This window comes from Camarhynchus parvulus, chromosome 4A (genome assembly GCF_901933205.1).
Source record: "Camarhynchus parvulus chromosome 4A, STF_HiC, whole genome shotgun sequence".
Taxonomy (NCBI): Eukaryota; Metazoa; Chordata; class Aves; order Passeriformes; family Thraupidae; genus Camarhynchus; species Camarhynchus parvulus.
In genome coordinates, this window is record NC_044600.1 from 6,679,279 (window position 1) to 6,749,984 (window position 70,706).

General features: G+C 45.0%; 2 protein-coding genes and 1 non-coding gene across 5 annotated transcripts; 2 read left to right on the top strand and 1 right to left on the bottom strand.

The window, feature by feature from the left end:
* Window positions 1-2,337: 2,337 nt before the first annotated feature.
* Window positions 2,338-18,329, bottom strand: LOC115914894 (protein FAM122A). Of its 2 annotated transcripts, none has more exons than XM_030967740.1 (10): window positions 18,003-18,329; window positions 14,682-14,760; window positions 10,714-10,770; window positions 8,607-8,650; window positions 8,473-8,527; window positions 7,957-8,049; window positions 7,412-7,500; window positions 6,717-6,778; window positions 5,615-5,711; window positions 2,338-4,485 (listed from the first exon to the last, which is right to left on the bottom strand). In XM_030967740.1, exons 1-10 carry the CDS (start codon window positions 18,149-18,151, stop codon window positions 4,326-4,328), a joined length of 885 nt encoding a protein of 294 aa, XP_030823600.1. In that variant the 5' UTR covers window positions 18,152-18,329; the 3' UTR covers window positions 2,338-4,325. The 2 variants fall into 2 exon arrangements, with proteins under 2 accessions (XP_030823600.1, XP_030823599.1); XM_030967739.1 differs by having other exon boundaries at window positions 6,717-6,781.
* A 3,132-nt stretch (window positions 18,330-21,461) lies between these two features.
* LOC115914885 (protein FAM122B-like) lies at window positions 21,462-32,260 on the top strand. 2 transcript variants are annotated; one of them, XM_030967718.1, is made up of 10 exons: window positions 21,462-21,892; window positions 22,198-22,276; window positions 23,554-23,610; window positions 23,988-24,031; window positions 24,112-24,166; window positions 24,393-24,494; window positions 25,771-25,859; window positions 26,391-26,455; window positions 28,700-28,796; window positions 29,811-32,260. In XM_030967718.1, exons 1-10 carry the CDS (start codon window positions 21,777-21,779, stop codon window positions 29,959-29,961), a joined length of 855 nt encoding a protein of 284 aa, XP_030823578.1. In that variant the 5' UTR covers window positions 21,462-21,776; the 3' UTR covers window positions 29,962-32,260. The 2 variants fall into 2 exon arrangements, with proteins under 2 accessions (XP_030823578.1, XP_030823579.1); XM_030967719.1 differs by having other exon boundaries at window positions 26,394-26,455.
* Window positions 29,597-29,740, top strand: LOC115915047. Its single transcript, XR_004061471.1, has one exon. It is a non-coding gene; the product is annotated as a small nucleolar RNA U109 (small nucleolar RNA).
* Window positions 32,261-70,706: the final 38,446 nt, after the last annotated feature.

Genomic DNA, 70,706 nt, shown 5'->3' on the forward strand with positions numbered 1-70,706 from the left:
TCTTAAAATAGCAAGCATTTTCTAAGGTCCTTAAGAAGCAAATAAAAGAAAAAGAAACCAAACTAACAGAAGAATTTTAAATTTGATAAATGCCAGATCTGTCTGAGGAATCTTTGTGGCACTGGGGATGTCTCACCAGTTCCTTGAGAGACACAGGGGAGCCAGCACGAAGGGGTGGAGGCTGTCTTTGGTTTTGGTTTGAATGCTCCTCCCCCCTTCTGAAATTTCTGTTCCCGAGCCAGCTCCTGGAAGTCAAACAAGGTTATTCTCCTTCAGCTTATTTTTTTCACCTCCTCTCTTGTGCTTCTACCACAAAGCCCCAGTGGTGGAAGCAGTCTCAGCGTGTGTGGGGTCTGGGTCTTTGGGATGTTGGGTGTCTGCCTCAAGTGCTCCGTGCCAGAGGAAAAGAATCTCCTGAGCAAGGCCTGGGCTGGATGGCAGCTGCTCTCAAGTTTATCAAACAAGGATGCTCCCACCAGATATGCAGAAATGGGAAGGCTTCACTGGTACTGGTAAAACAATCACTCCAAGAAAATGAACCCGAGGTGACAATTTTTACCCAGTTATTGAAAAGGATTCTTGCCAAGCACTCCTCTCTGTGTCAGTAAGGTTTTAATTACTGTGCTGTAGCTGTAAACATTCAGTTGCATGTACAAATATTTTAACTTGTTGCTTCCAGGAGAAGAGGGATCAACTTAAACTCCATCTGCCTGTTGGTGATGAGAAAGGTTGCTTAAAAGAGGATAGGAAAAGCTCACACAGTTTAATTATGACTCCTGAAGCTCTCTATTTTAAGTAAATGAGTTACGACTCCAGCATATGCAAGAATACAACAGCATAAAGTGAACATTTCTGAAATGATGACTGCTAAGGCAGGCACAAGCTGTTCTCAAGCTCAGGGAGTGCTGGAGGTCCCTCCAGTCACTTCACCAGCAAATCATTGCACAATAGCAGGGCTGGACTCACAAACAGCACTGATACTGGAACCACAGCACACATCTATAAATGGAAATATCTCAGTCTCACCAGGCTTTGGAGACTTGTTTTGTTTCTATGGGTTGGTGATCATTTACATGCAAGTTTTCTGAAAAAAGGTGAGAAGTAAGAATTTAGGATTGAGTTCTTACCCTGATCTCAGGAGGACCTTGGGCAGCTGCTCAGCTGAACATTCAGGTCACCTGCCTTGCTGGCAGCACACAGAAGATCCTGCAAGTCAATCTAGCTGAGGCAGAGGCTCATTTTTCCTGGCATTTGTACCTCTTCCAGAGGGAAGTATCTATCCCTCTGCTAAATGCAGCAACCACTGAAGGGTTCATTCCAAAAATACAGCCCCTGAGCGCTGGCACAGTTACCAGTGTTCCCTCAGCAACTGTGTCACTCTGGAGAAGGTGAAGGAAGGAAAGCACCCATCCTTTGTCAAGGAAGACACAGCAGCCCCAGAGCTGATTTACCTGCCAACAAATCCTGCAGGATAACTTTCAACCAGACCAAGCAAGTGCCAGACCCACGTGTGATTTCTGGAAGGTGCCATTCGTGGCAGAATCCCAGAGAGAAGCAGAGGCAATATTAAAAGCATGAGTTATGGACAAGTACAGGGTTGATTATGTGCATTGTATAACACCCCGATTCCCTTTATCCAGATACATATTCTGGAGTATAATTGATTCCAGAATTTTTCATTTCAGTGGAAAAAACCTCTGTATGTGTCACTGGACTCCAGGGAGTGGAACTGCAGCTTCTTGGTGACATGGAGATAAAACACTCCATGCTTTCCCACAATTTCAATGCAGTTTCTGTTTTGCAAAAGCAGGGAAAGGAGCAGATACAGATAAATAACTATTTCACTCTCCTCCAACAGCATTAATTGACCCAGAGAGGTTGTGGATTCCCCATCCCTGGAACTGTTCAAGGCCAGGTTGGACAGGGCTTGGAGCAACCTGGTCTGGTGGAGGTGTCCCTGCCCCTGGCAGGGGGTGGAATGAGATGGTTTTTAAGGTCCCTTCCAACCCAACCCATTCCATAATTCTATGATTAACTGCCCTATTAAAGCAAACCACAAAGGCTCCCCACTTCTTCCCAAAGGTTAAGACCTTCAGTACTTCCCACCAGCAGGCAGAAACTTCTGTCTTCTTTATTTCCCTACCACTTCCTCTAGGTATAAACTAGGGACACATGTAACTCGTATTCAAAAATGTTTGGGTTTATTCTTCTTTATTCCTAGAGCTGTCACAGACCTGCAAGACAGCATTGCACGAGGAAAACAAGGTAAGTCTGCTGCAGATATTCATACCTGCTTGCATGTTAACTAGACTGGGTGGAAGTAAATTACAACAGATATTCTGATTTTAAAAGAAAGCATTTAATCCCAGAAGGAAACAATAACATGGTTATCTAAAAAAGTGCAGGAACAGCAAAACACGTTTATTTTTCCATTTATTGGCACTTATTTGAAAAATAGCATAAATATTCAACAGAAAAGAGACAAGTTGACCCACACTCAGCTATTAAATCCCCCTATACGGATGTGTCTTCTAGCAAAGTCTGGAAGAAACACCAGGAGGTTCCTTCTTAAGTAAGATTAAAAAAAAAAAAGAGTCTTGCTGTCACCACAGAAGAGTGGTGGCACAGCAACTCTTTGGCACAAACCTGAAACTGCAAAGCCAAACTTTGCCTCAGCAGAGAGAGCAAACAGAGCCCAGCACTCCCGTGTGCCTCTGCCAGGGGACAAAGGGCAGCTGGACTTGAGCAGGGGCTGCATCCAGCAGGGTGATTATTACAATAATTTAAGAGGAATGATACCAGAAGTAAACCATGTCTTATGTTAACTAGAACAGAGTCAGACTATTAAATACATTCTATTTTCTCTCTACAATAAGGACACACAGAAATGGGTCACTGGCCCTCAGGTCGCCAGGTCTTCGCACTCCAAGTCATCCCTTTCTCATTCTGGTGGCTGCTGTCAGTCAAAGCTTCATCCATGTGAATCTTTCACAGCAGAGTTCAGGGCAGGTTCTTCTCCTACTTGAGGAAGTTTCCACACTTTTCTCACTTTATGACACACTACAAAGATTTAGCATTTAAAAATAAAACATTTTGCTTCATTCTTAACCTCTCTGGAGAGAAGGTTGGAAACCACATAGCACAGATGCACAGACATGTACAAAAAGGGACTCAGCTGGGGGAGTTCAGCTGCACAACCCCAGTGAGGGTGTCACTGCAAAATCCCAGACAGCTGTCCATAGGGGGATCTGCAAATTCTTCCTCCTGGTTGGGGAATTTCAGAGTTGAGATCAGGATGTCTCAACACACTGACTTTTCAAGCATCTCAGATTACCAGATTCCAGGCTTCCAATCAGCATGTGAAGTTTTCAACAGCAGAAATGACTTGATGTCATTGTTTGAGGAAGCAACATCAGGAAATTAAATACATATTAAATATGTTTGATGGCCTCAGGCTGTAAAAAGGCATTCAAGACTCCTCACCATCATATATGAGGACAAACACTGACTTAAAATAATGCATTTCTGAAGTACTAAATACTACAATCTCAGGATTTAATTCATTGTTCCAAATATTGTCACTATTTTTCCCTATTAAAAGACCTTTAACAGAGCATCTACCACTCCTATACATCCTCTAAATGGGGAAGAAAAAGAAACAAATGCCAGAAGAATGTTCCACACCTAATTTAGATTTAGTCACAACAGCAGTCATGATCATGAATGAAATCCAACATATAAATTTGACAATTTACCAACTTGTTATTTTCTCACATCCACATTCTGGAACACAGAATTGATTAAGAGCCAATCATAGTAGAACACAATAATATTAATAATAATCAATTTCCCCCCTTCAATATTCTCCCTTTCATATGAAGAAGAAAAAAAAATATAAAGATCTAACACTCTGGGAATAGAAACAATTAGTAAGCTGCTTCATTGGTTTTAAGCTGAGGACAAATGTGAGTTATCTGCTCCTCCACAGGCAGGGAGGACACAGGCTGCTGGCAAGCCAAGTCTTCCACAAGCAGGACACAAGTCCAGTGTTTGTAACTCTTGCCAAGGAGATCACATCACCGCAAACCTGCCTGCTGACTGACGTGAGCACCCAACGTGTCTGCAGCCCAAATGCTTCTGTACTGTAGTAAATGTCATACAAATCACTAGAAAGGTGAATTCCTCCTCAAGGAACTATTCTGGAAGTTTTCTAGAAGTAATGACATTGCTGGAAGTTCCTATGAGGAACAGAATGGGTCACGCACAACAGAAAGTCGGGGCGATATCCGCCTGTATCCCGGTGTCCAGCAGCAGATTCCTGCTCCTCAGTTCATTGGTAACTTGGCCATGAGATCCACGGGCAAAAATGGGGATCTGGAGTCAGAGAGTGACACTGGAGAGTCTGTGCTGGTGCCAGCTTCAGCTGGGGAGTCACAGGAGGAGCCTGCACTACTCCTGTTGTCATCCAGGGCGTGTGAGGACAGACTGAAAACAGAGGTGACACCAGGGCTGAGAAACGAGGCACTGGCTCAGGAAAGTGCCCAAAACCAGCCCAAATCACCCCAAAGCCACCCAAACACACATGTGCAGCTGTGAAGGAGCAGCAAGCCCTGTGATTGTGATACCCCTGCAGCCACACACACAGCCACTTCCAGACTCATACAGGACACTCTGCCCATGTTCTCCTTTGCTCACCCAAAATGGGGCACAGATCAGAAGTTCCAGACTGAACAATCCCCTCCAGCTTTACTCCATTCTCAAAGCCCTGGGCCAGCACAACAACCTGAGGCCTTTTTGCCAAGAGAGCCAATGATAAATTGTCCATCTTCCATTGCACTATGTTTTTCACAGGACACAAATTCATAACTACAGCTGATCTGTCATCAGTGATAGCAGCAGAGTGATTTTTTTTTAAATTACCATCTCCTACACCAAGAGGCAGCAACTGAACCCACACTGCTATTCCCACTGTAAACAGGGTGTGCCAAAAAGATAGGTTTTTAAAGTACCTTTAAAACATCTACTTTGTTATTGCTACTCAAAGCTTCTGCACAACTTGTACATCAGCTGAGAGGCAAAAACACAGAAATACAGTGAACAACCCTTGACAGTTGTGTGGGCACACCCTATGCATGATTAACCTTTTGACTAAAACACTAAATCAAAATCCCTTACAATTACCAATCACTACAATTTTTAACAAAGTACTTTTTATCTCCTCCCAGCTCCTCTGACCCTCCAGGGAGGGTCAGACAGATTCATGTTCCTCTGTGACTAAGAACAAGGGAAAAGAAGAAAACCCCAGTTCATCCAAAAAGTATCAGCATTCACATCTGATTGCAATTTGAATCAGACTCCAAAAGCTGTCATCCATGAGGTGTCTTTTCCTAAACATGCTCAACATCCCATGTTATCAGCCAGGTCTAGAAACTGCAGAATTGAAGGGAACATTGCTGCCTGTTTACTGTGATAATTTCAGTGCTGTAACATTATGAGGTATCTCTACTAAAAAAAGACAAAAACAAGCACAAAAACTTCAAGCATTCTCACTGCTGGAAAAAAAAAGAGATTTGTAATGCTTCTGGTGAAGGGACAATAAAGAGCACAGATTTACCATGCCCCAAGGTCCGCCTGATGTGCAGCCTCAGGGGTTAGCATGGTGGTGGATCCTTGGAATAATCTTTTTGGGTGATCTTCCATCTCTGTCACACCTTTGGGAAGAGATAGCGAGTGGTAAAAATTACAACTCACCTAAATGAAAATCTGCTTTCAATGTACTTCTACAGAGCAAACAGAATAGAGGTTCAAACTTAAAATATTTCATATGTTGAACATAGAATTTAGATGCTGAAATTTTAAAGACTGTCTATTTTCTGGAGCCATTTTGTCCAAGCTTCTGTACAGTTTAGTGAATAATTAACTAAGGCTTAGATATCAGATATTTATTCTTCAGTAGTGAAGAATAATCCTTTTGTTTCAGTTTACCGAGCTATTAGCTATCATTTCATTGACCAGCTCCACCAGAGTAGAGAAGCTGAAAACAAGGAAAAGGAACAAGCTCCAGAATTATCACAAAACTTTTCTATAGACTTTGATTGCCAAACACTCTGGAGGAGGAGACGATAGATATATGCTTAAAAAGGCTATGACAGAAGTCAGATGAAAGTGTTTTAAAAGCTGTCTCAGAGCCAGAGATGTTCTGTAACAGAGGTGAAGCTTGAAGACATAAAAATAGGTGCAATAAAATTCCAGAACTTACTTGAAGAAAAATGCAGAAAGACAGAGAAACATTTCCTAATAAAGCTGTAAGGTGCCTACCAGGCCTGTGCATCAGCTTTGGGTTTTGAAGAGTTATTTTAAATGTGCAGTACCTGTGTGCTTCAGACTTTCAAAGTTTTCTGTTTAAGTTAAATATACCAATAGTTGTATTTATTGTTTTGTTTAGCAGGTTACATCAGATTTTTTGTCACATCTATATGACCACAGCAATGGGGAGGAATTAGAACAAAACAATTATTAGCTTTATGGAATTAAAAGCTTTATGAAATAGTAAAATCTAATTTAATGATTTATCTGTTTCATTATGTGCAATATGTTCTATTTCTAGTTACTTTCTGAAGTATCAGCCAACTAGGCAGAATTATGAAGAAAGCTATATGAATTCTGATATAACTAACAAGTTGGCCTGTTGTATTTGCCAAACCCAAATACTGCACCTTTTCTTTTGATTGATCCAAGAACACTTGGTCGAATGCAGTTAATGGGGCTCTGGCTTCTCCTGCTAAAAGAAGACAAATGCTGCACTGAGATCACCATTGAAAGAGAAAGGTTGAAAAAAAGAATCAAAAGATATTCAGAAAACAAACTACTGGCTGGAAACCACTAAGAAAACAGGCATTAAAACAGCTTATCCAAAAAAAGACCTTTTTTCCCCTCTGAAGATAGGCCAGGAAGGACAGAACTGAGCAGGAAATGTTTAATTACATTATTTCACAACTGGGGCAGTCTAAAAGCTCTCATCCAAGCACTGACTACATCTCAGTTGACAGGATGAACTGTGAGGGCCTAGTAAAATTTAACTGTATGCCCACATCACTCAAAGGAGTAACAAACCCTAAATCTGTTTGTGTTTTCTTTCCCTCAGAATTCAATTACTAAAGATGTGAATGAGAGCAATATAGAGACTACACTGGGAAGACAGATGCCACAATGCAGCCCATTTCCCAATGCTATGACATGAGGATTTTGACAAATGTTTTACAACACTGTAAAATCTAAACTCTGCATGAGTATATGAAATTGTGCTTGTGCTCAGAAATCAATTACATATACAACAAATTCTGGTATTTCAAATGCCTACTATGAAGAAGCTACATTAATTTTCTATCTTTGGTATGATCTGGTGACCTACCTTGAAAATCTCCTTGTTGGACTTGGGCTGGGACTTGGAGGCAACCCACTGCTGCTCACCAGACTTTGCAAAGATGGTGAGAAACATTGCTGAGAGGAAAAGAGTTTGTGTTATTATAAATACTGTATCACTCCCATGTGGTAACAATTGATGCTTAACTGCAGAGAAATAAACAACCCAGTATCAAATTCAGCAGCCAGTCATTGGCTATACTGAGACATCACTTTTTGCTATTGAGAAAAAAAAATTAAAATTGCACAGATCCCATTTTCATGCAGATGTATTTCACTGTACTCTGGTTAAACAAACTTATTTGGTTTTTATTAACCACAGTACAACAGCTGAACACTCCACAGAAATTCACATCCACAACATTAGCAGCTGGTATTTTCTGGTTTGGGGTTTTAGGGGGTTTTATTTACTCTCTAGTTTCTTGTTTGCAGCTGAGGTAGAAAGGAGCAGGTGGCTTAATCTTTTGCTACTAATTTGGTTGAATTTATTTAGCTCTACTTAAGATAAAATCATTATTACCACATTTTGCTCACCTTCCCTATTCCTCGTGTAGGTGAAGGAGCTGGAGAAACTGGAACAAAGTCTACTTGCTTTGGAGATAGTGATTTTTCAAAATCATTGTCACTCTGTAAACAGTACGCATAATTAATTTCACGAGCAGGTACCTTAACAAGAAAAGGACTGATTGGTGTGAAATCCCAAAGTTATCCTCCATCATATCAACAATTATTAGGCAGCCATTTATGAGCTTTTGCTTAACAAAAACAAAAAAGCCTTAAACATTACATGGAGAATATCAGAACATGGAAGAAAATCTGAATAGGCAGACATCCATGCAATTTCCTTTTCACACAGCAGCCCAAGGAACCCACATGTACCTTGAACAGTTGATAATTCTATGCCTTGTTAGTGTGAAAAAATGCTGATCAAAAGCAGTACTATAACAACTTAACTGTAGGTCAAGCTATCAAAGGAAATGTTGACATGAGAGAGTCTCTAGTGTCCTGATACTGATGATAGAAACACAAATTAAAGCATGAATGCATTACCAGGCTCAAGCTCTCCTCCCATGAGTGGCTCATCTGCATTGCTACTTGCACTTCTCTATAAAGAAGAAAAGAAATGTATTGTGCTGGGCCCACAAATGGCTGCAGTGACTGTTCTGCTTTGCCTTAGTGCTCACCTTTCACGAACGGTTTCCCTGTTCAGCAAATTCATTCCTTCCTCCTAAAAGATTAGCACATAGAGAAATAAGGTCAAAAAAACCCCCACTTTGTTCCAGCAAATCAGAAAAGCTGTGGTTTCACTTCCCTTTGGCATGTGGAAAATTTAATTCAACTTGGTTAAGCAACAATAACCTCAAGTTCTCATCCATAGAGAGGAGTGAGGAGGAGAGGATGAGAAAGATGTAGCAGGAGAGACCATCATGTAAGAAGTGCTTATGTGAGCTGGTTGTTTCCCAAGCAGCTTTATTTTCATTACTAACCAAGAAGTAGCTACCAAACTGAATAACGGTAGTATGAACCAGAAATTCTGCACATGCCAGAGCGTCTTTATGCAGTCTTGAGTAATTTCATTTTCCAAAGGGGATGCTAGTACAGATAAACCTCAAAAACATGGCTGGATCTTACCTGACTCTATGGATTAGTGACTAACTAGACACTTGTCAGCATCTCATTTGCAATACACTGCATTGCACACAACGAATTCAGGAGTCAGTGAGGGTTTTTTTCTTAAAAAAAACTCCATAAAATATTATTAAAACAGATCAAATATATATAAAATTAAACTAAACATTAACACCAAGTACAAACATGACTCAATCTCCTCTTAGGCAGACACCGTTCCTTAAAATTAACTGAATGCTACCCAGTTTATTCAGGGAATGAGTAAGCTCCCTAATTCAAAGTAAAAGTTCAAGTAAACATTTTCACAATCCTCATCATAAGTAGGAAGAGTCTAACTTCTTCACCTGTGTGATAATTTGCTCAGATTTGAAAGAGATCAGAAGTGAATCACACAGGTTCTCAGTGAATATACAGGATATGGAATTAATTCCAACTAGTGAATCTAAAGCTCAAACACCAATCAGGAAATTACATTGTTTGCTTCAATAAATGGATGTCACAAACATGGATGCAGAAGCATTTTCCAGAAGATTGAATTATCAAATTTTACTTCAGGTAATAGAGCAGAGCCATAACAGTTCATTCCTTTGCTCTCAGCATAATTCTCATTATATCTCCCTGCTCACTGCAGGGGGGTTGGACCAGATGACCTTTAAAGTTCTCTTTCAACCCAAACTAATTTATGATTCTATGATATTTACATATTAATCCTAAGCGTTTTTATATTGATAAAAAGAGCTGTACAACAGACCTGAGTGCTTCAGAGTCTACTCAAGCCAGTAAATTATTTACATAATGAAAGCAAGCAGTTATTTTCTTCAGGATTACTGTGCAACTACCTTAAATAACCGAGGTAGGAAGCAGAAGTTCCTTCCACCACTCAGGCACCATACCCTAAAAATGCTGCCTGAAGCATTAAATTGTTTTCTTAACTTTTGACCCTTTAAAAACCAAGCCTATCCATTGAAAACTAGCCAGCTAAAAAAAAAATTTAAAAAAAAATTAAGAATCTTCAAGCCAATTTTATATCCACTCTACTGTCAAAAAGTGGCGATATAAAATGAAGGAGACACAAGAGTTGGAGCTTGTTGATTTTAAAGCTGCAGTCCTCAGCCTGTGGTGTGCTGGCTGGGAGCAGAGCTATTTGAGCCTGCTCAGATATTCCCCACACCACCCCCCTTCCCAAGTGTTTGCTCTGCTGCCCTTCCCCCTCCATTCCTGCTGTGACAGCACAAGTACAGGGATCTGGATAAGAAAATTATACAGATGAAAAATAGCCCAGCCAGAAGAGTACAGACTATTTTTCAGCCAGACTGCTTCCTTATCCTGCTCATTTTCTGGCTGCACAAGAGTCTTGTGCCAACACAAGTTAAGGAACACTTTGTTATTGGCCCCGAATATTTATGCTGGCACTACTGCCAGAAACTTGGTGAAACTTTACCCTAAGGGTTTACATTAAAGGTTTCCTTTCTAAAATGTCCATTTTAAGAATCTTCTCTCTGCTTAAATCTTCTCCTTGCTGTAAGATGCATTTTGCTTCATGAAATGTGGAACTGGGCAGGCAGTTTGAAAATAAAATCTACAGCCAGCTGAAGGACATTAAACATTGCAAAAAAACCCCAGCCACCTATAAAAAAGTCATTTAGAAGAATCTGTGCTTACTTGTTTGATTTGATGAAGACGGCTGCTAGGAATACGGATAGGAGATGATGGCACAAACTGCAAAACAAAGTCACACACAATTGAAAGTACAGCAGAAGGGAGGGAAAGGTGCCACAGAAATGTCAGTAAACTAGTGTTGCCTCAAACTAAAATTTAACAACTAATTAAAAAAAATCCCATATCACTTATAACATTCTCAGTGTAAAGATAACCTACAATACTTGCAAGAATGTTGCATTCTTGCATGTTAATATGTATTTCCACATTATACTGCTTTGTAAGCTCACAGATGCTAATTGGTATCAGCCTGGCTTCCATTCCATTTCCAGGCAACTAGAACTGACAGCTTTCCCCACAGAATGGAGCTGCTTTTCACTAGCACACTGTCACCCCCAGTATATATGTTGGCATATATATTTTCCTTTATGTGCCTCAGAATATTTATTTTCATTTAAGTGGTCCAGAAAGCTCCCCAATAGATCCCTTAAAATACAAAGACAAAACAACAAATTGTACAAAAAGGTTCCTGGATTGGTGTCTGCTTATAAATGAGTACTTTGACAGGTGAAAAAAATCAGCTATTAGAAGGCCAACAAAGAGTTAAACACTTTCTTTATGGTTTCTCAAGAGCTTCACCAATTTGGGTGAAATGAGAGAAGACGTCACTAAAAATGGTCTTCTGTTAATGTTGACAGTTTTGCATCAAGATCTCACTGGAATGCTATGATCTAAAACTGCACACCCAAAACCGAGTAATTTAAAGTGATTATCTTCTCAAAATACCATTTTCTTTCATTAATTTCCCATCCCTCACATTGTCAGCCCTCAGTTTATTTATGTCATAGCCATTCAGGGAACAAAAATTCTAAACTGAAGCCTTGAATAGAGGTTTAACTTCTCTGTAAGATGACAATCCTTCCAAAAAATAAGGTGTCTTTTCAAAATGGATGTGTTCAGCAAGTAAGGCTTGCATTATTATAGGTGTTTTTATACTTCATTCATTATAAGGCTTCATCTGCTTCACAAAACATTACTGGAGCTCTTCATCATGCTGAAGCTGGAGACAAACACTCAGTTAACTGTTACTGCACCATCTTCCAATCAGTGCCATGGAGAATACAAGGATTTTGCTGCCTGACAGGGTGAGTTAGCACAGACTATTAATGCTTCATACATCCAGAACCCTCCTTCTAAAAAAACAAACATGAAGACATCACACCCTGCTTCTCACAAAAGAATTCAGCCTATCAGGCTCACACAGAGGATGACTAACATTTCTGCCACAATTTAGTCATCACAATACATAATACTAAAGTCCAACAACTATAATATCTTGATTTGCTAGTTTTAAGGTCCAGTTTAGGTCAGCTTTACTATTATACCAGGTTCCCAAAAATCCTGTGGACCTAATAAAAATTCCTCCAAGCTGCACCAGCCAATGCAGACCTTGAGTTGACCTTGATTCTCACACACAGAAAAGGATTTGGACAATAGTGCATTCCTGCCTATTCACTCTGTCATTCCACAGTAGAAATGCATTTGTTCCACTCATTATATTCTAATTTTATGACTGTGATCCACACACTTTAAGGTTTGACATTAATAGAATATGTAAAAAACCAGTGGCTTGCAGTATAAAACAAAAAATATAAAAAGACAATTAAGTGTTCCTCTGCAGGGTCTGATGCACAAACACAGCTCTGAGGATCCTACCTCTTGTTTCCAACAAGTCATCATCCTTGCTTTGTCAGTGTGTAAAACTCACTTTTGCTCTGTTTGCATCCTTTGATTTAACTCTTGTGGAAAGAAACCTCAGTCACTTTCAAAGGTTACTTGCTAAACTGAACCCATATATTAAAATTATGCTACTCAAATCCCCATTGTTTTAAGAGAGCAAAAAAAGCCTATTAAAAACATTACAAACTATTATACTATGACCTTTCCCCCAGTACAGTGTGTCAGATACTGTGCTCCAGAGCAGGTAAAGCAGTGCCAGGCTGGCAGGAGCCACTGCCCAGGTGAGCAGGGACTGCCCCAGTGCCTGTGCCCTGCCCTGCAGTGCCCTCTGCCTCCTGCAGCACAGCCACTTGAACCCAGCAGGGAAAATACCCAGATTAAAAAAAAAAAAAAAAAAATTAGAAAAAATTTAACATCAGCTTCTGCTGAAATAGCACCTAAACATCTAACCACAGACTCAACTGCTCTGCTGAAGCAACAAAACAAAAACCTCAGCTGTGGAAAACAAATCAAAAAAACATCAAAACATTTACTCATTGGTATCTCCTGGAAGAAAATAAACTGCAGATACTGCAGAGCCTGATTAACCCTTCCTTGGCAATTACATGTAGTGTCAGAAAACTGCAGATCAAGCCCCAGCCCAAATGGCAGCACTGCCCTTGCAGTCATCATTATAAACCAGCTGAAGTCTAACACTTGGAGAAACTGCTCCAAAACCAGATTGTGGAACTCAGCTGAGCAACTGGGACAGCACTGAAGCTGGAGTTGATGGTTTATGACCTCCAGTTACCAGAGATTTTAGCAGCTCCTGTTGTTCCCCTGACAGGGAACACCACACAGATTAGACAAACACTAACCAACTTTTTTTCCATGAAATTTAACAGAATATAAAATTTAAGCTGTATTTGTAATACTTGTAATAAAGAAGTTTCAGTTGCTTACTGAATCTTTTAACCCTCTTACAGTTTACACTGCAGTAAAACTTGGATTAGTTTTCTTAAATAAAAAGAAAATGGTTTTGAAATACAATTTATCACCTTCTTATGTAAAATTTAACTTACAAAAGTAAATGTGATCTAGTTCCTTAGAATATCTCTAACATCATAAAACTAAATGTACTTCTTTGCTATAGGAAGAATACCAGGGAAGGTTGCTTAGAGTCCTTGATGCTAAAAGTTTAATTTTATCACAAAATCATTTATCTCTGGATGTTCCTGGTTTAAGATCACAGAAGGATGAGAATCTCTAAGATTCTTTCCAATTTCATCCTCCCTGCCATATTCAACAGAACCGTAACCCAGATCAAAACTCAAAGGAGCATTTCAAAGCAGACAAGGCACTGATATAGCAGTCAGTGGGGAACTTGATTTTCAGTGTAAGTAAAAATTAATGTATTTTTGCTAGCACCTGGTCAGCTGGGAGTGAAGAAGAAGGACATTTTTTAATAGCATTAGTGTGAGGGGAAGGGTTAGGAACATCATCCTATGAAGATGGAAACACTGGTCAACTCCAGGAGACTGCAACATTTATGAGGGGCAGGCAGAAGTGCAGCCCATCAGAGAGTTAGCTCCTGCTTCCCAGCAAGTTCTGGGCAAGGCATCCTGAATAAGCATCTTTTTAGCCCAACAACTGAGGATCTTCAGGAGTAAACACAATAAACTGAGCTCTTGCCTTTGTTTTTTTCTCCTCTTGCCTGACCACAAGCCCAAACTGATTTATAGTAAGCTGCTGTCCTAAAAATATGAAGAAAGATACTTGATTAAGAAATCTTGACCATAACACTTTCTTTCAGTTTTTTCATCTCAGCAGGAGAAAGGCTTTTCTACCAATCTTTTCTTATATATAACTATTCTGGTTCTGTTACAGATGCAACTTTGCTGAAGTATTTGTCTGCACTTTTTTTCTTAAGCATCAGAAATAATTTGAGACATTAATTACTGTTAACAGTACAGTTACATAATTTGTTTTGTTAGCAAGCTACCTTTCTTACTCTACCTTGGAACATCTATTTTACAAGCAAAGTTATGATCACAATGAAATACAAGCATTCTCCAAGCCCAATGATCTATAAGTAACATTTCATTACAGCTACAGCATATTAATGTCACAGTCTAGAGCCTTGGTTCTGAAAGCAATGTGGTATTGGTGTCACAGGCTGCAGTCTAATTTTGTTTATTGCTGTTTGCACACTACTGCCTGGCAGCTGTGGGGTGGTGCAGGAGTTTCCTTACCAGGCTGTGCCGATTCATGACCGTGGTGCTGTTCCTGCGGGTGCGCAGGACGCTGCCCTGGAACACCTGGGAATTATCACTGCAAAAAGAAAACCCCGTCAGTGCCAAAGCCATTTCCTTCCTAGCAAAGAGCCCCTCTTCACACCAGCTCACTTCCAAGGGCTCTGACAGCTCTCCTGTGGAGACAAAGCACTCCAGAGACAGGTAGGTGAGAACTCTTTCAGCTTGTTGGCAGAGAGTGCAAATCAACTCGTTCATCCTCCAATTCCCAGCTACTTCAATTAATGATTTCAATTAATCATTTTGTGTCTTCAGAATAATTGAAGAATTGTTTAGACTGTGGGGATTTATTATGTTTGGAATGGCTGCGGCTTGTATATTGCTTCAAATGTCATTCAACAGAACAAATGTATAAATGGCTTGTAAGCAGTAACTGAAACAAGCTTCAATCCTACAATAAAACAGAATTTAAAAAATACAGCATCTTGATAAATCTTACCACCACAAACATTTAATATCTTCTGAACATTTTTCCAGCAGAAGTTAAATTAAACTTACAGTAAACCTAGTTTTAGGCCCCACAGCAGCATATCCATTGAAATGGTACAGGGTTATTTATCTGACACAAAATGAATTTCTTTCTCAAGGCAATTTTAGTTCTATTGATTCCTAAAGCAAGTTTTACTGGTCATGTCATCACCAATGTTATCAACAGCCAATGATCAGCACTCAGTGAATGCGACTGCAGAAATAAACTTTTTTTCTAGCAACCATAAAAAAATGTTGAGCCACAACCCTACAATCCCCATGCCCAAAAATCAATGAGGAACTGCAAAGGTGAACAAATCCAAATGCAAGACTGTAATAAGATTCAAATTACAGTCAGAATTCACATTGTATCTTTTTGTTTCAGCTGCTAACCTGAGATGAACAAAAGCCCCCCACAAATACAATTTCTTTAAAACTAACCTGACCAACAGCAGTACCTTGCTGTAAGGACTGATAATCCTACTGCACTTTCATGACACACCATTGTCAGAATCCTCTAGTTTAAAACACACCAGTTGGACACATAAGTTTTAGACAGCTTTTATGTAGCTGTAAATAAAAAACAAATAAAGCTTATACTGTGAAATAAAAGCCAACAGCAACTGGCATAAGCACTGTACTTTCTGCCAAGAAAAATGCATAGACTCTCCTTCTCCAAAATGTCAAGTACATAGGATCAGACATCATTTCCAATTTTCCAAGAAGTTTCACTCAGCTCCCACCCGAGAGATCAAACAGCTGCCATGTGACAGAGGTGGAAGAGGAGAAGCTGAAGGGATCTGTGACATGGTGTTTAGAGATGAGTTTTGGCTGAGGCCACCAGCCACAATTCCTTTCAGTGTAAGTGAACTGGTTGGCATGCAAACACGGGACAAACAGCTCATCCTGAAATCCAGGGTCTGAGTCAAGAAAACAGGTTGGAACAATCCTGTACCACATTACCACAGCCTGAGTCCAATATTCAGTGCTAACTAGCAGAGAGGGAGAGAAAAAAGACCTACAAATAATCCTATCTTTAATCCCCCTCGCAAAAACACCAGGACTGGTCAGATCTCAGACCTACTTTTCACAGAAAACTACAGTTCCCATTAAAAATCAATTTTATTTGGCACAAAAACAAGAGTTAAAAGTTCTGTGAAATGTAACTTTTGTGATCTAAAATATTCCACTTATAACTGTTCTCTGGATCTATGGCAACTCATTTTCCAAATTCCCTACTAAAAAATGAAGAAGTCAAAACAAGAGGCAGAGGAGAAAAAGCAAGCTGTGTAAGAGCAAGAGCTTTTGTTTCAGTTTACCCAACAAAGCCATTCTGGGAAAAACTGAAGTTTCTTGCCAAGAGCTGCAATCTTGCAAAAACAGTATTCTGGTGGAAAATTCCAAACTAACAGGCAAACCACTGCAACCACCTCAGATTAGTTCAATGGCATTTCAGCTTTATTTGTATGAACACCTAACCCACAGGGTATGCACAGTGCCAAGGCAAGAGCTCAGGCTTACCCTTCTATCTGCCCAAATCCTGAACTAAATAATTTGTTTGGGTTTTTTTTTAAGATCCAAGGGTCTTTCAATTTCCAATTCACAAAAGGCTGAGATTATAAAAATGTCTTGTCTCAGTTACACAATTAGTTTACCTGCTCAGAAACCTCCCAGGGGAGAGCTGCCATACACAATCCTTCCATACTGCATCAAAATGTAAATGGGAGTTGTTTCATTGTGATTACGTAAAAGAATCAAAATTACATTCACTTAACATTAAATCACAATAGAATAAAAACTAATATTTCATCTGAACTGTCAGACACTGTTAACCATTTTGGTAAAAGAGGCATGTGAGATTTGTTCATTTCTTGATATCCAGTTCCTTACAGAAACAGAAAAGGAAAAAAATCAATCCACCAGGAAGTACTTATCATTTAACATACTACAGTTTATGAAACTTATTGTCAATATGCTCTCCCCAAATGCAGACACGCCACTAACAGCAGCAGCACATGGACCACCTTACAGCTGGATGGAAGCCACACCATGTAGCAGATGGGCATCTCCCAACTTCTCAACAGCCCAGAGGAGACAACCAACAGCCCTTTGGGTTATAAACTTACCCAAACAAAACTGTACAAGAAACCCTACCTGTCTGAAAGCTTTCACCTGCCCTTGCCTGCCACTGCCACTTTCTGTCCTGTCGGCTGAAGAGAGCCAGAGCTGGCAAACACCCAACCCTCCTGCAAAGAGACCTGCCACAGGCTGGTAGCAACATCCAAGCACAACTGTCCACACAGCACACGGTATTCCTCCCAGTAATGCATATTACAGAAATTAGTACCAGCCAGGAAAATTCCTGGCCACCTGACACACTGTTTTACACTAAATGCAAAACTTACGTCAAGGTCCCGTGAAATGACCTTCCTGACCAAATTTGCCTGATTGTTCCGAAAGTATTTACTGTTGTAATGATACACAGAGCAGTGATTTATTTTGTTCAGACCCGATCGTCGCGATTGTTATTCGATGCACAAGAACATCCACAACTCTGACGTTGCGGACGGTGTTCTGCAACACACAGCAGCCCTTGGTGAAAACAAGACGTTCTAGTAAAACCAAAGCCCGTCTTCCCGGGCTTCCTCGCACCCCTCCATACGTTGGTATGTTCCCTAAATCCCTCCCAGCCCGGGACAGCGCTCAGGATCCCGCTTTTCCCGGTGGCCCCGCGGAGCATCCCCGGAGCCCCCGCACGGCCGGGCCGGGCCGGGAGCCCCCCGGGCCCCTCACCTGAGCCCGTGGATGAGCGGGGCGCTGTTCGACCGCCTCAGGCCGCCGCCGTCGCCCGGGGCCGCGGCGCTCCCCGGCGGCAGCTCCAGGTCCAGCTCCATCTTCTCCTGAGCCATCGCGGCGGCTCCGGCTCCTCCCGCTCCGCCCATCCGCGGCCTCAAGCCGCCGCTGCCCCGGCCCTGCCGAGCCCGCGGGCGGGGGGGCTGCCGCAGCAGCGAGGCCGCATCCCGGGGCTCCGGGGGCGGCCCGTGCCGGCTGTTCCCGCTGATTCCCGCAGCCCCCGCGGCCCCGCGGGCCCCGGGCCGCTCTCCCCGCCCGGCCCCAGCGCAGGCGGGCCCGGCCGCAGGGCGCAGGCGCAGCGCTCGGGCCGCGGCCGCTCGGGCCCGGCTCCGTGACGGGACGGAACGTGAGGGGAGCGGACGGCTGGGGGACACCGCGCTGATCGGAGCGCAGCGTGCTTGTCCTGCAGAGCTCTCCGGCCAGGGGACACCGCGCTGATCGCTACACAGCGAAAATTCCGTCTCCGAGCTCGAACCGAGATGTTCTCGCTCGCAGAAGTTCCAGCGGGTGGTTCTGTGCAGGCCCAGACAGCTCGAGGAATAAAGAATAAAACCAAACGTGCTACGTGTGGCCCTAGTTTATACCTAGAGGAGGTTGTGGTGAAATAGATTGGAAGGGCAGTGCCACACTGGCTGGTGGACATTGCTGAGGCTCCTAACACTTGGGAAGAAGTGGGAAATCTGGTTTGCCGTAACAGGCTATTAACTGTAGAATAATGAAATGGTTTGGATTGGAAGGGCCCTTAAAAACCATTTTGATCCATCCCCTGCCATGGGCAGGGACATCTGCCACTATCCCAGGTGGCTCCAAGCCCTGTCCAACCCAGCCTTGGACACTTCCAGGGACAACTTCCTCCTAATATCCAGTCTAAACCCACTTGCTTTTGATTTGAAGCCATTCCCCCTTGTCCTGTCAATCCAGGCCCTTGTAAATAATCTCTCTCCATCTTTGTTGTAAATTTCCTTCAGGCACCAGAAGGCCACAATCAGGTCATTCCAAAGCTTCTCTTCTCCAGTTTGAACAATCTCAATTGTCCCAACCTTTCCTCATAAGAGAGGTGCTCCATTTCTTCATCTGTTTATAGGGAGAGTTTCAGGCAGTCTTTAGGAGCAGAAATAACCAGAGAAAGAGGGTAGATTATACAAAGCTAAAACGTTTTTTTCATGGGCTCCTAATTTATCTAAGGCTGATGGCATTTTGTGACTGTGACTGTGTTGATTTCACCCACAGGGCTATTTCCCTGACACTATTAAACACCCCCACAACATCGCCCATTTCATGCCCACCAGTCCCTCTGTCTCACTGTACTCACATATCTCATTCTTTCAGTCTCTGTTGCCCCACTATGAATATCCATCCTTCACCCTCCCAAGGCTCTGTTTAACATGTCCTCTCCCTTCTAAACCCTCTTGCCATGGTGTTATCTAACTCAACAACTTGTGATTTCCTCATTTCCATAGTTCTGTTCCACAGGACAACTTTCCCCTTCCCTCAATACCCTCCTTTGAGGGTCACCCTGACAGTCCCCTCTTTCCTTTGGACATATATTCCCATTAAAGTTCTCTTGGCTACAGTGAATCCTGGTCAGACAGCAGGATGATGTGCCTGGCACTGGAAAATTTGAGAACATGGAGCAGATGTTTTTGAGCTCTCAGCCACATTTTGGATATTGTTGGCTTTTTCCTTAACAGTATCCTGGTACATGGCATTTGAAGCTGTTTGCTGCCCTCAGTGGCAAGGACATAATACAATAACTCCACAATAAAAATAAATAGCAAAATCCACATAGTTTAGTGCTGTAGTCAGATCCTGCAGGTGGCTTTTGTATTAAGAGAACCAGCATATTTGTGAGTAGATTTCCATTCAGAGCTAGAAGTTTTGCTAGGAACTTTCACCTGATTTGCCTTTTAGGCAATTCTAGCCATGGAAAATGAAGGTATGGAAGCTGTTCCAAGCTGTGAAATGCTTGTGCTGAAGCACCAGACAAGGATTTTGGTGCAGGTTCTGTAAAAGTGTCGTATTGCTTTTAGAGAATGGTGGCAGCAAAAGATGATTAACAGTATATTCCTTTCACAGCTGCAGATCCTAAGTTTCCAGTGAATCAGACTGGTCATAATTATTAGAAATTAAGTAAAATTATGTACATATTTACGTTCTCAGTCTTTGCAGGAGATGGCAATTCTGTACCACCTCACAGAAGAGTGTCATTATGGGCTGTGGTAGGCCACAGTGTAAGGGGCACAGGACTGTGAAAGGTATTTCTCCTCTGCAGTAATACAAGATAAGGATTTTTTCTCTGGGTTTTTCAATATGAATACATTAAAAAATCCTTTAAATATTTTAAATGTAATCTTGTGAGTCTTTTAAGTCAACTCCATGCATCTCTGTGCATGTCAGCACAAAGTCCTTCATTAATAACATAATATCAGTGAAAGAAGTGTAAGCATCAACAACAGTTGATGAGACACAGAGTCCCCAAACACAGAAAAATGGAATATGCTCAAGTCAGTCTTGATTAACAGAAAAGGCAAGGAGGTACCATAATAAATATTAAGGTACAGACACAAGAGTTGTAATCAGTTATCTAGAAGCATCTACCTTCAATTGTTTACGAGAATAATTCATCTAGGTGTGTTCCCAACTAAGGTAGTTGAAATGCTGAAAAACCCTAACTTTTCTATCTTAACTGTTTCAACATGTAGTACGCAGGCAAAAGAACTGTTTTATCCCAGGAGAAAATTAAAACCTTTTAAAATTTGGTGCTGGGAAAGACCCTGAAGGACCCTGCATGTAAGAGACAAATATGTTTGATGCAACAGCTATTGCATAACTGAAAATATTGTAAAGTAAGCACAAACTTTGATGCTTTGATCACTTAAAGTGGGTTTGCCCAGGTCAGTCCAAACGTGAACACTGTCAAGAACTAGGATCACGTCTCCTAACGAGTTTTACAGCAGATTTCTGAATGCTGAGCCCACTCTCATTGCAATCAAAGCCCTGGTACGTGCTTCAGCAGCTAGGGAAGGCTGGGGAGAACACTGGGAAAGCCTGCGGGACTCAGGTCGGCCAGGAACTAATCTTGAAGCAGGCTGTAAAACCTTTTCCCCACCGAGACGGGAAAAGGCGCCGGGTTTGTGGCCGGGGCGGGACTCGAACCCGGATCCTGCTCCAGGTCACGGCCCGGCCACGCCCCCGCGGCGCGCGCGTCCTAGCGACCGTTGCGGCGTTTCAAACACACACACGCTCCTCCCACAGCCAATCAGCGCGCGCGCCGGCCCCGGGGGCTGTCGGGAGCTCTCCCGCCTCTGAAGCAGTGCCGGGGTGCGGAGCCATCGCGCATGCGCCTTGCGAGGCGGGCGGTGCTGCCTGCGCCTCGATTCCCCGCGCATGCTCAGTGCGCGGTGGCGGCGGCGGGCGCGGAGCGCGGTCGGCGCCGAGGGAAGCACCGGGAGCAGCGGGAGCGCTGCCACCGCCACCGCGGGCAGCGGCACCGGCTGCAGCCGCTGGAGGAATTGGCCGTCCCCGGGCCGCCCCCGGGATGCGGCGCTGCTGCGGCCGCCCCCCCGCCGGGCTCGGCGCGCCCCCCGGGCTGAGCCCGCGGCGCCGCCCGGGGCCTGTAGGGCCGGGGCAGCGGCGGCCCGAGGAGCCGCGGCGGCCGCCGGCAGTGAATGGGCGCCGCGGCGGGGCGGAGGAGCCGGAGCCGCCGCCGCCGCCATGGCTCAGGAGAAGATGGAGCTGGACCTGGAGCTGCCGCCGGGGAGCGCCGCGGCCCCGGGCGACGGCGGCGGCCTGAGGCGGTCGAACAGCGCCCCGCTCATCCACGGGCTCAGGTGAGGGGCCCGGGGGGCTCATCCAGCCCCGGGGTCGCCGCTTCCCGCCGGGGGCCTGGGGCAGGCCCGGCGCTCCCTCAGCGGCCTGTGGACCGTGTCCCTTGTCCCGCGGGCCCTGGGCCGCCGGTGTCCCCTTGTCCCCTTGCACTGCTCGCCGCGCTCCCGGCGACAGCAGCGCTCCCGTTCAAATAAAATGGTGTTTGCAGCGCTCTGGAGGCTGCAGCGCGTGTCACAGCACTGTGGAGCTTTGAGTAGAGCGCACCCATAAAAGCTGTTCAAAAAACTTTTGTTTTCTCCCCCTGCAGTGACAACTCCCAGGTGTTTCAGCCTTACGTGTTGCGGACTCGCAGGAACAGCACAACAGTTATGAGCCGCCATGGAATGGTGAGGAATCTTAAGCATGTCATGTGTACACACAACAGGGAATAATTGGAGAAGAGAAATGAAGTTAAACTTGATTTGTATTTGCACTAAGTATCCTAGCAAGTTTTCAAGCTGCAGCATAAGCATTTTTGCATCTCTAACTGCAATGTATAGTGAAATAAAACTGGTGTGTTGACTGTCCCCAAGAAGACAAGAGTAGCTGACATTTTATGTGACTCCCCATATTAAGTCCAGTTTTAATGTTAATTTAAGCCTGTGTTAGAAGAGTAAAATGCTGTCAGAATTAAAAGTCTCGAAAGGGTGTTTTACTGTGTTCTGAAAATGGACAGTGTCACAGTTCTTTGTTGACTTGTTTGACGTAGTGCTCTTTTTTTGCAAAGGCAGAACACTAGACCTCAGAAAATCACTGAAAGAAGACGAATTTATTTGTTGCTCTCTGGTAGTGTACACTACTGCAGTTGTTTAACTTTTCAGAAATGTTCCATTTCTTTTTTTGTACCCTCTCCTCGTCAGGTGAGGGATTTATGTGCTCCTTCCACTGAAATTTTTCTGTCTTGTCTGAGGATAGTGAAGATTGAATATTACTTTTCTCAAAGCCTTAAAGTCCTGACATAAGTTTCCTATGTGTCTTCTGTTCAGGAAAGGTGACAGAGTTTTTTAATTCAAAGTCTTCCGTTGTGAGACTTCTTAAGAATCCAGAATTTTGGAGCATGTCAATAGGTGTGACACTGGACACATGGCCATCCTGAGTGGGAACTGTTGGCCCATTTATATGTGGTGTTAAAGTTCCAGAGAAATTAAATGCATAAAATTGCACAAAATTGAAAACTTGCAGAAGTTAAGCTTTAGGCAGTGTTGTTCAAGACTGGGTTGAAGCACTGAGATTTCTCCTTTCCGATAGCCAGCAGGTTGAGTTGGGTGTCCTACAGCAGTTTGTCATATCCTGGGCAGTGGGGAATTGTGTAACAATCACAGTTTCATTTGTAACATCTCCCTTGTCTAAATGGCATCTGTAGCTATTTGTGCACTGGAGATGCTGAGCAGCTCTGCAAGTTAAATCCATGCCACTTGCTGAGTGATAGAAGGAATTTGTGAGTGGTAAAACAAGTCTTTTCTCTTGAAGGTCAGTGTTTACTTTTTTGCAACATTGTTTGAGTCACCCACATGTAGTTGTGCAGCTCATTTTGAACTCCCTAAGAATGAGGTTGATGGTAAATAGTGTGCACACAAGCAGTTGTGTGTGATTTAATCATTGTGGCTGTCACTTTTTTTCCCAGTTTTTGTCATCATCTCCTATTCGTATTCCTAGCAGCCGACTTCATCAAATCAGGAGGGTAAGTGGAGTTTTTTTCTGTGTATTCAGTAAGAGAGTGAAGAGTACTGTATGATACTGGAGTACTTGCACAGTGGAGGTTTCTTTCCTATTGAGTATTTCAAGTACTAAAGAAAACTGAATATTTCTTAAGACTTAATTTCAACAAGGAAATGGCCTTGCAAGGCTTATTGTTGTGTTTAAGCTACCTTGCATTTTAGAAGTATTTCATTTAAGAGAAGCAGTGAGCTGGACTGGTGGCTGTCCTGTCTCTCTGTGTAGTGGTTCTGCTGTTCATTTTTCAGTCCTGATGGCAAATAATGGAATCATGAGTGTTATTTCAAGTACCTGTGATGAATCAAATGTTATGGGAAAACTTATGACATTTATCTCTTGCAGGAGGAAGGAGTGGATTTAATGAACAGAGAAGCAGCACATGAAAGGTGAGTGTTACTGAAAGAAGGTGATAAAATAGCCAGAGTTATCCTCTTTGTAGCTACTGATGGGGTTTTTTGTATTCTAGGGAAGTGCAGACAGCAATGCAGATAAGCCAGTCATGGGAGGAAAGCTTGAGCCTGGTAATCTTTTTATAGATGTTTCCTATTTAATTCTGCTTTTACACTCAAATGATGAATTTAAGGGAAAGAGAGGAATTAACTGTGAAAATAATTTAAGAAGAATTTAAGCCCATCTGCTTTAGCTACTTTGTGCATTTGACCCAATGACTTTCCATTAGAAGGTTGTGCCTTGGATTTCAAGGTAGTGTCCTGTGCCAGTGTTAACTCTGAAACTTTGTATTCACAGAGCGACAATGACTTGGACAAGTCTGAGAAATCTTTTTCCCCAAAGAGAATAGACTTCGTTCCAGTTTCACCTGCACCTTCACCTACAAGAGGAATAGGAAAGGTAGGATAAGTGAAATACCAGGCTGAGACAATACTTCAGAATTCTGGACCAAGCTAAACTGTCAAGATCTGTAACTTCACAAATTGTTCCATAGTTTAAAAAACCCCTGAACAACACAAGCAAACAAGCACCACAAAAGCCAAATCCGTATTTTGTTGGTTTCTTAGAATCAAACGGTTGCCATCTGGGAGCCTGCAGAGTTTAAGCAGTGAAACACGGGATGTTTTCAGTTAGTGCTGTTTGTGCAGTGTTGGGTGGGTTGGGGTTCTGGTTCTAGGGAATCTGGAAGAGGTCATGAAATAGTCATGGACAGCATCTCCAGGTGAAGAAGTGGGGGGATTTTGGGGAAGAAGCACCAAAATTGGACTGCAAAATTGTGGTGAGAGATGAAAATGTGTCCATCAGTTATGGAAAGGAAGGCACAAACGCTCTCTGAAGGAGGACTTGGGTGTGTTGAACTCATACTGAAAACTGGTGGCAGATGCCAGAGAAGGATCTGGATGTTAGATAAACTACTTTTCCAGTGAGGATTGGAAGACTGAAATGTAGCACAGAGAAGCTGGCACTGGGTTTAAAGATGAGCTGCTTGACCTTGTTGGCAGCCTCTTGTGTGATTCTGCTTTTGTACAAAAAAGGAGCAATCTGTGTGCTCCAACCAGATTGGTGCATGTAACAGCCACACATGAGTGCTGGGTAAATGTGTTCCTGGGAAAACACTGATGCTGCCAGCTGGTTCTGCACCTTTGGAATTCTGACTGTAAAGCACTAGCAGATAACTTGACAGAAAGATTTTTGTGTTTAGCTAGAAGCATTCATGGGTTAAACTCAAATTAACTGCAGAATCACAAAGCTAAATATCCTGTTTTACTCTGGAATATTGTCAGTTTTCAGGTCAGATGTATTTTGAGTAAACTCGTTTGTTTAAAAAGCCCCTTGAAAGAAGTAAGTCCTGAGTACAGTACTGCTGTTTCTAAATGTAACAAAGAACAGAAACAATTCTCTTATTTAGAGAACAGTGTCTATTTCAATTTTACTTCTCTTGTGGGTTTCAATTTTAGCTTAATCTGAGCAGAATTGCATGGGCCAGTATGTTTTTTAAGTTAAATTCCAATACTTGTAAGATTATATTTGATAATCTTTATAATCTGTTGCTAGCTTTTCTTTAAGAATAAAAAGGGAATAGAAGAGGGGATGTTTGTTTTGGAGGGTGGAGTGTAACATCTGAGTATTTTAAAGGAAATTCTAAACTGTCTTTATTTAAACTTTCTTCCTGCAGCAATGTTTTTCACCATCATTGCAAATGTTTGTGAGCAGTAATGGATTACCTCCAAGCCCTATTCCCAGTCCAACAAGGCGATTCTGCAAGTAAGAAATGAGTGTCCGTTGTGCTAACATTGGAATTTAAGCCAAAGATGAATTCAAGTTGATGTTAAGGCATTAAAAGAGACTTCAATTTTACAACTGCCAAAGCATTGCCGCATAAAAATGCTCTGACAGTTCAGCCTTTACCCATGGCAGCTTTGTGTGTGTGCTCTTCTAGAGCATATGTCAATTTTAAACTGGACTTGGTAACTTGAGGAGAAGTCCTCAGGTATTTCAAATTAACTTTGTCAGCAGATTAGTTTTATTTAAATACACTGCAAAATTTGGAAAAGGATTGAAATGAGGATGTGATTCACTAAGGGAAGGAGAAAACCTTAGAAAATCTTCTACAAGTTTGTGTGGCAGATAATCTGCTCTAATAGGCAGCCCTCATTTGTTATCTATGTATGTAGATTCCACAAGAATCCCAGTTGTGCAGGAATAACTTTGAAGAATGCTTCATATGCTGTGGTTGTGTTGATTTGATGCAAACTGGAACCTTTACAGGCCTGACTCTCAGTATTCTCTCTTCAGCAGGAGGAGTCAAAGTCCAATCAACTGTATCAGGCCCAGTGTTCTTGGCCCCATTAAAAGAAAAGGTATGTGTATTTACCTTACCTTAATATGGATGTAGTTTTATAGCAGGATACATTTTTTTTTGTTATTCTGTAAATATAATGCACTTGTATCCACAGTGAACTGGAATTTGCCAGGCATAACTCAAAAATACAATGTAAAGTAGCTAATCTAAACCACAGGAGTGAAAAACTTAAAAAACAGCTACTGCTTGACAGAGGCAAACTTTGTTATACAACAAATTAAATGTCAGAGCTTGCAAATGTTCAAAACATTCCTCCAAGTACCACTGAACAGTGCACACCCTTCAGATCATCTTAGGAATGTTGCTTATCATGCAGTATCTTCTAAACTTAGTACTGAATGTTTGTTTTCACTCTGAAAGTTCAGAAGGTGAGTGTTTAGAGAAATGGAATAGATCAGTGCCCTCTTCTCCTGAAGGGGGAAAATGCATGCTTTCCTGGAACTGTTCTTTGTTAGATATTTACAAGTAACATCCTCAAACAAATCTCCACAGTAGAACTGTAAAAATGAGATGTTCCTAAAGTGTGCCTTTAGCTGTGCTTATCGTTTCTGCTTTCTTTTTTAATTTAGGCATTCTTAACTGCACCAAAAACATCCTTTTCTTGTACAAGACTTACATTTAGGCTTTGAGAAAAGTTACTGGTTTTGTTTGGCTTTTTTTTTTAGTACTGCTTGTCCTGTCAGATAAAGAACATTATCTAACTGATACTGATTTGACAGAGGAGAGAGACAAGTTTTCTCAAAGATGTCAGTTCTATCTTGGCTTTTATTTCCTGTGTATTTTAGAGGCACTAAAATTGATCAAAAGTTTATTAAACTAAATGATCAATTAGGAATAAATATCCACACTTACACTTCACACAAATTGTAAAAGCAGTGCAGGTAGACAGACTGGCCTTTCCTCACCAAATCCATGGGCTCCCATGGAACATCTTTTACAAAGTGGAGGTATGAGTTTTCCTTTTCTTTCTTGAAATATATAAGAATTTTCAACATGCTGCCTAATTTTGAAACAACTAATCCTTGTAAATAAACTTACTTTCTTTTCCTAAATACATGGTCCTATTTTTTTTCTGAATTTACAGTAGGAGAAGGAAAGCCATGAACTGAAGAACTTCTCACTTCCATAGGGGATTTGTACTGGTGGACTCTTTAATGTATTGTAGCAGTGCAGATTTGTCTCTATGAAATTTAAGGGGAAAAATTGTTACCTAAGTTGGTGTTTTGTTCATTTTTCTGCAAGACCAAATATTTTATAAGTGGTTTTTGCCCATTCTGCTTGCTAGAACCAATTATTCCTTGCTTTGAGATAGGAATGTATCCCTGTGGGCTGAAGGAAATGAGACTTTTGGAAGTTACCAGTCTTCTATAAAATGTAGCAGTGTGATTCTGTTGCAGGATGTATAGACTGGTTTGGTATAATGTTCAGCTTCTGTCAGGTTTTTGAACTGACTCTGCAAATACTGCCAAGTGTAGATAAAAGCCAGAAAAATTGCATTTCATGCTTTTTTTCCCCCGAAGTTAGAATGAAAATATACTGTAGGTCAGAGGGTTTGGGTTTTTTAAATTTATTTTCAAGTTCATGATATTTTCAAATGTGTGTTGTAGAGCAGCTATTAGTGAGCCAGCTCATTCTCACTGCAGATTATACTAAACAGATTACATGAATTCTCTCCATCATATTTAATCTCTTAATGTCTGTAGATGATTACAGGTACAAAGATAGTCTGATCCATGATGAGTAAGTGGAAATGCTTCCACATCACAGATTTATTCCATTCAGCTTCCCTGTAAAAGTGTACCCATGCATCAGAATTCATTGTACAGGGGAGGGTGAAACTGAACCCAGCTGTCATTCTTATTTTCATCATCACTAACAATTTTAAGCTTCATATTTTGACTTATATCAGTTACCTCATCTCAGCTGTTTACTTAAAATATGTTATGGTAATTAGTGTGCTTTAGATTATTTTGTCTGATTGCAGTACAAGTAGCAACTTTTATGTCTTTGAGATCATTGTGCCCCTCAGATAATGCTGAAACTTTAGCTAAGGATGGACTGGATGGTCTAACAAAAGCTATCCTCAAATTGATGTCTTAGTCTTGGTTGGCTGAATTGGAGAACTGGTGTTACAAATGCAACCTTGGAGTGTTGTAGGTCAAACCTGTCTTTTACAGCAGACAAATATTAAATGTATATTGCAGACTCAAGTGAGTTTGATTATTTACACTGTTTTCCTTAGGTGAAATGGAAACTGAAAGTCAGCCAAAGAGACTTTTCCAAGGAACAACCAACATGCTTTCTCCAGATGTTACACATCTGACAGATCTCAGTTCATGGTAAAATATTTCATATGCCCTGAAATGCCAAGACAAGGAATGTGCATTTATCACAAGCTTTCTAGTTGTTTTTTTCCCAGGAAGAAAATACTTTGTGTGTATCTTGTGGATGTGTATTAATGGAAGCTGTCCTGTGGTAGTGTCCTGTGACAATGGTCCTTCTCCTTTGATCAATTCTTCCTGAACAGACTCTAGCCTAGATTTTGGGTATCAAACCTTTTACACTGAATATAATTGTCACAAATCCCTGTTGATTCGTAAGCAAAGTTATTTCAGTTCATTGTTACAATATGTTGTAAGCAGTGGTCATACAGTGTCTGTGGCGCTTCACTGAATACTTAAAGATGTGTGTGAGTACTTAATTGTTCTTGTCCTTAAGTTCATGATTTTTAGAGTTATCTTTCTTTATTACAATCATAAAATACAAAGGGTTTTTTTGTGTTGAGTCAGAGATTAAGTATTCAAAAATATCAGCTGTTATTACTGTAATCGCTACAGACTTGAAACTGCCTAGATGGTTTTTTCCATGTTGTTTCCCCTAAATTGGAAAGCATCAATTTATGTGCCCTCTGGGATCTTGTATCTAGACTTCAAAATCCAAACACAGGAATTCTGTGAGAAAAATAGGTCTCAATCTTGCCTTGAGTAGTGCCGTGTTAAAGAGCATACCAGCTAATTAATGACATCTTTGCTGCATTGCTGATTAATTTATTATTTTTCCTTTACGATAAGATTTTAAGGTTTTATATTTACTTGTTGTCACCTCCTTCCTATGATTAAAATCAGCTTCATGATTTATTCTGCATGTTAAAAGAACCCAATAATTCTGTTCCTCGTTCCCATGAGGAGCATGAATATCTCTAACATGCTAGAGAAAACAAGGAGTTTTCAGGGCTGCCAGTCTTGCAGGAAAGACTGAGTGGTAGTATAGGTCTCCTACAAGTCCTGTCCAAGGGGGAAGCTTTGTTCAGAGCCTCGTGGCCCTGCACTAAAGGACCTTTTCCCTTTCCCCAGCCTGTCCTCGGATATTCTGGACGGGAGCAGCAGCAGCGTTGGCTCCTCCTCTGATTCCCTGACTAAAGGCAGCATCACCACAGAGTCTCCAGTGACGTGCTCCAACTCCTGCTCCTCGTTCATTCTCATGGATGACTTCTCACCCAAGTGACTTTACCAAGTCCTGAGTCAGTGTCTGGCTGTGCTGTCCCCTTCCTGTACGCTCGTACAGAGAAATGAACTCTGATCCTTGAACCATTCATATGAGGTTTATTAAAAGGAAAAATTGTTGTTACTGTAATCCTTGGCTACTTTCCAGTGATTTTTTTTTTAATTTATCCATTTAATGGACATTGTAGACCATATTAATGTCTGGTTTTGCGAATTTATTTTTTAAACAAGATGTCTGCTGATATTATACTAACTTTTGCTTTCAGGAACTTGCATACACTTTTTGATTCCAGGAATAGGTATCTACCTATTAGTGTTGCAATTTTTAGGAATGTACTTCTATCATTATCATGATCGCTATGTCTAGGGAAATAACTTGGTTTGGAAGGATTTGAAAATACTAATTTATTCTCTGGCACTTCTACTATTGAGTAAAATTACTCTTGCTTTTTTTTTTTTTCTTTTCAGTCACTAGCCTCAAATTCCTTTGTGGAAGGGAGAAAAAAATATTTGATTTCCTTAGTGCTGCTAGTTATTTTTATGAATTCATTTACAGAAGACCACATTGAGTGTGGAAATCTCACTCTATTACATTAAACTAAAAACCCCACAGCAAAATAACTAATGACTGTCACTTTTGCCATCAGTGAAGAAATAATAATACTCTGCAAACAATTAAATTAGCTGCATAGTTCTTTTCCCAGAACATTTGTCCTACAGATTGTATGAAATAAGGTCATTATTCAGCAAGATTTGGCCAGGAAGAATTAATCCACACCTCGATTGAAGACATACAGTGCAGATAACTAAGTTAATTAAACTACTGTGTAGGAGAACCATGTATGGCACCATCGATGTCTCCTGTGGCATTGAGGTCATAAGTATTTTTGTGCCTTAGGGGACATTGTTACAAAATTATGGAATGTAAACCAGAGGGGTGGGTGGGGAAAGTCCTTTGTGTACAGCTTGTTTATAGAGTGCTTACCCAAGCCTGTCAGGGGTGCTGCTTCCCTTTGTGTTCCTTTTGAGGTGTGGAGGTGCTGGGGCAGCCCCAGCTCTGAGGGGCAGCCAAGGTGAGACCCTTTGCAGCTGCTCGGGGCAGAGTTTGTCCCTTTCTTGGTCATGTGCAGAGCAAACAGCTCAGCAAACGTTGGATCCCTAAGGAAAGGCTTTAGATTGGATACAAGCTCTGCAAATTGCTTGGTGAAGGAGTTCCCTTTGAGCTATGAGTAGTCTTGATACAGTACCTTGGTCAGTCTGAGGTAGGAACAGATATTTTACTTTTTAAAGACTATAACGGGGCAAAATAAATCCGTTTGTAATCTACTGTGTTATGCTATTTATTATTTATAACTCTGTAAAAAGTCTGTGGTGATGAATTATAGTATTTTTTTATGATTGAATAAGTTTTTTATGTTCAGTAATTGCTGGCTGGTTTGTATTTAATACGCAACGTTGTCTGCCAGAATCATAAGCTTCCATTTTTGAATGTTTGTAACATAAATGCTTTTGTTACCTAAAAAGTACAACTTGTGATCTTTCTGAAAGAAAATAGCACTGAATTTAAAGTAAGATTATGTGCTTTAGATGTGAGCACAATCTCTGGCAATACTGTCTGGCTAAAAGGGAGGGGGAGAACTGTAGTTTTTTCTGTTCTGAAGAAGCCGTTGGGTATCCAGAAGACATGTACATACCAGATTATTTTTAAAAGTGTGTCCATTAAATTGTAAGAAGTACCACAATGGGCCAACAGTGGCACTGTTATTTGTATGATCATTTCCACCTGTGGAACATTAGTTCCCCACTTCAAATAAATGTGCATATTGTAAAATATTGTCCATTGGTGCCATTTTTAAATGAGCTCTACAGTATTGAATGTTAATTTTATTTGTATATGCACAGTGCTATTTCTTGAACTTTTGATGTCTTAAGTCGCTTAATTATTTTTTTATTCATGCCTGTATCTTCTCTGCCTTCTTGGTGCTTAAGGAAGGCTGCTTTTCCATTTGCAAAATATTGATAAACAGTCTGTGATGAAATCCAACCCGTTACCTGTGCCCCACTTCCATTCCACCGTGCTTTTACTGGTACTGTGATGTGGAAATCTGAGGGGTGCCAGGAGGGGGAAACTATTGCATGCTTTCTTAAACCTGAGAAGAGCATAGCTATTGCTTCATTTTGGCTGATTTACCTGTACAATTGATGTATTCCAGATTTGTTTGTTAGTGGAGAGTCCTATCTGAGTGCTGGCCTCTGTAAACATTCGAATGTAAGCTGCATAAAGCGAGCGCACAAACAGTCACTCTTGTTACAGCAGTTTTTTGTAGTGTTCTGCCTATTCCCCACTCTTGGAAGGTCTTGTACAAGACATTGCTCTTTTATAAAATATAAAATATATCTGTAATGCCCACTCTCGCTGTGTCTGTTGTTTCAGAATGAATGGATGTCACTGGGTAACAGGCCCAGGGTAGGCCCAGGTTCTCTTTCACACTCCTAGCACAACTTGTTAATTTTGAAACAAAGTTTTCTAACATGCTGATTATTGATTCTTGCACTACATGCCTTTGAGTTGCCACTGCTTAGAGGGATCACTGATACTGCAGCATACTCTAAAACTGACTAAAAGTTGCATTTCTGGATTTGTTACCTGCCTTGTCCCAGGGAATTAAGCACCAGTTGGGAAAGAAGGCCAGCTGGTGCTGGTAGTCAGCTTTAATGTATAATTATTGACATTTAACAACTGTTTTTTATGACTTCACCAGACTTATTGCTGCTGAATTGCCATGATGAGTGTCTGAGAATTCCTGTCTTTCCCCCACTTCCTTCTTTTTAAAAGGGATCATTAGTGCATATCTTTTGCTGAGAATCAGTGATGAGTTACCTTTAATGTTGTTATAGTTGAGAACTAAGTTAAAATACCTGTGTAATTCAAGCAGCATTTTAGATGGATTATTTTTAATATGTTAATTAGCACAGCATTACAGCAATGGTCTTTGCACAGCTCATTGACCAGCACTGCCTTGAGATCATATCCAGAGCACACTGAATCCTCATTTCATGGGCTTAAAATGCTGGAAGGATTTTACCAATGGTTTAGAAAAATGTGTGTGTCAGCTGTGGAACTCTGTATGTTTTGATAATATCAAGTGTTCTGCATCAGGAAATGGATCACAGTGTGCATGTTTCATTCTCCTTCATTGAATTTCAAATTGGGGGATCATGGGCCCAAAAGCCTGTATTTAAGGGGCTGTTTTTCTGACTGTATGTGATTAAATACTTTCTCCTACAATGGAAGTAATTAAACTGTCAGTGGGTGAGGATGTAAATCTGAGTCCTGCAGACTTTATTGGAAAGCTCATTTTTGAAAGGTTCAAGGAACTCTATACTGCATAAAAACACTAAAGTGGGATTTTTAAAAAATTATTTAGTGAGTCATGATAAAAATAGAGAACTCATTTTAACAATTCAAAATGCTAAAAACATTTTAAATGCAAGGCTTTATCTTGGCATATTTCTCCAGGCAGGTCTGTGTTGGGGGCTGTTTGCAGAGGTGGAACTTGAGCAGGCTCAGGCAGATTTGGAACTGAGGTTCTGGTGCACAAACACAATAGACTGACCCAGGGAAATGATTTTTTGCAAATATTCACATTGTTATCTGTAGACCCTGCTAATAGATTGTGTGACAACAAAGATGAGAACTTGTTTTTCCTGGAAGGAATTTCATTGGCATATAATTTTCCTGGTAACTTCACAATAAAAAAGCTTTGCATTAACATGAGTTCAAGAATTTAATGAAGTCATAGGCCTGTTGCATTTGCTTTTTGTTGGAATAAAGGCCAAGGAATATTTTTGGAGCTATACAAACTGCCCCTTGTATTCCAAGGCTATTACATGAATGGCAGCTGTCCATAGGAGATGGGAAGGATCTTTGCTTATCATTGAGTATTTTACTGTCTCTTGAGGCTTGTTAAGTAATCCTTAGAAAATTCAGTGTAAGATGGGTCACTGGAGATACCAGAAGATCCAGTGGGAAGGAAGCAGTGACGTGCTCCCCTAATGATAAATTAAGAGTTTTAGCCTTGAGTTAATCTTACTCGGCTAATTTTCAAAGGAAAAAAAAGCATTTTTCAGATAACTGAGACTTTTCATGGGGGTCTGCCCTGTTCAGACTTAGAGGAAAAGCCTCCTTGTGGGCAAGTCTAGGGCTGTTTTCCTTAATCCACTCCAAAAAGAGGGAGCTGTGCTTGCCCATCAGAATTGGAGTGGCATTCTCCCACTTCCAGCTGGTTTTGGGGAGGGCAGGGGTTTGGTGTTTGGGTTTCTTTAAGGGCTGGTTATCTAATTCCAAAAGGTCCCAACAAGGACCTTTGTCATCAGGCTAAAATCAGGAGTAGATCTTTTATAGGGCAAGTCTGTTTTCTGAGAGAGTAATTTTGCTGCAGAGCTGTTTAAGGGTGACAGCTGGGGTTTGCTTCCTGCTGCAGGGACAGGGCTCCTGTTCCTACCAATGCAAAGGCACAGAAACCACTGCAAAGGGTCCCTGCACCTCCAGGCTATCCTTTATCCCTTCAGAGTGGACTGGGCACTTGGCGGAAGTCTCTTGTTTCAATCCAAACCCTTTTTGCATTCAAGCTGCTTTTTATTACTTGCTCTTAGATCTTAAAGCCTTTTGGTTTGAGTCTTGCCTCTGATTATCATGCCAGGGCCAGCATTTTCCTTTTAAACTTGGAGCAATTTGGTTTGTTGTTCTTGCATGATGAAGTTTGGAGATGGAGAGGAGGTGGGATCTTGCTATTAACAAAGAATGCATGTTAGCTTGGAGGATCCAAAAGATTGTGGGGGTTTAAAAGAAATGAGACCTGAAAACACAGAACAAAGAAATGCCTATTTTTAGTGAACCAATTTGGCTGGTTTGATACCAGGGTCCTTTTCTAAACACAGGCAATAGTCTTCTGAGCATATTTTTAGCAGCAGCAACAAAACCCAATGTGCTTCCAAAACCTCCAAAATCTTCTTACTGTAAAGTAGGAATTTATTACTGAAAGACCACAGGTTTTGTTCATCTCTAACCAACCAGGCCCGGTCTCTCTCAGTCTCTGCCTAAGTTTGCAGTAATTCCTGTGATTCAACAGGACAGTTTGTGACACCAGGCTGTCTGTCCAAAAAGCATCATCTTACACTGTCCAAGAGTTCAAACACTCTTGTTCTTCCTTAGCTTATTTCTGAGGGCCGTAAAATTTTATTACCTTCTATACAAACACAGTTATGATTTAATTACTATAGGTTGCCTATCTTACTGAATAGCTGTGGTAAAATTGCTGATGGTCTCTTGCCTGTCTCCTATCTTGGGGTATAACAGAATTTGGTATTTTTGATTATTTTTCAGATAATGTGATATTTTCTGGAAGAATTTTCCATTGTATTTTGATTCTGCAAGGTGCAGAAGTAAGTCCTATTTGATAACATGAGTTAAATGAATCTTGGAGACAATGCCATGAGATTTTTTTTCAGAAGATGAGAAGCTTAACCCCTCCATGACCTAATGAAACCTCCTGCATTCTGGCACCACTTTTGAACTACCACCAAAGTTGAGTAATTGGCAGAAGCTCCCAGCTATTACTTGTGTTTGGATAGTTTATAACACAGATTATGAAAACCCTATTGTGCTAGAAAAAAAATATTTTCCTTCCCTCAAATAATTTGCAATTTAAATTTATCATGAGAACTGCAATCGTTTATCAATGCAATGTGTGCTCAATAATTTTTTCAGTATGCAAAAGTCAGGGCTTGTGATAGGCAGGTAGGAAGTAGGTGGTATTAAAAATTGTGGGCCCAAGTAAAATAAAGAATGTAATGGAAGTTAAGTAATCCAGCATCTAAATACAAATGTTGGATCTAGCCTCTGACAAAGCTCTACAAGCCCCTAAAATTTTGGAAAAATTAATCTACTGCTGTGAACTTAACAGCTCTGTCTCAACCCCAGTTAATGTCAACACTTCCATATTTATGACCAGAACCTCCAAGAATTTGGAAGAAAATTAAATACGAAAGGGGGGAACTAGAATAAAAATGCCTCTGTGCCTATGATGCATGAGTTCTGGTTTGAAAAATGTTACAAAGTACAGTGAGTTGGGACAAATATGCTTTGAATAAGAGCTGAGGATGTGCTGTGTAGAGTACGTGTAACATCTTGTTCATGTGCAAGAACAGACTGTGAGAGAAACAGCTCTGTGTGGGAGAAGCAACATCAAAGGCCCTGAAAGAGCTGGTGCTGTAATAGAAAACATTTGCCTTTGAGGACTCTTCTTGCTTCTGGTCACTTCTTTTTCCTCTTTTTTTCCCCCTCCTGTGTTAAAACACAGAAAGAAGCACGGGTAGAGTGAGCTGGATGGGCAACAAGGAGGGATATGGAGGGCCAGCTGAATTTCTGTAGGATTGCACAGCTTCCCTCCCAGCCCCTTCACATGGAGTTTGCATCACCCTTAAAGGCTGTGGTTGTGTTTTTTGGGAAATCAAAGCAAGGCTGGAAGCTCAGGTTTGTGCCTTCAGCTGGAAAGTGAGCACATGGGATTGTCAGTTTGTCAGAGGTGTCCTGCATGGGGGTAAAGCCCTTCCTGGGGGAATGAGAGGGGAATTAAGGGAGCAGGAGTGGGACAGAGGTGCTCCAGAAGCTCTGGGCACTGTGGCAGAGCAGGAGGGAGCTGGTGGGACAAGGGACTGTAGATAAAGTGTGCAAACCCAGGGCACTGAGAATATTCCTCTGTCTGCTCTGGGGTGCCCTGACCCCCAGGGAAGCACTGACTTTGACCCCCATTCATGGAGAAAGTTTCCCAGACTTCAAGATAAACTGGAATCCACAAAAGTGTGAAATAGATTCTAGAGAGCAGTGTAGGTGTATCACTTGGTGAGAAATTTAGGGTTTGGGATTTTTAGCGTGTTGTGGATGGAAGGAAGATGGAGGGCACAGGGCGTCATCCTGGGTTCCTTCTTCATGCTGCTTCTTCCTTCTTCTTGGGTTTGGGTGGCATTTTGTAATTGGGCAGAAAAGTCCACATTGCAGCTCTTTGGGATCAGTTATTGGGTTAAAAGGGAGAATAACCCAGGTGTCAGTTCTTAATTGGATAGTTTAGTCTTAAAACACCTTGTAACAAGAGATTGTTGGCCATTTTGTGCCTTTTGATGAAAAGGTGCCAAACTCACAGTAGTGAGACTGTTTTACTGATAAGAAATAATAAACACCTGACCCCAAACATGAAGCACCATCTCAAGTGCCTTCAATGCAGACCCAGGGACACCCACAGCTGGGACCCCACAATAAAGCCCCGCGACGGAGCAGGGCAGCAGTGTCACCCCGCGGGATGGCCGGGGCTGGCAGAGGCTGGGGCACACGCTCGGTGTGGAGCGTGCCCTGCTTTTCCTGCAGGGTTGGGGCTGTCCTTGCAGCCAGCAGAAGGCTCACACTGAGGGAGAAAGGCGATGGCACAGCTGCATGCAGGCAGCATCCTGCCCCGGCACATCCTGCAGCCTGCGCCTCTCTGGGGGCATTTTGGGGAAGTAGCAGAACTTTTCAGCCTTGCTGTACACCAGCAGCACAGAACATGGAGCATGAAGGACTCGGAGCGAGCAAACAGCGCATCCCTGAGCGGGCTGGGAGCTTTGGAGCGGCTGGGGAGGTTTGTGGGGATGGGGATGGCCACGGGATGGCGTCTGGCGGCTTGAAAAGAGCAGGGCGGTGTTTGGAGAGCAGCAGTGATGCTGTCTGGAGTGCTCTGATCTGCGCTGACCCTGCAGCTTCTGGCGCTAGAAACTTCCAATGTTTTCTTCCTTTTCACTTACAAGGTAACCTCTCCCTTTCAGAGTCAACACCAACTTCCCAGAGTGAGGGTTTGGACTTCTTCATGCCAATAACCTTAAAAACTGATTTTAAAAAAAACTTCTCTGTGGCTGTAAGGATAAGACAATCCAGTGCTAGAGGGGATTGGGATCAAATTTACTCGACAGCCTGAAATGAGTGAATGGCCCTGCTCACAGTAAGAGAGCTTTCCTAGCGTTGCACATTGGCTGTTTTCCCTGCCGTGGCACATTTTGGTTGGGTTTGGGGGATTGCAGTGTACAAGCTGGGGTTTTCCCAAGTGCTGATGCTGCAGTGTTCCATCAGACTGCACATCTTCCTGTTGTTTTTCTGAGTGGGCACACACAGACCTGGATCCTGGAGAAGGTACAGCAGCTTCAGCTCTGTGCCTGCAGCACCCAGGGAATGCCTGCCTGCATGGGAGCATCAGCCATGGAGCCCTGCTCTGCTGCCCTGGCCAGGTGAGTGCTCAGGTGAGGCTGGCCTGAACAGGTCTTGGTGTCTGCTGCTGCTTTGGACAGAGATTCGGTTATTTACTGAAAACCAAGGTGTAAAAGGGGCAGCACCAGCTCTGGGCTGTGTGTCAGAGCTGCCTGCAGGGTCACGGCGTGGGCTGGGATGGTCCAAGTGCTGCCCTCCAGCTCTGTGGCCTTACCCAGTGTGGCAAAGAGCTGGAACGAAGGTGGGGGAGCCTCATGACCTTCCCAAAGGGCTTTGGGCTCCCTCTATGGCAAGTGCTGTGCTGAGCTGAGTACTGTCAGCACTGCTGCTGCTGGGAATTCTGGTTTGGCCCCTGGATCAGTGGCTGGCCCTGCTGAGCCTGTGCTGCACGTAGGTTTGGCTGGAGCTGGGAGGGTTTCTCTGCTCTTTCGTAGTTTGCCTTCTCCTTTGCACGTCTCCAGCAGGAAGTGCAGATTCAGCAGGCATTGTATGCCTCAGCAGCCTGCCAGCTGCCTTGCTGAAGCTAATTCACAATTCAAGTCACTCCTGATAAGTTTGCAAACAATGTGCAGTGATTTCTGAGCTAGATAGCAGCTGAGCTGAACTCCTCCACTTCCAGCCTGTCAGTTGGACAAAGCTCTGCACTCACCTAGTGAGGCTCATGGGTCAAATGTGGCCTCAGTATTTTGTGCTCCTGTGATGTTTCATAAACTTCTTGTTTGTTTGGGAGTAGCTCTGAGTGTCATCATTATTATTGAAACCTGTGAGTGTGTGGAGACACAGAGAGGTCATGTGGTTAGTGTTGGTTGAATCTGAGTTAGAAATTGAGCCCAGGATTTCTGACTTGCAGTTTAGTTCTTTGATCACTGGATAATTGTGTTACCCCCTTTATAACACACTGGAATAGCCTGGGAATTTCACTGGGAATAACTCCAGTCAAAACAAGAGCAACAGTTTTTTCTTCAGCTCATTTCATGTGGCAGCCACTGGAAGTGGCTCTGAGGAACTGGCCCAGAGGAAGAGACTCTGCACTCGTGGCTCATCAGCCCTGGCAGGAAACACCGGGTCAGAGTTAGAAGGAACTTAAAAGCTAATGAGTGAGTGGTGCAGCAAGCACTGCAAGCCAGCAAGGCTCCACAGTCAGCAGGGGAGCTTGGGGTTCTCTGTCTCTGTCCTTATTCCACTTCCTCTCTTTTTGTTCAGTTCTGTTTAACCAAAGAGATGCCAAGGTGATGATCTGTCAGATGAGAGATTGTAGGTGAGACTGTGCCCTCTCCTGATCTGAGCACAGCTCCCTCTGAAAAATGAGGCTGGTGCAGAAAACAGGCTGTTTAATCTTCCTCAATATGTTTTTATGAAATGAAATTAAATCCTCATGACTCTATATCTCAGCTTGGCAGATACTGGTTTTTTTCAGACATGTGTAAGGTCAGTAGTCACAAATGTAGCAGCCTAGATCTGCAGGGTTTGACCATTCTGTGCAAAAATTGGTACAATACAGTGGCAGAAACAGGAATATCTATTGCTCCTGCCAGATGATAGCAGAGTTTTTTCCCTAGGTAGGCTTTGGGAAGCCCTCCTTGGTGCACTTTCCAAAGGGCGTGAGGTCACATCACAAAGCAGACTTACATCTTGGAGTGTATTTGTCTCTGTGCCATGAGCTGGGTTGGGTTTTTTTTACTCCTCCTTTAGTATTGGAATTGAAAATTCAAGTTGGAGAAATGTGAAAGCAATTGGGCCTAATCCATTCCTGTTGTTACTCCTTTTGTTTTCACTGGAGTTACTCCAAGGCTGAATTCAGCATATGATGAACAACTTGTTCTCCAAAGCTGGAACTTAGGGGAGAAGGTTTTAGGGATGATCACGCAACTCTGGGGCTCCTTCTCAAACAGCTGAAGCTCCCACAAGAGGGATGATATTGGTGGGTTCAGATTATTGAATTTAGTGCAGCATTCTAGTAATAAACCCTCTAGTCATAATAAGACATTATTATCCCTTAGAAGAATTACTTGAATAAAACCCAACTGCTTGCTTAGATTAGATGGAAAAATCCTGTTGATCTCATTTACCAGTCAGCTGCACAGATACCAACCTTGAGCAAACACAAATGGTTCTGAGCCTGGTAATCCTTGTCCTGCTCCCTGTCCTCTCATCTGCTCTGGGACCAGCCCCTCCAGGGCTGCTGCCTGTGAAATGCTCACTGCTCTTTGTGCACTGACCATCTCAGCTGCAGCCCAGGGAAGCCTCCAAAGAGGTAACAAGCCCTAATTCTGTCTTGGCTAGATGGAAAAAGGAGGGTGCTACAAGCTCTGGAGAAGCTGAGCGCATCCAGCTGAGGACTAGGTGCTGTTTATTTGAGTTTGGGGTGGGCAGGTTGTTTGTTTGTTGGGTTTTTTTCAGGATCAAGGATATTGCTGTTAGGAACTAAGATGAAGCTCTTTACAAATTTGGAAGATGAACCAGTCCTCACTGCTGGTTAATTCCTCCTATGTTCCTGTGAGCTGTTGGAAGGGTCATGGCAGAGGCAAGATCCCCATGGTAAAATTAAGCTTTTCCTTCTTAGAGAAATAACCATTACTGTCTCTCTGGCTCACTCCGTTTCATTTACTTTCTAAACAACTTAGATCACAAAGGGCTCCAGGAGGGGTGCAGCACTTCCAAAGAAAAGGCCTGGATGGCTTTCTCCAATTTAAGAGAGTCTTGTGAAAGTTGTGCTTCCTGCCCTTGCCCAGAGAAGAGGATTTATAACAGATGCTTCTGCAGCCTGCATTGTGTGATTTGGTAGGTGGAGGATGCACCAATCTTGCTGTGCCTGGGAGGCCAGGGCAGCTTTCTGCTGAGCAACACGAGTCCTGGCTGACAAACAGAAAATCCCAGAGCCCAGCTGACACTGAGATCCCCTTCTTGCACGAGCTCTGGTGTGCTGGGGCACCTCTCCTCAGCAGCTTTGCTCAGGCAGTGTCCAGTGCCACAGCCAGGGTTTGTCCTTGGTCTTGCTGAGGTTGAGCACTTCCCTGTTACCCTTTGGTTTTCACCTTCCTCCTCCTCCTTTCCTTCACCCCTGACCTGGGAATGCCAGCTGCTCTCCCTGCTGCTGCTCCTTCCAGACTTTCTCTGTTTTCAGGGATCCAAGCCTCAGTTTGTGCCCCCACAGCCCTGACTCCCAGGGATGGTACAGAATGTGCTAAGAACAGAAACAGCACGACAGGAAGGGGCATTTACAGTGCTTATTACACTTAATTGGAACTAGAGGAAGTGCTTCCTTAGTGCCTCAGCTGATGCACTGGGTGAAATACTTTCTTCACCTGTCAGATACTTAGGAAGTGGCAAGGAAGAGCCCTCACTTTTAAAACCAAAATAAAACAATTTCCAGTCTTACGTGTCTTGACTTGTTTCTCTCCACAGCAGAAAATGCATCACTAATAAACTTGTCAGGGTAATGGTCAATGAGGTGCTGTTTCACTTAGATCTGAGGAGATTTTAGGAAGAAGGCAGAAAATTTGACGTATTCTAGACAGTCACTGGCCCCAGGGTCAGTGGAACAAACACCAGGAAGCCAAGAAGAACAGAAAGAATAGTTAAAATCTTGTAAACCACAACATGGAGGGATTATCACACCAAACTTTGGTTAAAGTTCACATGGCCAAGAGGATCTTTGTCTTCTGGGAACTGCAGCTCCTACTGTTTGTCCCCCATTCTGCTCCAAGACAAAATCTCTTGCCCAACTTTCCCTGGTCATCAAGAGGGCTGTAAGTTGGACCAAGACTTCAGCACTAAACCAAGGATGGTTTTGCTCAGCTGAAGCACAGGGCAGGAGGGGGTGGATTTTCCCTTCCATGGCTGTGGTTCTGCAGGCACCCAAACACAATGAAAATGCCTGGATTCATACAGCAGGGATTGGACACAGCTCAAAGGTGGGATGTGCTTGTGAGCAAACCTCACCTTCCCTGAGAGTCCAGCACCAGGTGAGACTGGAGGCTTTTGCCTCCAGCCCTGCTGAGCTCTTATTTTGTCTCCTGTTTGGGCCTTTGCTTCACTTCCCTTCAAACACTTGGCTCTAGGATTTGGTGCATCTCGTCTTTCACTTTGAAACTCTCTGTTCCTACCAGCTACTGAGTCAGCTGGGAATTGCAGATCCTAAGAGTTTGGAAGCTACAAGATATAAAAAAATAAAACCTTTAAAAACTGTATTGTCTTAATTCCCAGAGGAAGTGGATTGTAACTCGTGTCCTTGAATGCTCTGCTTAGGTGATCAGCCCATTTCTCTTGTAAATGAAAATTTTGTTTATTTTGCCATATGAAATATTTACCCAAGAACTTTCTTCTATCCCCAGGTTAGTAGTAATGCCTGTGGAGGAAGACTGACTGCTTCTTAAAAATCTGTCAAGTCTGGGTGGAGGACACAGACAGGCAGCCTGGTGTGGGGAGCTGGCAGGGCTGTTTTGGATGAATTATTACACGGCCTCCCACTGTACTCATCTGATTCAGGCATGAATTTTCCTGAAGCAGGGAATTTTGGGTTCTGCATTCAGCTGTGAGGGCTGAATATCACTTTCCAGATGGGCATCCACACTTCTTGAAGAAAACCCCGCTTAAATCTTGGCACTGGACATTTTCCTTGATGCTGTTCCAGAGCTCCATAAATGCTCTGTGTCCCAGAGAGGTTGTGAATTGTCTGGGGGCTGCTGGTCAGCCCTGTCTGCAGAGGCCACTGGACCTGAGAGCATCGAGGGGCACATCAGGGCCAGGCCCTGGCAAGTGCTGTGGATTTTACATTCTTTTGTTCCCTTTAGTTTTGCTGTAGTGCACAGCCATACTTCAGGACTTCCAAGGGCTGCTTCTCTAATCTCCCCAGCAGGATTACTGCCTCTGGAAATCATGAGGGCTTGGACAAGCTATCAGTTTATCAGGAAAGCTTCTTTCCGGCCAAGCCAGTGAGAGCTTTGCTGAGCAGGAACCTTGGGTTGAAGCTGCTCTTCTCATATTTCACAGATGGCCTCAATGAATGATTTACTAGCAGAGTAGAAGATTAGCCAGATTCCTCCAACTGCATCTCAAGGCACATAAAGCACTTGGTTTTGCTGGAGCGTGGGCCATTGCTGTTTCTTTAGCCTCGTTAGAGGGCTTTACAGTGATTAATTGCCCTGCCCTCCCTTCCCTGGGGATCAGGTGGCTCCTGGGGAGGATCCACGCTCCTCACACGAGCCTGGAACAGCCCTGGAGCACTGCAGGCTGCTCCACGTGGGCAGGAGCCCAACAGCCCTGAGATGTGCTGTCTCCAGCTGTGTTTTACTGGAGAGGTTCGTGTCCTTCTGGAGAGAGATGGTAAAGGGAATACTTAAAATATGCAATGAGGTGTTCCCATAAAATTATCAAAAGCTTTGCTGAGTCTTCCTGTGGAGAAAAGCATCGCTGCAGAGTTCAAGTGAACAGTGGTTTGGGAAGGGCAAAACCTCTAGCTTTAATATTTTAACTGGTCTCCAAGGCTTGGATGAGCTCTCCTGGGGGAAGGGAGATTACCCCATGTTTGCCTGTTACAGAGTTTCTCACATTTTTCTCCTTTACACTTGGCAACCAGAACTCTGCGTCTGCCTCTCTATGGCAATTTCTACAGAATCTGGCTGTTTTAAAAGACTGCAGTACTGACTTAAACATCCAAATTGGAAAAACAGGGTTTAAAGTGGACCAACTTTTCCCTTTAGAGTGAGACTTGTGAAAGATCTTTGTTAAATTATTTCCAAGGGGTCTCACAAGATGAACAGATATTTGCATGTAATCATTTGTATGACTTCCATTGTGCTTTTCTCCCCTGCCCACTAAATCAAAACACAATCCTGAGGTCACGAAAGGGCTTGCAGGGAGGGATGGCCCATTGCTATCCATGTATGAAGTGTGCATGCCATAAAGCCTAAAGCAGTATTGGCATGTGCTGATCTCCTGTGAACAGGCTTTGATTTACAGCCCTCAGAGATGAGAGCTCTGGGGCTCGCTGGGGGAATCAGCCCCTACCAGAAATGCTTAAAATACTTGGAGTTTAGCCAAGAGGCTAAGAAAAGAGGGGTTTCTATCTTCCTTTCTCTCTGCTGTGATCTCCTCTCATACAACTCTTAGAGCTGTGCAAGACACAGGGATGAGAAGAAACAAAGCCTGGACACTTTGTCCCCAGGACATCAAAAGTCATTGAAGATCCACAGTCTGCCCCAGAAGTACATGCATAATAAAATTTGCCACTTTTCTGATTTTTGCATCACCATTTAGACAGAAAAATTTGGCCTGAACCTACACCCTGGCAGTTCCTTTTGGCTGAACCTGTGGCATAAAGGAGTCCCCTTGATGAAAGCTCCCCCACTGCAGCTCTTCAGGGCTAAAATTTTCCCACAATAGCAAAATTTTAACCCTGAAGCAGGGTGAGGGAAGAGTTATAAAAAATACAGGAACACAACATTCTGTTTACTTCTCAGTGAAGGTAGAAATAAAACATTTGTGCACATTTCCAGGACAGAATATTATCTGCCACCAGTTGTGTCCCATATAAATGAGTTGTGCATCGGCATTTGTTGCACAATTTTTCAAGCCTATCAGTCAGCAGAGCAGACCTTTATTTTGAGATGACTGCATCCTCCCCATGATCCAACTGGCCTGTAGGAGCAGAATATTAACACCAAACATCACTTTAAAAGCAAATGGCATCCTTTGATGTTTAAATATAAAAAAGGACAGCCTGTGTTTATGAGGGCAACACCAAATCTCAGGGGATTACTCACCATGGCAATTTTTTGAGGCTTTTAAGTCACTCACACAGATTTTATCCATAGGCTGCCAGACCAGGAGGATCCCTGGGGTTGCCTGAATGTGATCTCCCACCAGTGACCATGGAAGGTCTTGGAGCCCTGCAAGTCCTCATCAAAGACTGAGACTCCACTTCTCATTGCCAAGCAGATGGGGCTGTTGATCGTGGTTTGAATAGGTACTGTCAAAAGATGGAGAAATTAACAGCAAGAATTCAAAGTCCTGAGAAAAGACTGTGAAATAGTGAATGTCCTTAATTTTGAATATCTCTCTCATTTTCTTCAGATGTAAGATCGTTGTGCCACATGCACCAAATGGACCCTGATGCCATACTCAGAAAAGGTGCTGGGCTGTGATTCCAGCATTCCAGCCTTTTGCTGTGCATCCCACCACATGTGCATATCTGGAGGCCTGTGTCAGCAATGGTGGGACTGGTCTGCAATATACTGCTAGAAAACTTTCCTCTTGCACTGCTGTCTTGCATTTTATTCTATTCCTCCTGGTTTTCTATTGCTCCTGTCACTGCCAATGCAGCAGTGGATCTGCTCCTACAGAAGGGGTTGTTCTCCATGTGCCTGTGATGCCTCAGGTTTTATCTTCTACATTTTTCAGATTCTGTGCTGCTTGAGTTTGTAGTTCTGAGATTCACATCAGGGGATGATGAGCTCTCTGCACAGAGCAGGGAGACAAAACAATTCCTTCTCCAGCTGGGGACCAAGGACAAATGATCCAAATCTCAGGCTAAGGAGCACAAACAACATGGGCTGGAGAGAGAGAAACAAGCAGGATGGGACTGCATGGGCTAAAGCTGGAATTGGACAATTAATTCCAACATGCAAATGGAGCAGAACTAATCAAAGTGAGAGACCCTGTGCCCGGTCAAGTATTTTGGGCCCATTTTGGGTTCGCCTTGGGTGCAGCCCTGGCTGGGCTCTTGTGCTGCCCAAGGTGGGTCCATGGAGGCCTTTGAATAAATCCCTACTTTGTTCTTTAACTCTGTCCGGCCTCTGTTCCAGGTCAGCTTTCTCAAGGCATCACCTGCCCTTGTCCATGCACAGATTTGAGACACCCCTTTTCGAAGGCAGACAGGAATTGGAAAAAGCTATAAGCTAGACATTGAAATAAAAATGTATTTATGAGATAAAATGCATTTTTCTTACTATTTTGTGAGGATTCTGCCTGACACCAGCATGAGGGCGATTGCTTGGGAGCAGAGACAGGCAGGGATAGGAAAGGAAACAGCTGTGATCCCTTTTTGGAGTGTTTGCTCTTATTCATCCCCTTAGATGTATCCCAATGTAAATAACCTTTCAGATCACTTTACAAAGTGATTTTTAAGTGGGACTGAGGAGAAGGTATTCTGTAATGTAATAATTTCTGTCTTTTCTCTTCATTTTCCTGCTTGGTCGTAGAGAGGAAATGTGGCTGGTTGTTAATTTGGAAGCATTTGTAGTGGTGAAGGCATAATAGATATGAAAGTTCACAGGACTCTGACAACTGCCAGTGTACTGAGGCTTGCAGAGGAAAAAATGAAAGCTGCCTGTAAAGCATTCCCATTTGTCATGGAAACCCCACAATACCCCAGGACAGCTGCTTGCCTGGGATCTGTACCTCATATGTGTGGAACCAGAACAGACATGTGCTCTCTTGTACAAAAAGTACAACCCCACAGAGACAGGTAAATCATTCTTTATAAGGGAAAAACAACATCTAGAATTAATGTTTTCTGTAAAAGATGATTTTCAGGGTTTGCTTGCTATCCACCATAATCAAAAATATGGCTTAAAGTACATAAATTACAGTCTTTTATATTCTAATGCCCTGGTGCCTCCTCTGGAGATGGATTTGGTGGTGCTGCAAGTGTGGCTGGAGAGATGGTGGGGTCTGGTTTGGCAAGGAGCTCTCCTGTTGTTGAGCACAAAAATGAAACAGGTGGCAAAAGTTTCCTGGGAGATGCTGAGTCTGGAGTCTTTCCTTCCCTCAAGCCTCTCTGTGCTTTACCTTGCCCCCCATATCAAATAATTTGGTGAGGTTTCACTTGAAAATTATAATAAAAAAAATCCAGTCCAGGGCTGAAGCTTTACTAAGCAGCTGGGAATTAGGGAAGGCTAAGCTGTGATGCAAAGGGAACACAAATTTCATGCAAGGGGTGACCTTCTGGAAAACCTCCCTCTAGTTGTTTTGGGGTGCATTTCTTTTTCATGGGGTATCTTTACAAGGGTTTCAGACACATCCTCGAACTTCAGTGTGACTGGGTTGCTTGGGAGATTATCACAAAAGGTCCCTCAAAAAAACAGGGGTATTGCTGTGAAGTTCAGGGAGGAGAAATAATCCCCATCAAGCTCCCCATGAGCCTCCTTTTTGGTATATTTTTAGCAATGGCTCCTTTTAGTTCAGTCTGTGCCAGGAAATTCTGTACTGAGCTTCCCCCTGTGCCACGCTGTGCCAGCAACGTCACACGGGCAAAGCACCTCAGTGTGGAAGAGTTTATCTCATATTAATTTCCTCAACTTTGGCAGATCCAAAGATTTCCTCCCAGCCTTTCTTCTTCTCTCCACTTTTTGGTTATGGCTTCAAATAACCAAACCAAATAACACAGTAAGCCTTGTAGAACAGGGCTGACAAAATTATGAAAAGAAAACGGCAAAATTAACCCAGTTGCAGGCTTAGTGTGCACAGACATAGGAAAGTGAAAGAATACTGAAGGAAGCTTTCAAAACTTTGTTTCTTTGCCAGAGCTCAATCTCCAGACACTAATTTAGCTGTGCTAGTAATGCATTTAAATGTGTTCCTCTGTTAAGCAATATATTCCCTGTGGAGCAGCTCTGGAGCAGCTGTTAGCTCTGCAGGCTGAGGTCCCTGGGTCAGGAACGCTCCTCTTCCAGCAGCACAGCCCCTGCCCTGCTCCACACACCCCTGATCTGTCCTCAGGCAAGGTGAGTTCCAGCTCCTAAAGTGCTGTAACCCAGCTGCTGACAGAGGCTGAGGGCAGCTCGAGGGTTTGCTGCTCTGCCAGAGGGAAACGGCGTGGCTGGAGACTCAGCATCATCTCTTGTCACACCTGAGACTCAGCACTGTCCCCTGTCACACCAGAGACTCAGCACTGTCCCTGTCACACCTGGAGATTCAGCACTGTCCCCTGTCACACCAGAGACTCAGCACTGTCCCCTGTCACACCTCTGCTGAGAACAGCACTGATTTTGCTGTGAGGAGCAGTGCCTGGCTGCTGCATGCTCACCTAAACTGCTGCTCCCATGCATTCAAACACAGACACTTCATTTTCTTTAACCTGGTCTTCCTTTCCCAGTGCCTCCAGGCTCACAGAGAGCCCATGGCCAGCTGAGACACCAGGGCTGAAGGAGAACAATCTTGACTTTGTTGCTGCTAAAGAGAGAGATTACATTTAATGTAAAAGTTATTGTCTTGGGCAGCCTTCATCTCACCAGTGCACAATTCCAGAATGCTTTAAATTAAGTCTGGAGGCTAAAAGTGTGTTAGTCATTGCCCATACATCTTGGGGGAAGCAGGGCTCTCTAAAGTTATTGTTAGCATTAGGCATCTGGTTTATGTTTATAATGATTTATTCAGCAATGGGAGACAGGTAAGGAACTATTGTGAAAGACAAACTAGAAAAGATTGGGTTTTTCAAAGCTCTGAAGCCATTGTTAAATCAAAGTTGTCTGACTTCAAAAGGAATATATAACTTGATTAGATTCTTTAAACAATGTACAATGCTCACAAAGTTGGCAGCTATTATTAGAGGCAGAGTTGGTAGCACAGCCTGCTCTGGAGGTTCATGTCCCTTCTAAGTACAAGATCCTGTTCTTATGTCATGACTCTGGCTTTTGGGGTTTTTTTAAGAAAAAAAATTCAGCCAAGTACTTCAATGGCCTGCAAGAGCCAGGGAAGAATACATTATTTTTTTCAGTGTTAGAATAATTCAGGAAATCCTTTCTTTGCAAAGATCTAATGCTTCCATACTTTGAAAGGGGGACTTGCAATCCAATGTGGGAAGATAGGCTTTGTGCTAAAGAGGGCGTGTTGCCATTGCCATAAGGGTCTGGCCACAGTTTTTTCAGTTTTATGAGGCTCTGAAGAAGTCTAGTTTGTGTCTGTGCAGTAGGGCTTTGCAAGGGCTTAGCTAAGATTAGAGAAGAGTCTCTGCTCGTGTCTCCTCGTGCCTGGCCCTCGCTGGCCTGTGCCACTGGTGGAATTGATCTTCCTCATCTCCTGTGCAGCAGGACCTGGGGAGGGACCAGGGGCAGCCCAGGCACAGCAGTGCTGAGGGATGGAGCAGGGATGGGGGCGTGCCTGGAAGAAGGAGCCAGAGGGACAGGTTGGGAAGGACAGGCTGAGAGGTTCTTTGGTTCTCTGCCTGTTTGATCCCCTCTCCCAGCCTGATGGGTATTCCCTTCCTCTCCTGCCAGAAAAGACACTCACAAGCAATAATCCTCATTCCCTCCAGGTGTGGATCAGGCAGGGAACACCTCTGCCTGCAGCTGCCCCAGGTTGTGGAGCTCCCACCTCAAGGGCAGGGGGCAGCCCAGGCCCTACTGGGATGGAGGTGAAAGCTGAGTCTGGAGATCCTCAACGCTTTTCTGAACACACACCTCACCCACTTTTGGATAAAAGAAGCTGTTGTGGCTTGCAGCTGATGCACTCAGCAGGTTCAGCCTCCACAGTGGCAATCCCAAGCTGCTGGACAGGGGCTTCTCAATTTTCTGTGACACAGAATGGATAAATCCTCATCATCACTCTGTTCTTTGCCTTGTTCCAGACTAACCTGCCTTCCTGCTGAGGGGTGGTGAAGGGACACAGGGGCTGGGCAGCCAGAGGTGCCAGCTGCCAGAGCAGGCTGGACATTTCCAGTGCCTGCTGTTTGCCTGCAGGATGCAAACCAGGTCTGTGCAACTATAACTGCGTGCAGCACTGGATTTACTTACCTTGGCTTTTTATTCTCCAAAACACCCCTTGACCCAAGGGATGATCCCACCTTGGGTTTGCCACCCTGCCAAGAAAAAAATTCCATAAAATGTTGTGGATTTGGGGGGTGTACACTGCTCATGGAGAACTTACCAGGGCTCTGCTATAAACTCAGCACACCTGTGCCACCAGGTGCAGCCAGTTCTGGGCAGAGTGACCTGTCAGACCTGCAGCCATCCCACAATGCAAATAAACAACCCATGTTTTGCATGGCTGCCCTTCACCCCAGGTGAACCCCACACACACCACCCATCCCATCACTCTTGTCCTGGCCAAGGCACCTCCCCAAAGGTGTCCCTGGGCTGGAGAAGGGCACAGCACACCCTGAGTGCCTCTGGGTGACATCCCACTGTAGGACACACATGGTGTGAGCACCAAACCAGCACTCAGTGTGGGGAGTTCATGGGGCTGCTGGAAGAAAGCCAGCACCCCATTCCTGCTCGAGTTAGAAAAATGTCCCAGCCCTGGATCCACCCAGCTCAGCCAGAGCAGGGCTGCTTGGCCAGACAACAGGCCTGGCTCCCTCTCCAAAGTGGATGAGTGCCAAAGGGGATTTTTAATTTCCAGATGCTTTTAAAATAAAAATAAAGCCTCTGCTGTAAACTGGCTTTGAATGGACGCCTCCCCTTCAGCCAAATAGCTGACTGATACCAGTGAGCTGACTGGGCAATAAAACCTTGCACTGCAGTCTGCTGCATGGTGAGCACTGGCCAGCCCTGTGCCAAGCTCTGCAGCTGGACAGGGCTCCCTGCAGAGCTGAGGTCCCACGGAGACAGCTCTCCCCATGGAGCCAGCTCTCCCCATGGATCCAGCTCTCCCCACAGAGCCTGCCCTCTCCATGGAGCCAGCCCTGCCTGCCACCAGCCAGGCAGACACCCTCCCAGAGCCCTCTGGCTCCAGATAAAAATCTTTATGCACTCTTCACTTCCATTTTGCTCCTTTGAGGGGAAGTGAAAATGCTTTGCTAGAAGAAAGTTGGCTCTAGTGGAATGGGAATTAAAAGATTTTGGGGGAGTGCTGTCCTGAACATTCAAAAGGTGGGTGGATGTGGCACTTGGGGTCGTGGTTTAGCAGTGAACACAGTGGTGCTGGGTTAGTGGTTGGACTGGATGATCTTAGAGGGCTTTTCCATCCTAAACCACTCTGATTCTGTCCTGGGGGCAGGAGTGGTGACAGGGTGACATTGCAGGACCCTGTGCACCTTGCTGGGGATCAGGACACAGATGTTTCTAAGCCCTGGGTGAATCCCTCCACAAACAACCTAAACCTGGTAGCTGCCAAGCAGCAGAACAAGATCCTTGCTCCTGTTTCAAATGTCACTCGATTCCCCGTGGCACCTCACAAAAGACTGAATGGACAGCAAGCAGAAGGGCAGAATAATGGTTATGCTGAGAATGCCTTTGAAGAGCCCTGGCCTGCCCCTGCAGGCACCGGCTGGCACCGGGGATGCCGCCACGTGGTTCTTGTGTGTCTGAAGTTTTGAAGGTGGGAGACAGGATCCTGACTACAACATTTGCATCTGGATTAGAATTTCAAATGCCAGAACGTACATCTGTGTTGCTCCATGTTAGTAATTTCTTCCTGACTTAATGTGCCTGGTCATTGAGTAAGAACCACAACAAATTTGCTTTTTCACCCTGCTCTTGTTTGGCTTATTAATTACATCTCCTGTGGCACTGCAGCCTGGCCTGAACAGATTCGTTTGTGATTCTCCTGTGCTATGCATGCCGTAGCAGCAGATAGTAGCACACAATCACTTAACATATGAATGCTGTCAGAGAGTTTAGTCAAACCCAAAACTGCCGCCTTTGTGCCTCGCACTAACTCGTTGTGACTGCACGAAGTGAGCCCAGCTCCCCAACACAAAGAGCAATCGCAGCCTGGCTCTTTGTCTACTCTCTCTGTATAATTTCCTGAACCCTGCCCTGCTCCACCTGCTCACTAATGTTAAGCTTATTTATGGATAATTTATATGCAGCCCATTCCACAAATGCACAAAATGCACGGGTTTGATTTTTTTTAGAGGAGCTGTGGGAAGGAGCCTCTCACCACGCGTGTTCCCTTCGAGTCTGCAAGTCCCGAAGTCCAAAATGCTCCATCAGCACTTTCTGAGCCTTCCCTGAAACACCGATGCGTTCCTGCCCTCGCACCGGCAATTCAAACGCTCTTTTGGGGGATGGAGGATAAGTCACAATTTGTTGTTTTAATTTTATTTTTTTTACCAACCGCACCGGCAGGATGGCCGGGCGGGCTGCTCCCCCTCGGGCTCTCCGCACGGGCAGAGCGCAGAGCGGCGCTCCCGCAGGAAGCGCGGGGTTCCTGGAAAGCATTGTTCTTCCCCTGCTTGTTTGTTCCGCGCCGCCAAGAAGCGGGATAAAGGGCAAAGTACGGGAGCGGCTCCCGTGGAGGGACCCGGCGGGCAGGACCGAGTGCCCCGGCTCATCCTGCAGGATCTGCCCTGCCCACTCACAGCCCCTGCTCCGTGCCCGAGCTGCTCCCGAAGGCTCCTCTGCACGGAGAACAGGCACAGCTTTGCTGGTACCATCCCAGTGTAGCATTCAAAGGAGGGATGTTTATCTCCCAAACTGTCTCTTCAGGTCCATCACCCTTTGAAATGTGACTGAGACCTCCGGGTCAGGCTGATGCTGAGACCAGGCTGATGCTGGTTGTCTTTCAGGAAAGCTCTGCCCCTGCTCCTCCCTTGAACTCACTCTTTAAGGCATCCATCACCCTCCTCCTGGTCCCCTGTGAGCACCCTGGGACTTCAACACAGTCCTGCACCAGCCCTGCCAATGCTACACCTTCTAGGATGCTCACTCCAGGCAGACAGAGGAAAAAAAAAAACAAACAAAAAACACAAACAAACAAACAAAAAAACACCAAAAACAGGCCTGTCTGCTGAGCAAAAGGTCCAGGAGGAGGAAAAATAAACACAGGAAAAGCCACAACATTCAAGAACTGGACATATCACTGGATACTTAAATGGTGACAAGGTCCCTACAAGTTGTGTTTGCAGAAATGTTTCAGAAGTGGCATAAATTTTACATGAAATAAAATAATAGCAAGACAACAGTGTCACAGATAGCATCTGTCTGGCACTTGAAACAGCTGATGTGGTGACTTCCAGCCTGACAGAGCTGCTAGGCTCTCAAAGAGCACACTGATACCCACTGAGAGATGGGGAAACTGAGGCAGGATTGTATGCCTCAGCTTTTCCCACCAAACTGGCAGCAGGACAAAACTGCCCCTGGATACTGGCCTGGCACCCCATTGTGCCCCCTTCTACCCCAACCTCACCCCCATCCCAGCTCACCCCCAGCCCATTCATGTCATGTCATGTTCTCTCATTCCTCCCTCCTTATCCCAACCCATCCTATGGCTCTCCTTGTCCTGGTAAGAGAGCACAACTCACCATGGGATCCTCAGGGATGTCCTGCTCCCACTCCAGGTGCTGCATCAGTGCCAAGGGAAGGACCCACAGCAGCTTTTGTGTGCTGGGGAGCTCTGCAGGGAAAGCTTGGATTTGACCCTCTGCTACCCAGCTCCTATTGAGTGTGCATTAAAAACTTCTGCTTTCCAATGAAAAAAGTTTGTTCATGGTCTTTTTTTTTTTTTTTTTTTTTTTTTTCTGTGTAGGGCATGAATGGGAATATGGGACAACTGGGATTGACTCCTATTCCCAGGAATTGCTGGCCTGACATGGACAAATGACTCCTTAAATATTGCAAAGACTATTAAAACAATTGCTGATAAAAGGCAAGAATCTGGGAAAACAGAGTAGACAGGACTATTTTTAGAAGCCGTGGCATCTGGACAGCATGAGAAATGCTTTGTACAAATTTAGTACAGCTGATGTTTGAACAAGAGGTCTGCTGGCAAAACTCCAGCACAGGCACCGTGACCAGCACAAAGCAGCAGCTCCAATGCCAGCCAGGAACACCCATGGCCAGGTGTCACTCAGGGCCACCTACAATAGGGGCATGAGAGCAGACAGCACTTGGGGGGGCCCTGGACAAGGATTTTCTGTGATGCTGTGCCCCTGGGCAGATGTGTCACACCATGGTGCCACCACAGCAGCGTCTGTGCCAGTGGCCAGCTGGTCTGCTTCAGGTGGAGTTGGAGTGGAAGGCTGGGCAAAGTTTGTGGTCAAACAAACCAACACTGTCAGCATTTAAAATAGCCAAATTATTTAAAAACTAAGTGCTGGTGACTCCTGATCCCAGACAATTTTGCCTGCCTGGTTTTCTGCAGCAGCTGGGCTTGAGAGAGGGAAAAGCCCTGCAAGTGCAATGCAGTGCTCCCCAGTAAGGGGACACACTCATCTTACATCCAGAGAGCCATTTAAATTGCTGATAGAAAACAGACATTGCCTGGCATGTATTTTCTCTCCACTCATGCAGGGAATTAATCTCTCTCATGTTGTTACTGATACATCCCTCTTGGTTTTATTTAACAATGATTTGGATTTGGAATCAGGGTCCAACTGACTCCAGGTGTGACTGAGGGGACATTGGTCTGGGCCAGTGAGGTTTGAAAAATGAGTGGCACAGCTCCCCCCTGCACAGATTGAGGGTGTGGGGGGATCCAGCCAGGCATGGCCAAGGGCAGCTCTAGGAACTGCAGCTCCCCATTTTGCAGGACAATGGGATGGCCAGTGCAGTTACCCCTGCAGCATGTGGGACTGGACACTGAGGGTGCTGCACAGGGCCCAGGAACCTTTGCAGCCCACCCTAAACCCAGACACCAGCCTGGAGTGGGGTTTTTGTGCAATCTGGCAGCCAAGTCCTTCAGCACACCTGTGTAGTCAGTGCTGATGCCAGGGGTCTGAGCAATGGCAGATTTGCTACTGTGATGTGGTCACAGCTGGTGGCCCTGGACTGATGTGTCCTCATCCCCAGCAGCTTCAGCACCTCCCTGCATCCCTCCCTGCCTGACCTACCTCCTTCCTCATCCCTGTAGGACACTGCTCTTACCCTGCAGATTGGACCCCCTGCCCTCCCCTCCTCTTTGAACACAGCAGCCCCTGCACCACTACTCCCAGTCTGGCTGTGTATACAGAGACTGGTTCCAGTCCTGGCAGGGAGAATCAGGTCTGCCCCCAGATCCCAGAAAGGCCACAGGGTACCACCGAGCTGCAGGTGAGAGGGAGCCCAGCCCTTCAGTCACAGCAAAGGCAACAGAGACACTCCTGATGGCTGTGTCATGAGAGAAGTAATGAAAAAGTGCCCAAGTTAAACCCTGGCCATCTGTCTCTGTTTTGTAACCTGCGTCTCTGGTTGGAGCTGGCAGCTCCACACTCAGCTGGCTAAAGGTTATTGGAGGGAGTGTGAACCATCTTGCCATGGCCTTGGGCTCCCAGACCAATTTCTTCATGGAAAAAGCTCTGGGTGAGTTCTAGACACAGCACTTGGGCACAGATGGGGCAGTTGTGTGTGGCTGGGAGCCCCTCGAAGCCAGCACATCCAGGTTTGCAGCCCACCAGCAGAAGAAGAGGCAGGCACAGGGAGAGGGAACCAGGAACTGGGGAGGGGGTCTGGGCACAGAACTTCCTTTGTGCAGCCCAGACACACAGAGGCCACAGCACCCCTGAGACTGGCAAGTCCCTGTCCCCTTGCCCAGTGACAGAACAAACTGTCACTCCCCTTCCCCCACTGTGTTTGCTGTGGTTGCTCATTGTTTGTGTTTGGACATCCACTGGGTACTGGTGAAAGCACTGAGAGCCCAGACTCACAGAGTTTCGTGTATTTCAACACTAGTGATTATTCATCCAGTAATCTCAGATTGAGTGTGGTTTTTATTATTTGCTACTCTTCAGTGTCCTGTTTAAAATGTTTCCAGCCCAGGCACAGGAAGAGCTGCCCTGTGCCCCATCAGACACACGCACACACAGCAGAGCTCACTGGCACAAAGCACTTCCCAAACATCTTGGTGAGCACACAGCATGTGGGAACAACCCAGCTCAGCAACCCTCATCTTTCCCCAAAGGAGACCCTGTTTGCTGTGGTGATGACCTCTGTATCCATAACCAATCATTAAAACAGAGTATTTATTTCCTATCTTCTTCTGTTTCTCCTGGAGGATACAATCATGTCCTAGAGTCAGCAGTCCAATAATTCCTGTCCCTACACACTGTGACCCCACGAGCAGGAGAGACATTGTCCCAAGGAGATGTCTACAGCTAAGGGGAAAGCTCCTGAGGAGGGCAAGGTATACTGGGCTGGCTAGAAGGCAAAACCAGAGCTGGTTTTGAGTTGGGGTGCTCTTCTTTCCCAGAACTTCCCTGCCTGCAGGTGGGGGAAGAGCCTGAAAAGAGTTGATGCAGATCGATGGTGCATTGGTTTTAGATCTTGTTTTTTCTATATACCCTTTGCAATGCCTCAGCTGCCACAGGGCAGGTGTGACACAAGCTGACAGCATGGAGAGATGCATCTGAGAGCAGCCAAACCTCTGTGTCATCTGCAGCCCTCCAGCATCTCTGAGCACGTCCTGTTCTGCACACCCGGCTGGTTCTGCAGGTCCATACAGAGGACTCGCAGCTCAGGAGTTTAACAGAGCTGAGCAGAGGAAGGGCAGCAGATGCCTGTCCTGTGCTGTGAGTTATCAGCCCAGACCTCAGCAGAGGAGGCCCTGAAGAACCCTCTGCAGGTAAGGCTGTAGGATCTGCCACCTGCCCTGATTTTGGTCCCTAAGTGCTGCCCAGCTTGCAGGGAAGAGCTGTGCCACCTTCCTGCCTCAGGCTGCTCACAATAGTCAGTGTCTAAGACAACATTTGGGCTCTGAGCAGAGGGAACAGGAACCCAGATGAAATGCTGCACTAAAAATAGCCCCATGTGTGAGTGGGAGCACACTGTGGTTGGCTGGGGTTTCACATCCCTGAGGAAGCCTGAGCCAAGCAGGGACCCTTCACTCCTGTTATTGTCTACCTTCCCCCTCTCCCTCCAGAGACACCCTGGGGACTAACTAGCAAAGAAATGGCTTTCCACAGGACAACAATGGCTTCTGTGATCAACCTCCATGAGATGTGGTTTGGTAGCTTTGCAAGAATCAAGCCAGCTGCCACTATGGCCCAGAATAAATAAAAAAAGCTGAAACGGGGCTGTGGGGATGGAGAGGTAGAACACTGGGGCCAAGAAACACAGCCCAGGCCACCTCAGGAACACTGCAGAGATGGGACTGCCTGGGAGGGAGCTGGGGATGGGTGACCCTGGGGAGCTGCAGAGCTGCCCTGCTTTGTGGATGCTGCAGAAGGAAGAAAGTAAAGACAAGTTTAGGAAAGAGCTGATGAGAGAAGCGCATCTCAGGGCATTTAATTTTAGCAGAATCAGGCTACCAAGGATGTGGGTGTTTGTTCATTTGATTTGGCTGGTTTGGGTTTTCATGAAGTGCCTCCTAGAGCAACAAAAGCCAAACTCCAAATTAACCCAAATTTGCTGCCACAGTCACATTACAACACTCAGGATTGCAAATGCAGTCTGCACCAGACCTCATCCATGTGCCTTCTCCACACAGAACTCCCTGGCTTTTCACTGTCCAAAGGGAAAAGACAGATCAAGGTGGACACTGGGTACCACAACCCAGCAGACTCTGCCTCTGTACCCACTAGCCCACACCTGAGACCCCTCCTGCCCCTGTGGTGCCTGGTGCCGGACCAGCCTCATCCATCTATCCCTCCTGACACCCCAACCAGCATTCCTGCAAAGCCCTCATTACTGAGGCCTATGAAATGAAACATGAAGGAGGTGGATTAGCATTTCAGTGGCAATTCAGGTGTTTTTCACCTTTCCAGTGTCTGCCTTGGACATCTCACCCAGTGCAAAGGGGGGGTTTCTGTGAGCCACCAAATGCTGGGCACTTACCCAACAATGTGCCTGCAGTTTCAGTGTCTGTTGGGTCAGAGACTACTGGGATTCTAGGGATGGTGCCTCACTGTCACAAAATATTACTGCTGATGGAAAAAAAAGTTTGTTGCTCACTCAAGAAAAAAAAAAATCCTTGACCCTTTACGAGACCTGTGCAGTAGTGGCGCCATTGACTCCTTGTGAAAGTGTGTGGGTGGGAAAATAATCTGTGCTGACTTTTCTGCTGGCTCTGTGAGCTGTGTCAGACATACACCCTCTCAATAGATGCCTGATAATGCTCAGCTACTCCTCTGCTCACAGCCTGCAAGCCCCTACAGAAATACTGACTGCGAGCCTGGAATTAGAGTCTCCCACTCATTATTTGGGAAGGACGTGCCTTTCACAGCCAAGTGGCCTCTATTTGCTTGGGGGGAAACATGTGCTTATCTCTTATTTATGTGATTTATTTCTTGAGATTAATGCATCAAATTGGCTTGCTCCCAACCTCTCAGTAAAGTCTTGGTTTTTGTGGGGTTGTCCTGAACCACACAAAGTTTCACTGCCTGTTTTCTGAAACTGAGAGGAGGATTTTTATCTCGATCATAAAGCAGAAATTGGGGGTTTTTCAAATGTAAGGCAGTCAGCATTGTTTTGATCTGCAGGCAAATGATAGCCTTCTCTGAGTTCAAGGAGGGCTATTAAATCAGCCCTGTGGAGATAGAGCAAACAAAACCAGACAGAGCAAAGGAGAGAGGGGGAATGTTCCTATTCACATAGGCACGAAAGCAGGGGAGGCAAGTTAATGATCAGCTCATCTGGGGTGTTTACTTTTGCATGCCACTGGGGTAAACAGAGCCATGTCATCCCTCCAGCCTGCTCTTGTTTATAAATACACAATAACATTTACAGCTGAGCTGGCTGGGCTGCCCTGGGTCCTGGCTGGAGAAGCCAGAGGGGGCTCAGCTCCCACTCCTGCATGGGACAAGCCCTACTTTTAGGGGCTCTGCTGTTGCTAACCCACCTTCCAGCTCTGTGTTTCTATCTCTTTTTGCTGAGAGGCACAAGCTCACCTGCCAGCAGAGTCCCTCGGACATGCCCTTCTAAAAAACCTATGGTAACACCTTTGTCACCTGATTCCTGTGGATCCTTGGAGCTAGCCCTTTGCATTGCTGGGTTCAGAGCAGCAGCAGGTCCCAGAGCCCCTGCTGGTGTTTTACAACAGCCTGAGCGCACACAGAGACCAGCAGGCTCATTTTCCTGTTAGCCAACCCACCACAATGGCAGTCAGAGTGAGGATTTGAAGTCATTGGTGTTATTGACTGCAGATCATAGTTATCCTTCAAAGAAATCACATTTCACCTAAAACATAAAGTTCTTACAAGTGCTATAAAGTTCCTGTGGATGCTACTATTCAGTGAACCCCAGTGGAGGAAGCAGAACAGCAAATACTGGGTGATTAATTCAGTGCAGCTGATGACTTAGTGCAATTTTTTTGTCCTGGATTCATTGATCACCACAGAAAAAACGAATGATCTCCCATTTTTTTAGGTTCCTGCCCTAGCTCTTGGTGCTGACCTGCCAGCACTAAAGGTACAGCGTGCTGTGAGTTTGGAATGTGCCTCCAGGAGGATGTGTCACGCAGGGTTTGTCTGCACGCAGATTTGCACCGGCTAAAAGACACTGATGCAACTTCCTGTACAGACAGAACTGGCGGTTTAAAGCAAATTTCTTTGTGGCTTACTTAAAACCCACTTCCAAACAATTAAAATTAGATATATCTGGCTTAAGACTAAGACACAGTGGTAGTCACATAGGTTTTTCCCACCTTAAGTGTTGCATCTGTAGTTTAATCAATGCAATTCCATGTGTGTCCTTATATCCACATCACATGTAAAAGTATGCACTGAATCTACATAATATTTCTATGAACAATGGCTGATACTTATTATTATTTTGTTAAGTAATTCTGTTGACACATTTCTCCCAGAAATTGCAGAGAAGGCAAGAAATTCTGCCTTTGTAAATTGTCAGTATAGTTATCAGGGACAATTCATCCTAGTTTTTATTACTAAAACCATAATCCCATAATGATGGAAAGAAAATGGAATAAACTGCTGAATAAATTGGGATTAAATTGGTTTACATGGGAATACATGTTTACAGAAAGTTGTTGTTCACAGTGACAAATGCATCTCCCCATTTGCATCCGTCCCCCCAAGGGGACTTGCAGAGCCCTTACTCAAATTAAAAATACCCAAATGAGCATCAGTGGCTTGTATGTTTCTGAGGGAGGAGCAATTCTGGGTTGCTTGATGTCCCCCGCTTATAAAAAGCAAGTAATACCCGAGCTGGCATGGATGTTGGCATGGATGTTGGCATGGATGCTGTCTCTTGTCATTGCACTGCTGGCATTTCAAGCTAATATCAAGATCAGCACAGGATAAAAATTGGAAAAAATGTAATCACCAGTTGTTACATAATGAATGTGAAAATGCCAAACTTTGCACAGAACCTTATTCACAATAAATTATTCAACCAGCTGCAATCAAGGTCATTTCAATCTGAAAGCATTTTCTATTGAAATCCCCAACAGTATTCAGGCCCACCATTCAGTGTTCATTGCCCAACAGCAGAAAGCCACAATTGCTCTTGTATGTCTGACGCCCCAGGGTGGTGGGGCTGCCCCTGGAGGATGTGCCCACCAGAGCCCTGTCACCCATGGAGAAAGCCAGCACAGCCTCTTTTTTGGGAATATCAGAGCCAAGTGTGACTCACACATTTCCAAAACTGCCATTCCCTTTCACTGAGGTTTGCTCAGTCCCTCTCCTCCATGGTGGCTCCAGGAGGATGTGCTCTTTGCTCTGCAGCTTGAGCCCTTGGGTCATGAGATCCCTGTGATTTATGGACCTCATGCATGGTGGCCCCTGTGCCCACATCACAGGGACCAGCCCCTGGGGTTTGGAGCTGGGCATGGGTGCTGGGATAAGCCAGAACTGCCTCTGCTCTGCTGGAGCTTGGCTGGTCTCTGGGAAATTTGTCTGGGGCTCAAGCTTTTGTGATGGAGGTTTATCCATGCTGCTGCCTAAGCTGGAGAGAGTGGCTGAGTTTCCAGAGGGACACCCTGATGCAAGTACAGGGAAGCTGCTGACAAAGGGTCATGGGTAGAGAGGGGGATGCTCTGAAATGCTTTGCTTGGCACATGGAGGACTGTGCAAGATGGTTTTGTAGTTAAAGCTCAGGCCAAGGCCCCCAGAGACTTGAGCCCAGAGCCTCCAAGCAGAGCTCTGCATCCTTGTGCTCGCATTTCCCATCCACACAATGGGACAATGACCCTCCCTCGGCGCCTGGACGCCAGCAGGACAGTCCCCACAGCAGCTGCGACATGGACACACTGCTCTGCTATGAAAGACAGACAAAGATGTAAAAAGTTCTGGCTGTGCTTTCCTAAAAAAATGCTGTAGCTTTGCTAGACAAGACGTAAGGGTTCTCCCTGCTGCAGCACCAGAAGTAACGGTGCAAACTGCCCAGTGCAATTTAATTCCTTTTCTGGAGTGACTAACACCTCTATTATTCCCATCTGACTGCTGCAGACATCCTGCCACACAATTGTGTTAAACTCTGTGGCGAGAAAGATAACCAGGCCTAAAATTAAATCATCCAGCACATTTTAATATTAGCACAGGCGAGGAGTGAATTCCTCCCCGGTGGAATTCACCTCTTCTTGGCAAAACCAGCCTTTGCTACCTCACCAGCAGCAGTGATGTGCTGTGAATTATTTGTCTTTTTAGTTTGTGATCCCCTGGCCTGGGCAGAGCCTATTCAGTGCAGGGACCTGCCCTGCTGCCACTGCCCTTCACAGGGTGCTGAAGGAGGTCTCAGGTGGGTCACTGCATTGCTCAGACAGCTGGAGATTTATTCAATGAGGACAAGCAGGCTGGGGACACTACGAGTGTGAGCAGATACTCCCATGTGAATAACCTGGTTATAACCAGAGTCTCATGGCATTTTTGCCTCCGGGAGAAAAGACAGCAAGAAAGGCAGCACTGAGCTGCAGCAGGGATATCCCAGGCTCCGCTGACTGCAACAGGATGGCTGCTCTGTTTTCTTTCAAATATAGTTTTCTGCCAAAAATAACCCTCTGGGGTTTGTCACGGTGTCTTTTTCATAGTGAACTCCAAAAGCAAGTCGGGCTTGGAGGTGCTGAAAGCTCTTTTGCAGGGCCTGGCAGGCAGCCTGGCACTTTGGGGCACTGCTCGCCCCCGCTGCCTGCCCTCTGGCCCCAGTTTGTTGGGGGGGTTTGCTCACCCCGGTAGCGAGGAGAAGGACTCAGTTTCCGGGGATGGAGAAATAAGAATTGAAATGTGATTTGATGAGCCCACAAAGTCACTGCAGAGCTCCGGCCATGCAGAAGGATGTGGACTGTCCTCGCAAGACTGTCCTGACTGCAGGACCTGTTATCTCGGCATCTCTCACCTGATAAAGCGGCTCGGGGCTGCTGATGGAGAGCCAGGGCAATGAAGGCTGCCTGCGACACCCAGAGCCGGAGTGTTCCCCACCGGTCCTGCGGGGATCCCTGCGGCTCTGGGATAGGACAGCAGGGTCTCGCCCGCAAGGCAGAGCAGCCGTGGGGCGCACACCGCAGCAGCGCACTCCGGCACACACCGGCACACACCGCAGCAGCGCACACCGGCACACACCGGCGCACACCGGCGCACACCGGCACACACCGGCGCAGCCGGAGCCCTCGATGCCCCGGCCTCCCGGTGGGATTTCTGCACTCTTGTGCTCCCTCTGCTGGTCCTCAGCCCGCCGCCGCTCCCGCGCCTCTCCCGCACCATTCCCGCACCGCTCCCGCACCGACTCCGCCGTGTTTCCCCCCGGGCTCCCCAGCACCAGCAGCGCCCTAAGCGTGTCTCTGAGCCAGCCTGCAGCGAAGGAGAGGTCCCAGTGCCAGCCGGAGAGACGGTGATGCTGGGACTGCTCCAAGCAGGGCATGCCAGCATCCAGACGGGATCCGCATGTTCAAAATAAAAACTTTAAAACATGCTCTCGGGAATGAGACTGCAAGACATGGCTGTGAAGAAGATGGCAAAGACTGGACTGGGGCTGCAGCGATCACGGTATTAAATTAAAGTTACACAGAGAGGACACTGGATTTATCAGCCCAGTTTTGTAAAAACAAACTGAGTAGCTTTTTGCACCAACATCTCCACAGCTTGCACTGTTGTGGTCACCACTGGCAGAGGTGACGTGCCCTGCTCTGACATTGCACAGGTACAGCTGGCCACCAACCTGCCACCAGCAGAGATGGAGGACACCAGTTCTGGGCAAAGGCTTCAGCTCGACACAGTGGCTGTCAGACACCAGCCTGCTGAAGGGGACAAGAACACACCAAATCAGGCCAGGACATTGTGCTGCAAGGTCTGGTTTGCAGGCTGTGCTCCAGGACTGCATGGGGTTCTCCTGCCTTTCTGTCTCAGCATTACTTGCCAGCTTTATTAGAAAGCTGGTTGTTGTTTTAAGGCTGCTTTCTAGCGGTTATTGCCAACGAGGGACTGAGGTGGGGGAGCTACTCTCTGCACGGTGCAAATGGCAGCTGCCAAGACGCCTTCTCCAAGGCCCCATAATAACTTGGTTATGGCTCAGGCTGCCTTGTCTCAGCCAGACATCTCAGAGAATTGACCCAGCACGGCAGGCTGCTGCACAGCCAGCCCTCCCAGGTCAAAGAGCTGTGTCCCTATCCCCATCTCTGTCCATGCAGTGATGTCCAGCTGCCCCACTCACTGCCATGGTGTGGTCTAGTTCCTGATGTTTTTAGGACTCAGACAGGAGTTACTGCTTAGCAAAGGAGGAAATACCTGCCCCAAGCAAGCTAAAACTCACTGTGCCCCAGGAGCAGCCCAGCATGAAAGGGAGCTCCAAAGCAAGGGGGAAGGAAGAGGATGCAAATTGAACAACAACAAAAAGAATGCTGTTATCCTCACACAGCCTTCTCCTCCTGCCCAGCACTGCCACTGCCCTCTGGAAGCCACAGTGACCCACGGTGCATCACTAATCTGGCCTCTGCCACCACCACCCCAAAATCCAGGCAACTCAATGCAGTCTCCAAGTCCAGCCTTCTCTGAGGGCAACAGGCGGCCTGGCTCATCCCAAAAGCGCATGTTGCTGTTCAGGGGGTGCAGACACAGTATTTGAGAGCTGCTTTCCAGAGCAAACAATAAAACTTTAAAATAAGTGTGGGGTTCTCTGAAAGTCACTGAATTCAATGGCTGAGCCCTGCAACAAAGGCTCTTCCTGAGTGTGGTGGCTCCCTGCCCACCGCCCTCCCGGGGGGACAGCAGAGGCGGCAGAGAGGAGGTGAGTGCTGGCTCCAGTTTGTAAACTGTGACTGCTGGAAAAAACAAAACCTGAACAGGAGTTTCAGTAGGTCTCAGTGCCTTTCACTGATGCAGCTGGTTCCCAGGGGTGACCAGCACCACGAGCTGCTGCTTTCCTCCAGCCTCAAGGCACCCGTCTGCCCACTCTGTTGCAACCCTTTCAGGGGGAGCTGCCCGTGCTTCTCCCAACACCAGCTACAAGTGCTGGGTGATGCCCCACAGATATTTTTCCTCGTGCAGAACTCACAGGGGGTTTCTGCACATCAGAGGGTTACTCTCATCTAACTACCACCTCACAACCCAAGCACCTTTAGGGTGTCCTGTTCTGTACTGGCACCACTAGCAGGGAAGAGCCACCCATCAGTGCAGGCACCCACCGTGACCCCGAGCAGTGCTGCTAAAAGGAACCAGCTGCTTCTGCATTTTGCAGGTTGGTCCTTGCCTGAGAGGAGGTGAAACTCCACATCTGACTGACTACTGCAGAGCCATAGAGGACCAGACAGGCACAACTGCTGTTCTAGAGCACAGGGCATTCTCCAGGTAAAGAATCACCACTGACCCTTTCGCTTCATACAGAATTTTAGGCAAAATATTTTCCGTAGAAAAATCCCTCATCTTTGCAAACTGATTCCTCTGCTTCCTGGGAGCATTTTTCTGGGTGCAAACAAACAGTTAAACACATGTAGTTGTCTCCCATGTTAATCCTCCTTGGTATCATTTACAGCTGATATCCTTTCAGTGCATGAAACCACAAAGGCAAAGTAAGGGAAAGCATAGAAGAATCAGGGCTCAGATGGTGAAACCTTCTAAAATGAAAGAGTAAAAGTTTTCCTATGGTTGAGAATAGCCGTGTTATCTCTCAGGGAGGCAGCAAACTTTCCTCTCTGAAGAATAAGTAGGTAACATCAAGTGAGGCAGTCTGGCACAAATGTGCTCGAGGAAAAGCTCTACAATATATTGCCATATACTGAGAGAAACACAAAAGCTCCATTACTCTTGTTAATTCTGCAGCAAAATTATTTTTCCAAATCTTCCCCAAACCAGATGTGGAAATGTTTAGCTACCTGTGTACTCCTCCAGGCTCAAGACTAACTAAGTGTTTTGAAGCAGATGGGAGGCAGAGGGAGATGGAAACCATGACTGGTTTCAGTGAAACTCATGGATTTCCCAATTCAAGGTATCATTTACTGACATAATGAAACTAATTTGGGCTTTTTCTTCTGTCTCTTTACAGTTAGGTATTTTCACCAAGAGGATGAAATTTCCCTTTCTTGCAAACAAAATTGGATTTCCTTCATGCAAGGAGTACAGAAATGTAGATTTTTTTTTCCCAGAAGAAAAATTGAGAATTAATTAATTTTTTATTAGAATACTTTGTTAGATATAGTCAGTGCAAAATACTAAAAGGCAGCAGCTTCAATAACCTGTCTCATCACTGACTCTCCCAAATCACAAATCAGTCTGCAAAACAAAAGGGAGGTCACCTTGCTTTCCTCCTCAGCAGCCCCTGTGGGTTACACAGCCCTTCTCAGCTGGGTTTCTGTGTCTCCTGCCCCCTTGGTGTGCTCCCATGAAGCTGGGACACTCAGGACCATCCAATGCACGTTTCTGCCGGGGTGATGGGCTTCCTGGAAAGGGCTGAGCTGATCCTGGAAGCCAATGACTGCCACACAGCCTTGGGTCTGCCACCGCTCTCCTGGGCTGCAGCCAGGGCACAGCAACAGGAGCTGCCCCACAAGACGCTCTCCATGCCCCCTCCATAAAAAGACACGAATTATTTTTTGTAGTTTTCAGCACCCACTGAAATAAATAATGTTGGGCAGAGATAATTACACACACCTTTCAAGCTGTGCAGCTCTCAGGGTGGGTGGGGATTCTGCTGTGCACAGTGTTTGGATGTACATGTGCATTCCTGCAGGGAGCTCTGCTCTGTCCCTTCACACCTGGTCGAGTTCCCCCCAGCAGCATCATTCCCAGCAGGGCAGGCTTTGGGGCTGGCATGGGGCCTGATCCTGCACTGCATCCTCAGGGCAGCCTGGAGGCACTGCCCTCTCACTGCCTGCACATCCTCCCCTGCTCCCCATGAGAGCTTTATCACACCCACTAAACTTGACATTTCATAAAGGAGAAAAATTAATGAAAGACGAGCAGAGAGAAGCACTAATTTAGGAAAAGCACTAATTAGACATATTCTGGGTGGTCTCATTTTGGCGTTCTGCTTTTTGGGCTAGACTGGTTTTGCTGCCGCTTCCCTTTCTCACACTTTTTCTCCTCTCTCACCTTTCCCAGCACCTACAGCCATCCCTGCAGGGGATTTCTGTGCTGTTGGGCCCTGGTGTCTGCGGGTCACAAAGCACTGCTGGCTGCTCCTTGATTGGGTGCAGGACTTTTCTCCATCTCCTCAGGCTGTTCCATCCTTCCCCAGCACACAGTGCTCTGAACACCTGCACTGTCACAGAAGTCAGGGCAGGTCACAGGTACGGACACACCAAGGCATGGGAAGCTCCAGGGATGACTGCAGCTTTCAAGAGACAATGTCCCATGATGATGTGAAACAGACACACAGACACACATATATATAAAAATACTACTTCTTTCTCAACAAATAATGCTACAGTCTGCATTTTCAATGGCAAGGATAAAGCTCTTAACAGAATTCACTGGAACTGGGCCAGGTGTGGCAGCTAAGTGCTCAGTATTCTGTCCCAAAAGACACAATAGTATGTGAATTTGCAAAGCAGAGTGTGGTGCAGTCACTCTCCATGCAGGCTTTGGCCTCCTGCTCACACAACATCTCTTTGCAGGACAATATGAGAAATACAATTTGAAGCCTGTTTTGATATTGCTTCTCCACTTTGAGTTGCTGAATTGATTCCTGGTGCAAACCTGCACTATTACCCAGAAAATCAGATCTTGCTTGGTTTTAAATTCCAGATTTATCCCTGAAGTCTCCATGTTATTTGGAGGCACTGTGAGATAAAAAGCATTTAAAAGAAAGGAAGATGTGAACAAAGTGCCTCCCTGTGAGCTCTGCCAGCATTGATGGGAGGGTATGAGCAACAATTCTTCATCCTGCTCCTCAGAGTGAAAAACACTCTGTTGTACAGCAGGTGCAACTCAAGGTAATTGAGTAATTAAAAAAACCTGAGCAATTTAGGGTAAAAAGTTTGTGTAAAGGTATATTGTGCCCTGGCCATACAGAAACTTAATTAATGTATATCCCCAGGAGCAATGCTTGTCTTCCTGTTAAAACTCTGCTAATAGGATGACTGGAGCACAGCCAACCTGCACACCCAGTGCCATGATTTCCTTCCCCCTGCAACACAGCACAAGCAGCTGGGATCAGCACAAAATGGTTACACCAGCTCAAAAATGCCTTATTAGAAAGCAACACCTCACTTAGAAAAATGTCAGTTTCCAGGAGTGTCATCAACAAAACCCAGGATTTTCAAAAGCAATCAAAACCTCGGTGGGAGCTGGGTCCCTCTAAAGCCCCCTGAGATAAACTTTCCCTAGGCAGGGTCCAAGAGCCTCCAAAGCAAGTGGTCTTGGGCTGGAGAGCCACAGAGCTGCATGACACTTCCCAAAGTCTTCCCATTCCATCCCAGGGCGGGAAAGGTGGGAAACACCAGCAGTCAGAATGCTCGGGACTGGTGTGCTGGGCTCTGCCCAGCATTTGGACTCTAGTTCCTGTCCTGCACAAGCCCAGCCCATCTCTCTGAAATGCACAGCTTCACTGCTTGGGTTTTCTTTGGACTGTTCTAGGAGCTAGCTTTTAGGAATTAATACATTTTCCAGGTAAAAAGTTAGGAGCCAGACCATGTTTCCTAGGAGGAGGGCCAAGGGCATCTAAAGACAACCACGAACCCACCATTTCAGACTCCTTGCATGTTTAACGAGTTCCTCCTGGAGCTATTGCCTTGAATTGTACAAAATGGCTCTTGAACAGCATAATTTAAGACTATGTGTCATATGGCAGAGGTCCATGAGATGGTCACGGAGCACAATACATAAAATGTTCAGCTAGAAATATCAGTTTTCCTACAGTATCAGCATAACAATAACTTTTGCAACTGTCTGATGTTGGGACTGGTTTGTATTGCAAATGTCCTTGTCTAATCTACAGCTCTGTATTAAATAACACATTATCCTATCATGACATTTGGCTTTGCCAAGAGAGTACAATATTTATATGTACATGCCCACAGCACTGTATTTCTGACAGAATACTGTATCAATGACAAATTGCAGGTTTGGTAACACAAGTCAGAAAAAGTTTTAAGCGTGCTGGCATTGGGGAAGTCAGAGGAGCTTGTTTACATACAGAACAATCACAGGAACAGACAAAATTATTGTGTGCTGATAAATATTGATCTTCAAAATTGTAAACACTTTTGCATGCAGAAGCTGGAGAGCTGCTGTAACAGATAATTGCTCAATGTTATTTCAAATCAAAATGCAAAAATTGCTTTCAAGATGTGAGCAGCTCTTCACTCATGAGTTGGGACATCTTCTGCTGATAGCATTTACTCAAGGGCAGAGTCAGCAGACATCCCCACAGCCAATGGACTGGTGGTCATGTCATAAAGACAACAATTCTGCCAGAGAGAAAAAAGTGGGAAGTGCTTCAGCCCTTTGTGGAGTGACCTTGATGTGCAACTTCCCTCCCACCCCTTTGACCTCTGCTTTTTGTATCCTGCCTCTGTCCCCTCTCAGACTCCATGGAAAACCTGTGCAGTGACTTTGGGATGTGATCCTGCAGCAGCACCTTCTCCCCTGCCCTCCTTTCCATGCTTGCTGTAGTTGATGCATCCATGGGGAGAGCTCACAAATGAGTCAGAAATATACAGAAAAATGGGTTTGAGCTGAGCCCAGGCTCTGAACAGCCAGGCCACAGCTGCAGTGCCAAGGGCTTGCCTGGGACAGGCTGGAATATCTCACTCTTCCCCGCCCTGAGTTTAGTTAGAATGTTTTACAGGCAGTTTTCTATCGAGATGTCGGCCGTGCTATCAACCCACCCCTTCCCCTGCACATAATCAAAATATTTTGATAACCAAAAAATGTCAGGCAATACAGCACATTTTGCAGTAAATAAATACAGCAAATAACTGCAAAGGCAAGGAGGGGAGGACTGGGGAGCTGGTGCTTCTGCTGAAGATTTCCATCTCCAAACAACAAACATATCCTTTAAAATTAATGTTTCAATAAAAAACAGATCTTTTCTACAAAAATAACCTGACTCTAGTGAAAGAAAGGAGGCTGAAGGGAGGGAATGCCATGGTGCTGGTTCACACCTTGAGAGCAGAGCACAGGCCTGGCACAGCCACGTGTGGGCCCGGCAAGGCCCAGCAAGGCCCAGCCACTCCTCACGCCAGACAAGGAGCGATTCCATGATCCTCAGCACACAGCAGATCCGTGTGACAAATTGCAATGACAAGGCTGCACTGGCAGCCAGGATGGCAGGCAGGGAAATCTCTGTCCAGACAGTGTTATGCTCCAGGCACTCTTTGAGCCAAGGCAAGGCGGGAGATGCTGCCAAAACGCCATCGGCATGGCCGCCACACCCATCTTCCACCCTGCAGAGTGGCTGAGGCGGCTGCGAGCACTGAGGGTGCCCAGGAAGCCAAGGCTGGGACTGTCACACCACACACAGAGCTGGGGGAATTGCAGAATGCCAGGGCTGGTGCACAAGGGCAGATGAAGGAGACATGGAAAGAAACCAAGCACTAACCCACTGTTCAGTCTGGTCACAAGGGACTGAAAGGCTGCAGAAGTCAGAGCTCAGGACGGGCAGTCAGGGGCTGGCTAGACACTCCTCCAGAAGCAGCACAATTTATTAGCCCAGTAGCAAAGGAAAGTTTCCAGGCTGGGCAGGATGCTCCAGCAGTGAGGCGAGTGGGGACTGGGGACTGCCCAAGGCTCTTGCAGCAAAAGGAAAGCAAGGGCAGCATGGCAGCACAGCTCTCAGACCCCAGGGGCTGCTTTTGAAGAGGTGTTTCTCTTCAGCTGTTTGTCCCCTCCAATGTCACTTGTCCCACCAACAGCCCTCCTCAAAGGACATGTAACCTCCAAGTTTTTTTCTTTATTCTCCTTGCACTCGCAGAAGCAGATGCAAGCCCAGCATTTGGGCTTGTGCTGGGCAAACAGAATTGGTCTCCTCAAAGAGTTTCCTGCCTTTACCACCAGCCTGCAGCACGGAAGGAGTGGCCACAGCTCACCCCTGTGACAGGGAACAGAAGCATCTCAGCAGGCCACATTTCACATGTGTGGTGGGGGATGTTTATTTTTTTAACCAGTTCCATGGCTGCCACCTCCGCAAGGGCATCACATTCTGAGTGTCTGACAAGCCCCAGCCTGGCTGGGTGTCTCTATCCTGAGGCAAGGGAAAACCAGAGGGCCTCAGAGCATCTCCATATTCGCTGGAATGGGACAGAGATGCCACAAGAGCCAGGAGACAGTGACAAAC

What these genes read in the sequence shown, in the direction of transcription:
- LOC115914894 (XM_030967739.1), bottom strand. Translation starts at nt 18,151, where the DNA reads ATGGGCGGAGCGGGAGGAGCCGGAGCCGCCGCGATGGCTCAGGAGAAG. An exon ending in AGGGAAACCGTTCGTGAAAG is followed by an intron (nt 8,528 to 8,606) that starts GTGAGCACTAAG and finishes TCTTCTTTATAG; the next exon opens with AGAAGTGCAAGTAGCAATGC. An exon ending in TGGATCAATCAAAAGAAAAG is followed by an intron (nt 5,712 to 6,716) that starts GTGCAGTATTTG and finishes CTCTTCCCAAAG; the next exon opens with GTGTGACAGAGATGGAAGAT.
- LOC115914885 (XM_030967718.1), top strand. Translation starts at nt 21,777, where the DNA reads ATGGCTCAGGAGAAGATGGAGCTGGACCTGGAGCTGCCGCCGGGGAGC. An exon ending in AGAGAAGCAGCACATGAAAG is followed by an intron (nt 24,032 to 24,111) that starts GTGAGTGTTACT and finishes TTTGTATTCTAG; the next exon opens with GGAAGTGCAGACAGCAATGC. An exon ending in TGGCCCCATTAAAAGAAAAG is followed by an intron (nt 26,456 to 28,699) that starts GTATGTGTATTT and finishes TGTTTTCCTTAG; the next exon opens with GTGAAATGGAAACTGAAAGT.